This window comes from Nicotiana sylvestris, chromosome 3 (genome assembly GCF_000393655.2).
Source record: "Nicotiana sylvestris chromosome 3, ASM39365v2, whole genome shotgun sequence".
NCBI classification, from domain to species: Eukaryota; Viridiplantae; Streptophyta; class Magnoliopsida; order Solanales; family Solanaceae; genus Nicotiana; species Nicotiana sylvestris.
In genome coordinates this window covers 215389900-215461988 of record NC_091059.1, presented here as the reverse complement: position 1 = coordinate 215461988, position 72089 = coordinate 215389900, and the positions used below count along the sequence as shown (strand labels likewise).

The following is a 72089-nucleotide window of genomic DNA, read 5'->3' as shown; positions in this document are numbered from 1 at the left end:
AGTTCCTTATGGGGAGGAGAGGAGTATTTGGTCTAATAATAACTATTAATTGACAAATAAAAAAAATATCCAATTCATATTGAACATCACTATATCAAGAACCGATACATACATAGAAGTATTAGTAACTTTGATTTAGTTTAATTTATTGAGAATACTTAAAGTTGTAGTTTCACATTATTATTGTGGAAATGACCCTCTTCATGTAATATAGGTATGAGCAAACTAAGCATTACAATAAAAACTTGGTGAGCATGGATTTTCATAGTAGCAAGCTACTCTTTTGAAATCATTTATTTATAAAAATTACCAAGTTCCTCATGAAGTAACATACCTTTAAAAAGAAAAGCACTATCAGCTCCTAGTCTTTTACTCCTTTTCTTTTTTTCTAATTAATTTTTACAATTTCAACACCACATCCATTTAAATAGAGTTCCATGTAAAAAATGGGGAGGAGAGTCTTTTAGAAGGAGACAAGGTTATCCAAACAACGTAACTCCCATTTCATCCAATTTTTTGCAAAATTCTCAAAATTTTGTTTCTTACTCTACTATCTTAACATTGTAGAACTGTTTGTATAAAATTGATCTGTAGGGGAGCATAATCCAAACAATAAAAATATATAATACAAGTTAATATAATATGACAGATAGAAAATAATATGAAACAACCATATGTAGGATTTTGCAGGAAAGGGAATATTGGTACATACGCTTCACTCAAATTTTAGTCCATTCTCGTGATGAGACAATGTTCAGTACCAAGGATAAAGCATTAAGGCTTTTTAATGATTTCTAATTTGATACGTGGTATATCAAATAATGTATCTACATGATGACACGTTTAGAAATCACCTATGTAAGTGTGAAGTGTTAGCTGCTTCAAGGAGAATTCTGCAAGGCCAATTCTCTACGCACTTATGAAACCAGGCGGTGTTCATAGCTGAAACGAACACAACAATGAGAACCAAAGACGGTTAAGGGTTGATTGTGTGACTTATGGTTGTCTAGGTATACACTAAAGTTCGACGGTTCAAAGATATCAAATCTACCGATTGACCGAGTATATCCGACATAAGTTCACTACGAAAAGTTCAAAGGGAAACCTACTTATCCAGATGCAATTAATCCTTGTTCGCAAATCACACAAGTTTTTCATGCATACTTCCGTGATATAGCCATTCCCCATTCATGTGGGGGATTGTTGAATTTTTGTTTAAGATGAAATAGTCTCAAACCTAGAGTGAATGAGAAATGGGATTTGGATTCGGATTTGGTCAAATGATCGATCGATTGATTAATTTTTTGGACCAAATTTATTTGTTAATAGTGAATATTAACGTGATATAATCCGTGTTTGTAACGGATATTTTTCAATCCGTGTATTGTGTTGCAACACTAAGCAATAAGCAGCTTAGTGCACCTCCCACAATGGTGCAAGTGCTCCTCCCACCAAGCAAGTGTACATTCCACCATGTAAGTGCTACCTCCATGATAGCCTAGTGCTTGTTGCACCATGGAGGGGCGGATTTCTCTCAAATAACTACTATAAATAGAGCATAAGTTGGAGAGAAAGAAGAACACATTGGAAAAAATCACTCAAAACACTCTGTATACACTTAATATACACTCTGGATATACACTCTGGATATACACTGTATATATACTGGATATACACTCTGTATACACTGCGTATACACTGGAAAAACGAATTGCAATCTGATATTCTCTTCAGTAAGAATTCAACATTGGCTATACTTTGCATTCCTTCCTCTCAGAATTTCCATTCGACTTCTGAGTTGTCCTCCTTATTCTGCATTGTTTTTAACTACAAACAAAGCATCCATAAGTGTGATTTGTTGCCGAACTTTATGTTCGCTGAAACACTGGGGTTTGAAGTACCGCTACACCAGTGTGTAATTCATTCTATCATGAGAGAAAATAATTTATAACCTTGGGTACTAGGAGTGGATTAAATTTCTTAAGGAAACACTGTGAATTCAGTGGGATCGAATTATTTTCTGTATCATTTAAATTTACGTTTATAAAATAACGTTTTATTTATTCCAGAATTATTATTTACAAGTACAGGATAACCACAGATCCAACAAGCTTAAGGAATTTAATAACTTTTATTTCTGTATTTGTGTTATTCTTAATATTCTGGAAACTAAAACCTTTGTGGTTTTTGTGTACTCCCATTTGGAGAGTAAAACCTTCGTGGCGGTTTGTTGGAAATTAAAATCTACGTGATTTTTTTCCCTCCAAATTTAAAACGTTTTCTAAACGTTTGTTTGTGTCATTTTTAACAGAAAAAAATGGCAAATGAAAGCGGAAACCAAGTTGTTCCGATGGTGACTGCCAACGCATCGACAAGCCGAACACCGGCGTTGGCACCGGCAGAAAAACCCGAAAAAATTTTCGGGATTGATTTCAAGCGCTGGCAGCAGAAGATGTTCTTTTTTTTACTACGTTATGTCTACAAAAGTTCATCAAGGAAGATGTTCATGATCTGCCGGATAAAACTCCAGAGAATGAACGCTTTACTGTAATTGAGACGTGGAAGCATTATGACTTTTTGTGCAAGAATTATATTCTAAGCGATCTGGAGGATAGTTTGTATAACGTGTACAGTAATGTGGAGACGTCTAAAGAACTGTGGACTGCGCTTGAAAAGAAGTACAAAACTGAAGATGCCGGGATGAAGAAATTCGTCGCCGCAAAATTTTTGGACTACAAAATGATAGATAACAAGTCTGTTATTATCCAAGTCCAGGAATTGCAAGTGATTATTCATGATCTACTTGCTGAAGGTATGTTTCAAATAAATACTGATATTGAAAGTAAAATTTTTAGTAATTTTACTAACGGAATTTTCATTGAAGGTCTTGTCATCAATGAAGCATTCCAAGTAGCAATAATAATTGAGAAGTTGCCTCCATTGTGGAAGGAATTCAAAAATTATTTGAAACACGAACGAAAGGAGATGTCCGTTGAAGATCTCATTGTTCGATTGAGAATCGAAGAGGACAATAAAGCTGCTGAGAGAAGAGGCCGTGGAAATTCAACAATAATAAGAGCAAATATTGTTGAAGATAACAAAAAGAGAAAGAAGGCTTCAGGTTCGAAATACAACCCAAGCAAGAAGCGGTTCAGTGGAAACTGCTACAACTGTGGGAAAACCGGACACAAATCTACGGAGTGTCGTGCTCGGAAGAAAGACAAGAAAAGGGGTCAAGCAAACATGATAGAAAAACATGATGATGTTGATGACTTGTGTGTCATGCTTTCTAAATGCAACTTGGTGGGCAATCCTAAGGAATGGTGGATTGATTCTGGAGCCACCCGCCATGTTTGTGCTGTGAGGGAAGCATTTTCTACATATGCTTCTGCTGGACCCGAAGAGACGCTCTCTATGGGAAATGCTGCTACAGCAAAAATTGAAGGATACGGTAAGATATTTCTCAAGATGACTTCTGGCAAGGTCATGACTTTGAACAACGTCCTTCATGTTCCCGAGATTAGGAAGAACTTAGTCTCTACTGGACTTCTTGTAAAGCACGGTTTCAAGTGCGTTTTTGTATCTGACAAGGTAGTGATTAGTAAGAATGAAATGTTTGTAGGAAAAGGTTACCTTACTGAGGGCCTTTTCAAGCTGAATGTAATAGTTGTTGAAACTAATAATAAAACTTCAGCTTCTTCTTACTTACTTGAGTCAAATGATTTATGGCATGTACGTTTGGGTCATGTCAATTATAAAACCTTGCGAAAAATGATTAACTTGGAAGTATTGCCTAAGTTTGAATGCGAAAAATCAAAATGTCAAATATGTGTGGAATCTAAGTATGTTAAACATCCTTATAAGTCGGTTGAAAGGAATTCAAATCCTTTAGACTTAATTCACACAGATATTTGTGACATGAAGTCAATACCATCTCGCGGTGGAAAGAAGTATTTCATAACTTTTATTGACGATAGTACTCGATATTGCTATGTTTACTTACTTAATAGTAAAGATGAAGCAATAGACGCATTCAAGCAATACAAAAATGAAGTTGAAACGCAACTTAACAAGAAAATCAAAATGATAAGAAGTGATAGGGGTGGTGAATATGAATCTCCTTTTGAACAAATATGTTTAGAATATGGAATTATTCATCAAACAACAGCCCCTTACACTCCCCAATCCAATGGGATTGCGGAAAGAAAGAATCGTTCATTAAAGGAGATGATGAACGCATTGTTGATAAGTTCTGGTTTGCCACAGAACTTGTGGGGGGAAGCCATTCTTACGGCCAGCCGAATAATAAATCGAGTACCCCATAGCAAAACACACTCCATTCCATATGAAAAATGGAAAGGAAGAAAGCCCAACTTAAATTATTTGAAAGTGTGGGGGTGTTTGGCAAACGTGCAAATTCCTAAATCCAAAAGGGTAAAAATAGGACCGAAAACAGTTGATTGTGTTTTCATAGGATATGCGACCAACAGTAAAGCATATCGATTTCTGGTTCATAAATCAGAAAATTCCGATATTCATAATAATACAGTTATAGAATCAGATAAGGCTGAGTTCTTTGAAAGTATATATCCGTATAAAAAGGAATGCGTGTCGATTAGTGAAGGATCTAAACGACATCGGGAAGAAACAAAAGAAAGTACATTTAATCAGGAGAATCCAAGACATAGTAAACGTCAAAGAACGTCTACTTCGTTTGGACCAGATTTTGTGACTTTCTTATTGGAAAATGAGCCTCAAACATTTAAAGAAGCTATGTCTTCTTCGGAATCATTGTTCTGGAAAGAGGCAGTCAATAGTGAAATAGAATCCATATTGAACAACCATACATGGGAATTGGTTGATCTTCCTCCTGGAAATAAATCTTTGGGTTGTAAATGGATTTTTAAAAGAAAAATGAAAGATGATGGCACTATTGATAAATTTAAGGCAAGACTTGTTGTCAAAGTGTATAGACAACGAGAAGGTCTTGACTAATTTGATACATATTCTCCAGTGACGAGAATTACGTCCATACGAATGCTAGTAGCTTTAGCTGCAGTTTATGGTCTTGAAATTCATCAAATGGACGTAAAGACAACCTTCTTAAATGGAGATTTGGAGGAAGAAATCTACATGGAACAACCTGAAGGGTTTGTGGTTCCAGGAAAAGAAAAGAAGGTATGTAGACTTGTTAAGTTCCTCTACGGACTAAAACAAGCACCCAAACAATGACATGCGAAATTTGACCAAACAATGTTGTCAAATGGTTTTAAGATAAATGAATGTGATAAATGTGTGTACGTTAAAATTGTTCCAAATCACATAGTCATTGTTTGTCTATATGTGGATGATATGCTGATAATGAGTGTCGCATCTCCTTTTTACCGCGCCCGCGGGGCGTGTGGGGAGTTTTCTCCAATTAAAGGACAGTCGAAACGGGATTTTAATAATTTCAGAGTCGCCACCTGGGAATTTTAAGGCGTCCCAAGTCACCAATTTTAATCCCTGAATCGAGGAGAATATGACTCTGCTTATTATTCTGCGAACCAGAAATCCTGAGTAAGGAATTCTGTTAATCCGGAAGAAGGTGTTAGGCATTTCCGAATTCCGTGGTTCTAGCACGGTCGCTTAACTGTTTTTATTATTGGCTTAATTATCTTGATTTTATTAAATATGTTTTGTTACGTGATTTTTCTACCGCTTTTACTTATTGTGATTAAGGACCCTTCCTTGAATCGAATTACGCGTACGTATATTCGTGTTATAAAAATGCGGACTTGTGTCACGCGTACGTGTACACAATAACTTTTGATAATATATTTATTAAGCAATCATTTTTTGAGATTGTGTTGAATCAAGAATATTTGTTTTTCTTAAATATTGAACCGCACATCGCGGGTTTTTATGAAATTAATTTAACGCCTTTTAAAAAAAAATCCTTTTATTAAATATTCACTCGAAATTGTGCGTACGCATAATCCGAATTTTGCTTTTAAAAATATAATCAGGGTACGCGAACGTATCCCTAATTGCACAAAATATTTGCAATGATATTAGGGATTTTTCCACAAATTGTTTGGTTGTATCTACACATTTTATATGAAAATACTGAGAAATTCATATTCAAGGGGTGTCTTTAAATTCTTTTAAAAGAAATTCACAATTTTTAAATATTGCCCGTTGACTATAATTTCCGAGTATTAATTATGTTCATCCCAAGACTATTCAAACTCTTAGTGAAAGGATAAAAATATGATTAATGCTATTTTTGACAATTATAAAACATATATATGCCAAAGAATGAATTGTATATAAAACTGAAAATGAATTATAAAGGAAAGAATATTTTCAAGAACTTTTATTATTATTAATAAGTGCAAGTTCTATTCTAATTACCATTGATATGCAATTTGTATCTTACTCTGATATACTTGTTTTGATCCAATAGGCGAAATTAACTTAATTAATTATGCCTATGATTGAGTTATATATGTAATCAAACCCATTTGATTCTAAATCTATATGAATTATTACAACCATTAACTTTCGCATCGTATAAGTTCCTAAACCCTTTTATTATTAAGAAAGAGAACAAGTCTAACTGACTTAATAAAATGATATTGCATACAATATTACTTACCATATTTGACATCATAAACATAACGGATTATACTAACTCGTCTTTCAACTATAGATTATGAACACAACCAATGTTATGCCAAAAGATAGCTAATTGCAACCAATCATCATCTAGCTTTAAACAACAATTAATTAACTAACAAAATAAACTGATAGCATATTTTCCTTGATATTTCCATATTATGCTATACCTATCTAACAATACCGCAAAAATGTAAATAAAGCCAACTTTCTGCCATGCTTCCTATTTACACAACTCATAGATAACTAAACTAATGAAATTTGACATGGATAACATTATTACAAAGTTTTATATGAATTTCAAAAATAATACAATTAACTTGTAGCCATCGATTCGAACTCACTACCAGCATGAAACCAAAGCTGAAATTTTTAACTAAAGAACTCAAATGAATAGAAGATAGTATTACAATTCAAACTTTGTTTATTTGTCATGTTGAATCTCTTTCCAACATAGAATTTAAAAGGATATGTACCTGAAAATGAAGGTAGAAGGAGTAAATTTCAGCAGTAGCAGCAGTAACAAAATCAATGGAATAGCAGTCTTTCCACAGGTTTGAGCAATAATAAGACCCGAAGAACCCAGATGCACAGTGACAGTCCTTTTAGGAAGTTTTAGATTTTTAACTGAACAACGATATTGAACAAATCCGGACAGATTTAATGAAAAGAATGATATTTCTGATTCTGAGACTTGGAACAAAACAGACTAAAAATTTTCAATTTTTAAACACAGAATCAACTTCAATACTAACTTCCGATGTAGAATTCTGTTTTAATGTTTCTGTTTTCCTTTCTTTCTATCTTCCTTTTCAGATTTCTATTTCTGCTTGATTTTCCTCTTTCAAATTTTATTTTTTCCTTCTGTATATCTCTCTGTGTTTATCTCTGAATGTATTCCCTAATGCCTTAAAAATCAGATTTTTTTTCTCAATTCCCTCTTCTAATCTCCTAAAATCTGCTTCTAAAGTCTGTCCAGCTCCCTGTATTTATACAGGGCTGGTCCTATATAATTTAGTGCTGGATGGACCCTCTTCTCCTTTAAAAATCAGAAAGTTTTTCCATTAAAACTACTTTGAATATTTTAAAACTAAGTGCTATTTATCCTGTTTTTCAGCAGCCCCATTATCCCTTGTTCCCCTTTATCACTTAAATTATAGCCACTATCATATTATTGAAAGCACACTATCACATTACCCTACTGTTTCATTCTAAAATAGAACTGAAATCCTTCTGTAATTACAGCCCTCAAGGAAATCAGAATCTGATAAAAAACAGATTTTAAAGATTGTTCAGAATCGATTATCCTTCTGAATTAAACAGCTATAACCAATCCTATCAAGTTCTGGACTGAATCTTGACTAAGAATACACTTTTCTAATACAATGGTATCTAACCAAAATTTGTGAAATTGAAATTAAACCTAATATCACAACAAATTATACTGAATTCAACGTAGCAAGTCAAACTGAATTTCATCGTTGAACTAAGATCAAACATACATAGGAACATTGTCAATATACTGACAATGCCCTGTTCAGAAAACAACATATACAGCATACATTTGAATTCACTGATTCATAAACAAACATGATTTAATTGACGAGTATTAATCAGTAAACTATTTACAACATTTGTCCATAATCAGTCTAAAACAATAGAAGCAGACTGTTTTTATTAGCATTATCATAAATGAAAATTCATAATATAACTAATCGACGAACTTAATCGAGTCGATTACTTACATTATGAACAATCACAACCAACAGAAACAGTTTCATATTTTGATCATATAGACGGGCATGAGACAAAAATGACAGAATTAATCAAAACAAAAAATATATAAAAAATTAACAAGTTAATGAAACGAACATAGAATACACATAGAATGCACATAAGAAACAGAAATTACCTCTGAACCTTTAAATTCAACTGAACTCAACTCGACTTGGATTTGGATTTTGTTTGAAATCAAACAGACCTTAGTCGAAGTATTTTCCACTGAAAATACTTCGACTAAGGTCGATTAAACCTCAATCTTTATTCAATCTGGACAGAATCCAAAAGTTTGGTATTTTAGGGTTCTTGAAAGTTCGATTTGGGATTTACTCATTTCTGGTTAGATTCGAGGGAAACCAAAGATGTTCTAGGCACGAGGGAGGTCAGGGGGTAACTGGTGTGGGTTTGAAGTAGGTTGGGATAATGTCAGGTTGTACTCGAATCTTCAAATGAAGATTCGAGTAGTTCCAGTATGATTCGAACCATGCAACTAACAGATCCGTGATGAGGGTATCTAGGGGAAGTTGTGGTGTTATTTTGGAAGCCATCGGAGAAGATCAGGTTTTCAGGCCAACCTTCGATTTAAGATTCGAAGAGTTGGGGCCTGATTCGAAGGAAACTAAGGTCATATTCGTGTAGAGGATGTTCAGGGGGTCCTAGGGTGTTATTTTGGTGACCGGCGGCGTTGATGCCGCCGGGTTTCAGGCTTTGGGGTCTTAGGGCGGCTAGGGTTAGGTGGGAGGGTCTGAGGAAGATGATGAACAGTGAGAGGAGGGGGGTGTTCAGTTAGGGGCCGGGGTAGGGCTTGGGACTTATATAGGGGTGGGGTGGATTGATGCTATCCGTACGATCAAGTAAGATGAAGGGCCAGGATCAATCCACTTAACCAAACATCGTCGTTTGGTCTAAGTTCAGGGTCGGCCTGTATTGGGTCAAAAGGTGGGGTTACGGGTTACGGGTAAGGGTAGTGTATCTCAGCCGTTAGTTGGATTTGATCCAACGGTTTCTGAGAAGCCACGACCAAACGCTGTCGTTTTGGTTCGTCTGGCTTGGTCCGGACCTGGGCTAAAGGATTGGGCTGTGGGGTTAAAATGTTTTGGGCCTGGATTTTAATCCAGGTCCGATTTTGTATACATATATATATTTTTTCATTTTTTCTAATTTAAAATTCTAATTTTAATTGTAAAACAAATTTTAAATTCACAAAATATATTAATTATTCTATAACAATTATTTAACACATAGACAAGACATCAATCACACCAATGGAATATTTAAAATAGAACTATTGCATATTTTTTGTGATTTTATTTAAATTATCTTTTAAATGCATAATTAAATCCTATATGCATGCAACATGTATTTTATTTTATTTTTTCATTTTATTATGACAAAGTAAACACTTACGGATATAACACAAGTATTTAGCATCACGCAAATCCAAAAATTATACAGTAAAAGAAATTTATTTTATCTTTTGATTTTATTTTGGAGTAGTTTTTCGTAAGGCAAAAATCACGTGCTCACAGCTGCCCCTCTTTGTGCGGAAACTCGAAGAGTTTTCGTGCAAAGATAAAGTGAGTGTATACGAGCGATTTCCGCTCGTTCGAATACTCCGTGGGAAGTATTTTTAGAAAGATTTGACCGAACCTCTGCTTCAAAGGTTTCCTACATATCCTTGGCTATAAAGGAATCAGGTCAATGTAGTTTGGGAATTTTGGGTAGCTGGGACTACCGTGGGACTGTGATGTTACTGCTGCTTCGTGCTGTTTTTACTGCTTGCCGACCTCCTTATTACACCTTACTTTAAAGGAAATACAAAAGTTAAACTAAACTATGGTACATGAATTATAAAAATCTTATCTAGGTCATGCCCTTGCGTTTCTTGTTGTCTTAATATCTTGGTGACTCTTGGGCATTTGGCTTATTCCGTATTCCTTTCATTGTGTCCCGTATTTTCTTTTGGGACTCTTGTTGTTTCTTGCTGGGGATTTTGTTGGACTCCTCTGCTTTATGGGTTCTAAGTGTGCTCCTTTTTCATATGAGCGGGCTTTTGATTTCAATACTTCAATTTCATTCCCTCGTTCTTCAGGTGGGTGCCTTGACTGCTTCTTTTCTTTCTTCATCCTCATTCTCCAGGTGGACGCCTGACTTCTTTTTCTTCTTTATCCTCATTTTCCAGGTGGATGCCTGACTTCTTTAATTCTTCATCCTCATTCTCCAGGTGGATGCCTGACTTCTTCTTTTCTCATCCTCATTCTCCAGGTGGACGCCTGACTTCTTCTTTTCTCATCCTCATTCTCCAGGTGGACGCCTGACTTCTTTAATTCTTCATCCTCATTCTCCAGGTGGATGCCTGACTTCTTCTTTTCTCATCCTCATTCTCCAGGTGGACGCCTGACCTTTTTAATTCTTCATCCTCATTCTCCAGGTGGACGCCTGACTTTTTTAATTCTCATCCTCATTCTCCAGGTGGACGCCTGACCTTTTTAATTCTTCATCCTCATTCTCCAGGTGGACGCCTGACTTCTTTAATTCTCTACCAGGTATTTCCGGACACAAATATTGTATTTGCCCCTGTTTTAAATGAAAGAAAACTTCATCAGTTTAAAGCAGGGTGGTTAACTGGTGCATTCTTGCCGATGGTGAGGCTTCTCCTCATCTCTCTTTATTGCCTTGGAATGGTTGAATAGACTGTTTTGTTCTTGTAATTGATCCTTGACTATAGGATTCCCCTCTGTATGTTTTCCTTCAAAACCTTTTAACTGTAATCATATGTCCCTTCTGACTTTGCTGATCCACTTTTGATTTCACCTTTCTTATACCCATATCTTTTATCTCCCACCTTTCGTGGCCGTATTTTGTAACCTTGAATCTTGGTAGTATACCTGGACATTCCTTCTTATTTGTTTGGAATAAAACTTATCTCCAAGCATTTAGAAAAGTAAGATTATTAGTGACGAAACACGTTGATTTCGACAATTAAAGAATGAAAAGAAAAATCCAATTTTGGATGACTGTTGGAGCAAGAATGAAAACTTATCTGATTGGAGTTACTGGCACCAATGATCATGGTATGCATTTCGGATTAATCAACCCAGTCTTTTAATCAATCTCCTTTCAATTGTCTCATTTTTCTTTTTGCCAAAATTTCCATAACCCAACTTCATTTTTCATTTCACAGACCTGTTGGACTTGCAATGTCTTAAAGAGTTTTCACTGATAAACTTTCCTCATTTGTTCATTTTTTCACTTCCTTTTCGCCTTATGGTGCCCACGAAGGTTTTCACCAATAAGACTCTCTCATTTTACTTTTCTCTCAACTTTCGTTGCCTTATGGTGCCCGTGTGGGTTTTCACCTATAAGACTCTCTCGTTTTTACTTTCTTTTCTTGTTTGTACCAGAATGTTATGAATCATCTTCATTTGCTTGACTCAGCATATTTCTAAGATTGGTCGAAAGGTCTTTCTGGTATGGTGTTAGAAATGGAAAAGGTATTAAAAGCTAAACAGTTTTGGTATGTGTTTAAAATTACAACTCTTGGAATCTTTTTCTTATTTCTAATACAATTCTTGCCCCAGTTCCTTGATTGGGGTCGCTTGATGTTTCTTTTTGTGCATATTTTATGTATATTGTGCACCCTATGACCGAGCCATGAGGCGCCTACGTATCCTTCTTTGAGGAATCAGGTCAAACGTAGTTCACTACATAATAGTGATTTTTTTTATTATTTTTTTTCACTACATAAACGTATCTTTTTTTATATTGATTCCAAGAGAGGGTAGGAAAGAAACAAGTATGGCTCAAAGGGGAAGCAAATGGTATAGTGTTTGGATAGCAGAATAAATTGCCTTTGTCATTCCAATCTTCGAAATAATGCTAAATACAAACACTCAAAAAGTTATGCATAATATCTCTTTACCGCGTCAGAATTGATCGCCATATCTATGCATTTGCCTTCAATGTCTGTTAAGCATAGTGCACCATTCGATAATACTCTGGTCACAATGAATGGTCCTTGCCAATTCGGGGCAAATTTGCCCTTTGCTTCAACCTGATGTGGAAAAATACGTTTCAGCACATGCTGACCTACTTCAAACTTCCGGGGACGCACCTTTTTGTTGTATGCTCTTTCTATTCTTCTTTGATATAACTGACCATGGCATACTGCGGTCAATCATTTTTCATCAATCAAGTTTAACTATTCTAGACGGGTTTTGACCCATTCATCATCATCAATCTTTGCTTCGGCGATGATCCGAAGGGAAGGAATCTCAACTTCCGCAGGAATTACTGCTTCAGTGCCATATACCAACAAATAAGGAGTTGCTCCTACTGAAGTGCGAACAGTAGTGCGGTATCCCAATAATGCAAATGGTAATTTTTCATGCCATTGTTTTGAACCTTCTACCATTTTCCGAAGTATCTTCTTTATGTTTTTGTTGGCTGCTTCTACTGCTCCATTCGCCTTGGGCCGATATGGGGTAGAGTTACGATGTGTAATCTTAAACTGTTGACATACTTCCTTCATTAAGTTGCTGTTAAGATTAGCACCGTTATCTGTGATGATCACCTTCGGGATTCCGAATCGACATATGATATTTGAGTGGACAAAATCGACCACAGCTTTCTTGGTCACTGATTTGAATGTCTTGGCCTCAACCCATTTGGTAAAATAATCAATAGCTACCAGAATGAACCTGTGCCCATTGGATGCTGCCGGCTCAATTGGTCCAATCACATCCATGCCCCAGGCAACGAAGGGCCATGGTGCCGACATTGTGTGCAACTCGGATGGTGGAGAATGAATCAAATCTCCGTGTATTTGGCATTGATGACACTTGCGCACAAAACTGATACAATCTCGCTCCATGGTAAGCCAATAGTAACCAGCTCGGAGGATTTTCTTTGCCAACACATATCCACTCATGTGGGGTCCGCAAACTCCTGAATGTACTTCAGACATGACAGTTGTAGCTTGTCTGGCATCTATGCATCTTAATAATCCAAGATCTGGTGTTCTTTTATACAAAACTCCTCCGCTTAAGAAGAATCCATTTGCCAATCGCCTAATGGTCCTCTTTTGATCTCCTGTGGCTTGTGCGGGATATATCCCCATCCTGATATACTCCTTGATGTCGTGGAACCATGGTTCACCATCAAATTCTTCTTCAACCATATTGCAATAAGCGTGCTGATCGTGGACTTGAATATGTATTGGATCTACATAAGCTTTGTCCGGATGGTGCAACATTGATGCTAGGGTAGCCAATGCATCGGCAACCTCATTATGGATTCTTGGAATATGTTGGAATTCCACTAATTGAAACCGCTGACAAAGATCATGTAGACATTGCCGGTATGGGATGAGCTTCAAGTCTCGGGTTTCCCATTCTCCTTGAATTTGATGTATCAAAAGATCCGAATCTCCCATGACTAAGATTTCTCGAATACCCATGTCTGCAGCTAGCCTTAACCCCAAAATGCAAGCTTCATATTCAGCCATATTATTGGTGCAATAAAATCGCAATTGAGCTGTAACAGGATAGTGATGCCCTGTTTCAGAAATGATTACAGCTCCTATTCCGACTCCTTTCATGTTAGCGGCTCCATCAAAGAAAAGTTTCCAGCCAGGCTTTTCAATTTGCTCCACCTCGTCGATATGCATTGTTTCTTCATCAGGAAAATAAGTCTTCAACGGCTCATATTCCTCATCGACCGGGTTTTCGGCTAAATGATCGGCCAGTGCTTGAGCCTTCATTGCAGTTCGAGTCACATAGATGATGTCGAATTCTGTGAGCAATATCTGCCACTTTGCAAGTCTTCCCGTTGGCATAGGCTTTTGAAAAATGTATTTCAATGGATCCAACCGAGAAATGAGGTAAGTAGTGTAGGATGACAAATAGTGTTTCAATTTTTGAGCTACCCATGTTAGGGCGCAACATGTCTTTTCCAGATGAGTATACTTAACCTCATAAGCTGTGAACTTCTTGCTAAGGTAGTAGATGGCCTGTTCTTTTCTGCCAGTGAGGTCATGTTGCCCCAATACGCAACCAAATGAATTTTCCAAAACCGTTAAGTAAAGAATCAAAGGTCTTCCTGGCTCTGGCGGGACCAACACGGGTGGGTTTGACAAGTACCCTTTTATTTTATCGAACGCTTCTTGACACTCATCGGTCCATTTGACCGCAGCATCCTTTTTCAACAATTTGAAAATTGGCTCACAAGTTGTTGTGAGCTGAGCAATAAACCTGCTGATGTAATTTAACCTCCCCAACAAACTCATTACTTCAGTTTTATTTCTTGGAGGTGGCAGTTCTTGGATGGCTTTGATCTTTGAGGGGTCTAGCTCGATGCCTCGTCGACTGACTATGAATCCCAACAATTTTCCAGACGGAACTCCAAATGCGCACTTGGCAGGGTTAAGCTTGAGGTTGTACCTGCGAAGTCTTAAGAAGAACTTCCTCAAATCCCCAACGTGGTCGGCCTGATGCTTTGATTTTATGATCACATCGTCCACGTATACCTCAATTTCCTTGTGTATCATATCATGAAACACTGTGGTCATTGCTCTCATATAGGTTGCTCCGGCGTTCTTTAAACCGAATGGCATTACCCGGTAGCAATAAGTTCCCCATGGTGTGATGAATGCCGTCTTTTCTGCATCTTCTTCATCCATTAGAATTTGATGATACCCGGCATAACAATCCACGAAAGACCCTATATCATGCTTGGCACAATTGTCGATCAAAATATGGATATTGGGTAATGGGAAATTATCCTTTGGACTTGCTTTGTTGAGATTGCGATAGTCGACGCATACTCTAATTTTGCCGTCTTTCTTTGGCACAGGAACGACATTAGCTAACCAAACAGGATATCGAGTGACTCGAATGACCTTTGCTTCCAATTGTTTGGTGATTTCTTCCTTAATTCTCACACTCATATCAGGCTTGAATTTTCTCAGCCTCTGCTTGACAGGAGGCACCGTTGGATCGGTGGGCAATTTGTGGACCACTAAATCAGTGCTCAAGCCCGGCATGTCGTCATACGACCATGCAAAAACATCTTTGAATTCTATGAGTGCTTTAATTAACTCTTCTCGGATCTTTGGTTCGAGATGGACACTTATTTTAGTTTCCCGGACATTACTCGTGTCCCCTATATTGACATCCTCGGTATCACTCAAGTTAGGTTTGATTTTTTCCTCAAAGTGAATTAATTCTTTACTAATCTCTTCAAAAACCTCATCTTCATCATATTCTGATTCATAATCACAATATATTTCTTGAATTAATATTTCGGAACCAGATTGATTTTTAAGACTGGGCTGAAGATTCCTCATGCATGCCATATCACTAGAGCCAGCGTAAAAGGAACTGTACAGGAAAGAAGAAAAAGAAAAGAAAGCTATTAGGAATGATAATAAAAAGGAAACTGCTTTTTATTGGATGATGAAAGATAACAAGGTTTGCACACTTCAAACAAACTGTAAGATAAGCTTTGGGATTACAACCCTGAAGTAACCCAAACAAACTGAAAGAAAATCAAAATAAACTACCAAGACTCCTTTCGAATTGGGAGAGGAGTGGCTTTCCAATTATTGAGCTTTGTTTCTGGCCCAACGAATTGAACTTCTGCGTTGCTACACCCTTCTCCGCTTTCCAACATATTCACATCACTAAACAATTTCTCGAACCTTTCAATTAATTCCTTCTCAGGATTGACCCGGGATTTAGGAATTGTTGTTATCGGGCGATTTTTAGCACCGGTCTTGACAAAAGACTTTGACAGATGTGGGACTGGTTTTGGAAGAACCCATGCTTGGTGTTTCAGCTTCCTAGCCCTTATCACGTCATTGGCAGTGGGTATGAACCCCAAACCGAATGTTCCCCAGTTCTCGGGGAGAGATACTGGTTGTATAATTCCTTGCAAAGATAAACCCAGACCTTTGCCGGGTATAAAGCCATTCTTTAACATTTCATAAGCTACCATGACTGATGCAGAGGATATCTTTGGATTTGGAAGGTATTTCCCCTCTGGAATTTTCTCTATCGACACTGTGTCGGTCACTTGGTATACCCATGGTCCCTGGTCATTTTCTGTTCCCTCGACCGGTACAATGGTACTGCTGTGAGCATTTAAACTTTCTTCTCCATACACGACTACTTCTTGATGATCCCATTCAAACTTGACAGCCTGATGTAGTGTTGACGGGACTGCTTTAGCAGCGTGGATCCATGGTCGACCCAACAACAAGTTGTAAGAAACAGTTATGTCCAACACTTGGAATTCCATTGTGAATTCAACTGGCCCTATTGTTAGTTCCAATACTATGTCGCCAAATGAATCTCTGCTTCCACCGTCAAACCCTCGTACGCAGATACTATTCTTCTGGATCCTCTCCTCTTTAATCTTTAATTTGTTTAAAGTGGAGAGAGGGCATATGTTTGCACTTGACCCATTGTCAACCAATACCCGGGTTACTATGGAGTTTTCACATTTCACGGTGAGGTAAAGAGCTCTGTTGTGCTCGGTACCTTCCACAGGTAATTCATCATCAGCAAATGTAATTCTGTTTGTCTCAAAGATTCTGTTGGCTATTTTTCCCAAATGATTTACAGAGATCTTTTCAGGAACATGAGCTTCATTCAGGATTTTCATCAAAGCCAGGCGGTGCTCCTCTGAATGGATCAGTAATGACAACAATGAAATTTGAGCGGGGGTCTTCTTTAATTGATCCACAACAGAATAATCATGGAGTTTCATTTTTCTTAAAAACTCCTCCGCCTCTTCTTCCGTCACAGCTCTCTTTGTTGGCGTTGGATTGTTTTTAGTTTTTCTCAACTCTTCGGGAGTAAAACATCTTCCCGAACGTGTCAAGCCTTGCACCTCACACACTTCTTCCTTGATTTCTTTGCCCTTGTACATTACAGTCACCCGTTCATAGTTCCATGGGATGGCTTTGTTGTTGATGACCGGCAGCTGGATTACAGGTGCAATAATAACCTGATCTGTACGGGCTCCTTCCACAAATATAATGGGTTTGTTAGCAACCCCTGGTACTATCACTTTCGGCCTTTCTTGTTTTGCGGCAACTTTGCTCGATGATCCCTCATCGACTATCATAGATGGTTCATCACCATTTTTGTTTTGCTTAGACACCGGCTTCTCCTCTATTAACTGCTTATCTGGCTTGGTTTCATGAGACTTGATCATCATGACAGTTTGTGACGGCTTCTTTGTCTTCCCATCAGCTTGTATGATTTCTATCATATTAGCCTCTTGATGGGCTGGCATTGGATTTCTATTGATATTTGGGGCTTCGGGGGTTTGAACCTCGATTTTATTAGTATCAATCAGCTCTTGTATTGCATTTTTCAAATGCCAACATTTCTCCGTATCATGGCCTGGTGCACCAGAGCAATATTCACAGCTAATGGTGTAATCCAGATTCTTTGGAGGAGGATTGGGTAGCTTGGATTGTATTGGTCTCAGCATGTCTAGCTGTCTCAGCCTGTGGAACAGACTAGTGTAAGACTCTCCCAATGGAGTGTAAGTTTTCTTTTTCTGTTCCCTTTCTCCCCTGAATGCTGGCCTAGGCCTGAAACCTGGTCCTGGATAGGCTCGTGGGTAAGTATTTGGTGTGACAGGAGCACGCCAATTGGTGTGAACAAGTGGCTGATTGTATGCTTGAGCATGGTTAATGGAAAAATGAGGCTCTGAAGGGTGATAGTAGTGTTGGGATGAATCATGGTGGTAAGCTGATTGGCGAGGTCGTGGTTGATTATAGTAAAGCGGTGAACCTCTGGGTCCCGACCAAATTCCTGAATCAACTACTGTTGCTTCCTCCCTCTTCTTTCTTCCGATTCCTCCTACCCCGCCTTGAATAGCTTGAGTAGTTGCCTTAATTGCTGAATAGCTCATGATTTTATTTGTCTTGAGGCCTTCTTCCACCATACCTCCCATCTTTACTACTTCGTTGAATGATTTTCCAACCGCTGAAACCAAGTGGGCATAGTAAGTCGGTTCCAAGGCTTGGAGGAAGTAGTCTACCATTTCGCTCTCCTTCATAGGAGGATCCACTCTTGCTGCCTGTTCTCTCCACCGAAAACCATACTCTCTGAAACTTTCATTGTGTTTCTTCTCAAATTTGGTCAAAGATAATCGATCTGGGATGATTTCCAGATTGTATTGGAAATGGTATGCGAATGCCTGTGCCAGGTCATCCCAGGTGTACCATCTTCCATGGTCCTGGCGTGTATACCACTCCAAAGCTGATCCGCTTAGACTTTGACTGAAGTAAGCCATCAATAATTCATCCTTTCCCCCAGCTCCTCGCATCTTGCTACAGAAACCCCTTAAGTGGGCTACTGGGTCGCCGTGCCCGCTGTATAGGTCAAATTTGGGCATCTTGAAGCCAAATGGCAATTGTACATTAGGGAACAAGCACAAATCTTTGTAGGCTACACTGACTTGCCCACCTAATCCCCGCATGTCTCGGAACGATTGTTCTAGACTTTTGACCTTCCTGAACATCTCTTCTTGTTCAGCATTTTTGGCTGGCTTGTCAATTTCGGTTGGGAGATCAAACCGAGGAGCAGTTGAATTGATTTCGGAGGCTTTGAAGGTGGGCTCCGGGGGGTAATATTGGTTGTCTTGGGCCTGAAATGTAGGCTCACTAGGAGATTTGTGAAATGTAGCAGGGGGAGGTGCTACGAAAACAGGAGTCATAGGTGGAGGAAGGTACGGAACTGGTTTTGGAGGTGGAGACTGTGGTGTCTGAGAGGTGGTGCCTCGGTAGTGCTGATAAATGGGGAAACTTGGGGATAATTCAGTGGTGATATTATCCTGAGTTTGGATCATTGATGGAGCAGGGTTATTTGGGTAAGATGGGGGTAACTGTCCTGTAGACCAAGCTTGGTACATTTCAGCCATTTGCTGCTTGAGCTTAAGCATCTCTTCTTTCATTTTCCCGACATCCATCTCCTCTATTTCCATACCTGTGTCAACATCTGGGATAGACATACTTTCGGGTATTGGTCCTTTTGATCTTGTGTGATAGTGATAATATGCCAGTATACTCTTTAGAGAAACTAACTGCTTGAATTCTGAAAATGAACAAACTTGTTAGTTTTGAGAGTTTAACACATATATAATCACACGTTGAGATGCAATGCTCCTAGACAAATAATCCCTTTCTATTATGCATTTGCTCGGCTGCTTGTGTCGTCCCAGCTTTCTTGAAATTTTTATTGTTATTCACTTTTATTTATTATATATATCTTTTATCATGGTGGTCGAATCTTAGAGATTTCCTACGTATCATGCCCCCACATGAATCAGACCATGCGTAGTTTGGACCAAAGGCAATCACTTTTATTCATTACACAAAGATGGAATTACATTTGAAAACTTTAAGAAAATGGCTTGAAAACACACACACTTAAATCAAAATAAAAGATACAATTCTTAACATCTCACAACGTGCCCCACTTTCCACTTTTGTTGTCAAATATTGGATTATCTGCTCAATGTGGGGCTTGACCCTGGATGGCCTCCCAGCGTACGATACATCCTTTCCAACTCCATTGCTAGATGACGAGCAAAAGTGGGCGCATGCTCTGTAAACCTTTCATAATCCATTCCTTGGCAGTTTACATAACTTTGAGATGTGAAGACTGCCAGGTCGTGGATTTGTGCCCTGAAACCTTGGAGACGTTGGTCTTGGTCTTGCAATTGCTGCTGACGAGTGGTGGCTATATCTCTGACACGGTTCTCACGATCTAGAGCTGATTCTAACAGAGCTCGGAGTCTGGCCTGCTCTAATCTTGCTTGCGCTCTTTCCCTGTCGAGGTCTGCTTGTTGGTGTTTTCTGTTGCATCTTCTTGCCTATTCTAGTTGTGCACGAAGCTGGTCTTCTGATTGCATCCAATAGTCCTTTTCCTTCTTGAATTGTGCCTTGTCTTTTTCGGATTGCCTATCCTGGCGTTCCTTGTTAGATCTGGCTTCTTCGTTTAATTGTTGGATCCTTTCTTTTGCCTTGCTCAATGCCCTTTCGTTTTCCGCAAGAATGGAATCATAATCTTGCATTCTTTCAAAGAGATTGGCGATGGTTTTTTGATCCTTCCAGCTCCTCTTTGGCGTTTCAGAAACTCTTTTCATTTTTTGGAATCGAGCATGAAGATTTTCATTCTCACAAGCTAGACTCTTCTTCTCGCCTTCGGCTTCTTGTGCTTGTAAATCTTTTTCCAAACTGAGGCTTCTCAGATTTTCTTTTAGGGCATGGATAGTTGCTTTGTACCCTTTTTCCTTTTCTCCCCAGATCAACCGTTCTTGGATTTTATCATTGAAGTTTTGAACATGGGGTCTTTTTGTTGGCCTTCTTAGTTCAGGCTCTGGTACATCATCTACGCGAGACCGTTTTTCAAACCACCTTGCATATCCAGGATTTATCTCACCCTTTGTAGCGTCTGGGACTTGAGTATCACTTTTCAAGTATCGGCACCCATTCCACATCTGCTGAAGTAGAGCCTCGGGAATAGTGGCTTCTGGGTGTAATTCGATTACTTGCACACTCAAATCTTCATCATCAGGAACTATTTGATATCTCCCTAATTGCCTTAGGACTCTCAGTGGTGCATACGGCTGAATGCTTCTCAATCCCAATAGTAGTAGATAACTATTTGAGGCTGACATGTGTATTACTTCCCTCATCGGGAGCCATCCCAGAGTCCATTCAATTTGATTTGCCGTTAAAGCCTTTAGATGAGATACCCATGCTTCTATCCCTTCTGGAACCTGATAATTTTTTGTTCTTTCCTCATAGCTTTCGATGCAATTATCATTGTTTGACCCATACTGTATGATCTTGGGCTGTCGTTGGAGATGTTCAATCACCCATATTTGCAACAAAATTTTGCATCTTTCGAAGACTTTTTCTCCTGATTTGCATAAAGTTAGAGCCCGATAAATATCTGATAGAATGATGGGGACAAGGGTGTGATTTTCTTTAGTGGTGAGGATTTGCACAACTTTTGCGGTGCGAATATCAATTGTTCGCTCTTTATTTGGGAAGACCATGACTCCTAGAAAAGCCACCATGAAAGCAAATCGACGGTGCATCTGCCAAGTGTTTTGCTTATTAGTAAGGCCTTTCTCATGAATTTCGAACCCATCTGATTTTCCGAACCTTGAATACAAAAAGTTGAAGGAACAACATCCATTGATGACATTGCTTTTCCTGATTTGACTGCTGATGTTCAGAAGACCGAAGAATCGATGTACCGAAGGAGCCTTTGTGAATATCAAGCTTTGATTTCTTAGACTTCCGTCAAAACCAGCATATCCAGCTATCTCCTCTAATGTAGGAGTAAGCTCGAAGTCAGAGAAACGAAAAACATTGTGAGCAGGGTCCCAAAAAGTTACTAACGCCGCAATCAGATCATCACGGGGTTTAACTTTCATAATGTCCGTGAGATTTCCCAAATGCTTGACGACCCATTTTTGACTGTCTTCGCCTAAATCATACCACCACATTTGAAGCTGACATAGAAATTCTTCCGTACTTGTGGATGAGGGGCTTTGTGTGGTGCTCATTTTGTATCTGAAATTTAATTTTGATAAAGTCAAAATTCATTTTGAAAATTTATACTAAAACAAAAAAAAATCATTTTCGAATTTTTTTTTATTTATTTATTAAATACCTTTATTTCAAAATTTAAAACTATTTATTTTTCGAATTTTTTTTTTTTAAAAAAAACAACTCATTTTATTCCTTTCTTCGTACCATGATTTTATTTAAGCTGGTCAACAAGCATGTTCGAGGCAAATGAATGCACAAGTACCAAGTAGGATGCATCATGATGGTCTTTTTATTTTGGGTTCACCTGTCCTAGACAGACCCAACCCCTGTGTTGAGTCTCCAAGGCCAAATGCATATGATGCAAATATTCGTTCCTACTAGGGATCCGGTACATGGCTGAGTTATTCTAAGTGTAAAACCTTAGGTTGATTGTTCTAAACCTGGCTTACCCAAACGGACAGTTTGAGCCGAAGCGGGGGCAACGTACCGGGAGCACGAAAGTCTGCCCGGCCTAGTTACTTGTCCCAACTCCGTCTTATTTGGTATGACTTTAACAGAAAGGTGGGTCACGCGCACGTGTACACCATAAATTCAGAAGACTCAGAAAGAAGGGGGTTTCGTAGCAGTTGTATATATTCACAATTCAAATAATATTAAAGCGCTAAAAAAAAACATTTAGCATATTAGCATATAAACAGCTGAAAATCATATAGTAAATAAAGCCAATTAACACAGATATTTTAAGCTCGAATTCTTTAAACTCTGAACCAATGGTTCTGGGTTACAACAACACTCCAATTCCCCAGCAGAGTCGCCAGAGGTGTCGCATCTCCTTTTTACCGCGCCCGCGGGGCGTGTGGGGAGTTTTCTCCAATTAAAGGACAGTCGAAACGGGATTTTAATAATTTCAGAGTCGCCACCTGGGAATTTTAAGGCGTCCCAAGTCACCAATTTTAATCCCTGAATCGAGGAGAATATGACTCTGTTTATTATTCTGCGAACCAGAAATCCTGAGTAAGGAATTCTGTTAATCCGGAAGAAGGTGTTAGGCATTTCCGAATTCCGTGGTTCTAGCACGGTCGCTTAACTGTTTTTATTATTGGCTTAATTATCTTGATTTTATTAAATATGTTTTGTTACGTGATTTTTCTACCGCTTTTACTTATTGTGATTAAGGACCCTTCCTTGAATCGAATTACGCGTACGTATATTCGTGTTATAAAAATGCGGACTTGTGTCACGCGTACGTGTACACAATAACTTTTGATAATATATTTATTAAGCAATCATTTTTTGAGATTGTGTTGAATCAAGAATATTTGTTTTTCTTAAATATTGAACCGCACATCGCGGGTTTTTATGAAATTAATTTAACGCCTTTTTAAAAAAAAATCCTTTTATTAAATATTCGCTCGAAATTGTGCGTACGCATAATCCGAATTTTGCTTTTAAAAATATAATCAGGGTACGCGAACGTATCCCTAATTGCGCAAAATATTTGCAATGATATTAGGGATTTTTCCACAAATTGTTTGGTTGTATCTACACATTTTATATGAAAATACTGAGAAATTCATATTCAAGGGGTGTCTTTAAATTCTTTTAAAAGAAATTCACAATTTTAAATATTGCCCGTTGACTATAATTTCCGAGTATTAATTATGTTCATCCCAAGACTATTCAAACTCTTAGTGAAAGGATAAAAATATGATTAATGCTATTTTTGACAATTATAAAACATATATATGCCAAAGAATGAATTGTATATAAAACTGAAAATGAATTATAAAGGAAAGAATATTTTCAAGAACTTTTATTATTATTAATAAGTGCAAGTTCTATTCTAATTACCATTGATATGCAATTTGTATCTTACTCTGATATACTTGTTTTGATCCAATAGGCGAAATTAACTTAATTAATTATGCCTATGATTGAGTTATATATGTAATCAAACCCATTTGATTCTAAATCTATATGAATTATTACAACCATTAACTTTCGCATCGTATAAGTTCCTAAACCCTTTTATTATTAAGAAAGAGAACAAGTCTAACTGACTTAATAAAATGATATTGCATACAATATTACTTACCATATTTGACATCATAAACATAACGGATTATACTAACTCGTCTTTCAACTATAGATTATGAACACAACCAATGTTATGCCAAAAGATAGCTAATTGCAACCAATCATCATCTAGCTTTAAACAACAATTAATTAACTAACAAAATAAACTGATAGCATATTTTCCTTGATATTTCCATATTATGCTATACCTATCTAACAATACCGCAAAAATGTAAATAAAGCCAACTTTCTGCCATGCTTCCTATTTACACAACTCATAGATAACTAAACTAATGAAATTTGACATGGATAACATTATTACAAAGTTTTATATGAATTTCAAAAATAATACAATTAACTTGTAGCCATCGATTCGAACTCACTACCAGCATGAAACCAAAGCTGAAATTTTTAACTAAAGAACTCAAATGAATAGAAGATAGTATTACAATTCAAACTTTGTTTATTTGTCATGTTGAATCTCTTTCCAACATAGAATTTAAAAGGATATGTACCTGAAAATGAAGGTAGAAGGAGTAAATTTCAGCAGTAGCAGCAGTAACAAAATCAATGGAATAGCAGTCTTTCCACAGGTTTGAGCAATAATAAGACCCGAAGAACCCAGATGCACAGTGACAGTCCTTTTAGGAAGTTTCAGATTTTTAACTGAACAACGATATTGAACAAATCCGGACAGATTTAATGAAGAGAATGATATTTCTGATTCTGAGACTTGGAACAAAACAGACTAAAAAATTTCAATTTTTAAACACAGAATCAACTTCAATACTAACTTCCGATGTAGAATTCTGTTTTAATGTTTCTGTTTTCCTTTCTTTCTATCTTCCTTTTCAGATTTCTGTTTCTGCTTGATTTTCCTCTTTCAAATTTATTTTTTCCTTCTGTATATCTCTCTGTGTTTATCTCTGAATGTATTCCCTAATGCCTTAAAAATCAGATTTTTTTTCCTCAATTCCCTCTTCTAATCTCCTAAAATCTGCTTCTAAAGTCTGTCCAGCTCCCTGTATTTATACAGGGCTGGTCCTATATAATTTAGTGCTGGATGGACCCTCTTCTCCTTTAAAAATCAGAAAGTTTTTCCATTAAAACTACTTTGAATATTTTAAAACTAAGTGCTATTTATCCTGTTTTTCAGCAGCCCCATTATCCCTTGTTCCCCTTTATCACTTAAATTATAGCCACTATCATATTATTGAAAGCACACTATCACATTACCCTACTGTTTCATTCTAAAATAGAACTGAAATCCTTCTGTAATTACAGCCCTCAAGGAAATCAGAATCTGATAAAAAAACAGATTTTAAATATTGTTCAGAATCGATTATCCTTCTGAATTAAACAGCTATAACCAATCCTATCAAGTTCTGGACTGAATATTGACTAAGAATGCACTTTTCTAATACAATGGTATCTAACCAACATTTGTGAAATTGAAATTAAACCTAATATCACAACAAATTATACTGAATTCAACGTAGCAAGTCAAACTGAATTTCATCATTGAACTAAGATCAAACATACATAGGAACATTGTCAATATACTGACAATGCCCTGTTCAGAAAACAACATATACAGCATACATTTGAATTCACTGATTCATAAACAAACATGATTTAATTGACGAGTATTAATCAGTAAACTATTTACAACATTTGTCCATAATCAGTCTAAAACAATAGAAGCAGATTGTTTTTATTAGCATTATCATAAATGAAAATTCATAATATAACTAATCGACGAACTTAATCGAGTCGATTACTTACATTATGAACAATCACAACCAACAGAAACAGTTTCATATTTTGATCATATAGACGGGCATGAGACAAAAATGACAGAATTAATCAAAACAAAAAATATAAAAAAAATTAACAAGTTAATGAAACGAACATAGAATACACATAGAATGCACATAAGAAACAGAAATTACCTCTGAACCTTTAAATTCAACTGAACTCAACTCGACTTGGATTTGGATTTTGTTTGAAATCAAACAGACCTTAGTCGAAGTATTTTCCACTGAAAATACTTCGACTAAGGTCGATTAAACCTCAATCTTTATTCAATCTGGACAGAATCCAAAAGTTTGGTATTTTAGGGTTCTTGAAAGTTCGATTTGGGATTTACTCATTTCTGGTTAGATTCGAGGGAAACCAAAGATGTTCTAGGCACGAGGGAGGTCAGGGGGTAACTGGTGTGGGTTTGAAGTAGGTTGGGATAAGGTCAGGTTGTACTCGAATCTTCAAATGAAGATTCGAGTAGTTCCAGTATGATTCGAACCATGCAACTAACAGATCCATGATGAAGGTATCTAGGGGAAGTTGTGGTGTTATTTTGGAAGCCATCGGAGAAGATCAGGTTTTCAGGCCAACCTTTGATTTAAGATTCGAAGAGTTGGGGCCTGATTCGAAGGAAACTAAGGTCATATTCGTGTAGAGGATGTTCAGGGGGTCCTAGGGTGTTATTTTGGTGACCGGCGGCGTTGATGCTGCCGGGTTTCAGGCTTTGGGGTCTTAGGGCGGCTAGGGTTAGGTGGGAGGGTCTGAGGAAGATGATGAACAGTGAGAGGAGAGGGGTGTTCAGTTAGGGGTCGGGGTAGGGCTTGGGACTTATATAGGGGTGGGGTGGATTGATGTTATCCGTCCGATCAAGTAAGATGAAGGGTCAGGATCAATCCACTTAACCAAACGTCGTCGTTTGGTCTAAGTTCAGGGTCGGCCTGTATTGGGTCAAAAGGTCGGGTTACGGGTTACAGGTAAGGGTAGTGTATCTCAGCCGTTAGTTGGATTTGATCCAACGGTTTCTGAGAAGCCACGACCAAACGCTGTCGTTTTGGTTCGTCTGGCTAAGTCCGGACCTGGGCTAAAGGATTGGGCTGTGGGGTTAAAATGTTTTGGGCCTGGATTTTAATCCAGGTCCGATTTTGTATACATATATATATTTTTCATTTTTTCTAATTTAAAATTCTAATTTTAATTGTAAAACAAATTTTAAATTCACAAAATATATTAATTATTCTATAACAATTATTTAACACATAGACAAGACATCAATCACACAATGGAATATTTAAAATAGAACTATTGCATATTTTTTGTGATTTTATTTAAATTATCTTTTAAATGCATAATTAAATCCTATATGCATGCAACATGTATTTTATTTTATTTTTTCATTTTATTATGACAAAGTAAACACTTACGGATATAACACAAGTATTTAGCATCACGCAAATCCAAAAATTACACAGTAAAAGAAATTTATTTTATCTTTTGATTTTATTTTGGAGTAGTTTTTCGTAAGGCAAAAATCACGTGCTCACAATGAGTAATGACATTGCCAACATAAATGCGACTAAGCGTATGCTAACTAGCAAGTTTGATATGAAGGACTTGGGAGTTGCGGATTTAATTCTGGGGATTAAAATCCAAAAGACTCCTCAAGGTTTGGCATTGTCACAATCTCATTATATTAAGATAGTACTTGAAAAATTCAAGTACTTGGGCTTTAAAGTTGCAAAGACTCCAATTGACGTGAATCTTGCATTAGCAAAAAATAAAGGTCAAAGCATATCACAATTGGACTATGCTCGTGTGTTGGGATGCTTAATGTACATCATGAATTGTACACGACCAGATATAGCTTGTGCTATAAGTAAATTGAGTCGATACACGAGCAATCCAGGTTAATCTCATTGGATGACCATGAAACGAGTTTTGGGATATTTAGAACATACCCAAAACTTTAATTTGCACTACAGTAAATATCCTGCGGTGATTGAAGGATACTGTGATGCAAATTGGATCACCGGTTCAACTGATTCAAAGTCCACAAGTGGAGATGTATTCACTATTGGTGGAGGAGCGGTATCTTGGAAGTCGTCCAAACAAACTTGTATTGCCCGCTCTACAATGGAGGCTGAGTTCATAGCCTTAGATAAAACCGGTGAAGAAGCTGAATGGCTTCGGAATTTCTTGGAAGACATTCCATTTTGGCCCAAACCGTTGGCACCAATATTCATACATTACGATAGCCAAGCGGCAGTTGGAAGGGATGGGAGCATTATGTATAACGGTAAATCTCGTCATATACGACGGAGACATAAAACCGTTAGGCAATTACTCTCTAGAGGAATTATCACGATTGACTATGTAAAGTCAAGTGATAATGTATCGGATCCACTTACAAAAGGCCTAACTAGAGAGATGGTTGAAAAATCATCGAGGGGATTGTGACTATGGCCGAGAACAAGTCATTGTGACGATAACTCTACCTAGAAGACTGGAGATCCCAAGATCTAGGTTCAAGGAGATCAAACAAAGTCATTAATGACAGTTCAACATTGTCAACTAAAATTTTAGTCCATTCTCAAGATGAGACAATGTTCAGTACCAAGGATAAATCATTAAGACTTTTTAATGATTTCTAATTTGATATGTGGTATATCAAATAATGTATCTACATGATGATACGTTTAGAAATCACCTATGTAAGTGTGAAGTGTTAGCCGCTTCAAGGAGAATTCTGCAAGGCCAATTCTCTACGCACTTATGAAACCAGGCGGTGTTCATGGCTGAAACGAACACAACAATGAGAACCAAAGACGGTTAAGGGTTGATTGTGTGACTTATGGTTGTCTAGGTATACACTAAAATTCGACGGTTCAAAGATATCAAATCTATCGATTGACCGAGTATATCCGACATAAGTTCACTACGGAAAGTTCAAAGGGAAACCTACTTATCCAGATGCAATTAATCCTTGTTTGCAAATCACACAAGTTTTTCATGCATACTTCCGTGATATAGCCATTCCCCATTCATGTGGGGGATTGTTGAGTTTTTGTTTAAGATGAAATAGTCTTAAAATTAGAGTAAATGGGAAATGGGATTTGTATTTGGATTTGGATTCAGATTTGGTCAAATGATCGATCGATTGATTAATTTTTTGGACCAAATTTATTTGTTAATAGTGAATATTAACATGATATAATCCGTGTTTGTAACGGATGTTTTCCAATCCGTGTATTGTGTTGCAACACTAAGCAATAAGTAGCCTAGTGCACCTCCCACAATGGTGCAAGTGCTCCTCCCACCAAGCAAGTGTACATTCCACCATGTAAGTGCTACCTTCATGATAGCCTAGTACTTGTTGCACCATAGAGGGAGGGTATTTCTCTCAAATAACTGCTATAAATAGAGCATAAGTTGGAGATAAAGAATAACACATCGGAAAAAACACTCGAAATACTCTGTATACACTTAATATACACTCTGTATACACTGGATATACACATTGTATATACTGGATATACACTCTGTATACACTGCGTATACACTGGAAAAACGAATTGCAATCTGATATTCTCTTCAGTAAGAATTCAACATTGGCTATACTTTGCATTCCTTCCTCTCAGAATTTTCATTCGACTTCTGAGTTGTCCTCCTTATTCTGCATTGTTTTTAACTACAAACAAAGCATCTATAAGTGTGATTTGCTGCCGAACTTTGTGTTCGCTGAAACACTGAGGTTTGAAGTATCGCTACACTAGTGTGTAATTCGTTATATCCTGGGAGAAAATAATTTATAACCTTGGGTACTAGGAGTGGATTAAATTCCTTAAGGAAACACTGTGAATTCAGTGGGCTCGAATTAATTTCTGTATCATTTAAATTTACGTTTATAAGATAACGTTTTATTTTTCAAGAATTATTATTTACAAATACAGAATAACCACGGATCCAACAAGTTAATATAATATGACAGATAGAAAATAATATGAAACAACCATATGTAGGATTTTGCAGTAAAGGGAATATTGGTACATACGCTTCACTCAAAGCAACTTTGGGTCTTATCCGACGCAGAAAAAAAGAAGAAAAAATAATAGAAAAAAAGAGAGAGAATAAAAACTAAGTAGAGCCATCTCATCTCTCAAACAATAATTATCATGGAAAATACTCATTTTTCTAAAAAGGACATGAATAATAATAGTAACGAAACAGTTCAACAAAAAGTGAAGCATACAATGAAAGTGTGTAACATAGGAATCATTCAACTAAAGTTGAAGCATAAAATGAGAGTGTGTAATATACTCTATTTGAAATTATTTGTTTTGAGATCAGTTGCATCAGCGAAATACTTGCTTATGAAAGTTAAACTAAAAAGTAAAAGCCTGAAAACCTTAGGGATATCAAGGAGATACTTGCCCCCTGTTTCTCAAACGCAGCAAGAGTAATATCTATGACTGCTTGTAAAATTTATGGTTCTTGATCAATCTGAAAATCTTTAATCCAATGCTCATACCATTTTTGTTCTTCAATCATCAATGCACAAAGATAATAATACTGAGGATATATACATGGTCCCTAGAAGCACTTTCTTTTCTGTTTTTTGCTTTTGGACAGTAATAGTCGATTCGATTTCAATTTGTAACAGAAAAACTTCATTAGGAATCATTATGATGAATTAGGTGATTTTTAAATATAAATAAATTGAAATGGTTGTCAATAAATGTCGAAACCGTTGCTTTGTTAGTCTCCTTCTTAGTAAGAGTTGTAATTGAGCGTGATTGTAGTTATGGAATTTCAATTAAAACCTTAAATTATTCAATTTATAACTCATTAAACAATTGGGGTTATGGAGTTGAAAAGTCACAACCCTCGATAAAGAGGTATGAGTTATGGATGTGGATTTTAAAATAAGATAAATGATTAAAATGAAAGGAAAAGGTCAAAAAATTGAGGAAAAAGATAAATAGAACTCCTACATTATGGGAGGTGCCACATCATCTTGTCAAGTCTCTCCTTTATATATATATATATATATATATATATATATATATATATATATATATATAAATAGATAGATAGATAGATTTTGAATAGTCCGGCTTAAAAAATTTTAAACTAAGTTTCTCTAGTTGTTTTTTACATATGTTTAAGATGTCAAAATTGCATGGAGTGGTAAGCTTGATCTAATTTCTAAGTAGGTACTAGTTTGTATGTATCTCTATTTTACCGGCTTAAGTGCGGAATATCAAATTGTGATGGAGCCAAATGAACATGTAGGGGTGTACAAAGGAAACCGACAAACCATACCAACCCGATAATCCGAGTTAAATCTAGAAAAAAAACTCAATTATGGTTTGGTTTGATTTGGTTTGGTGTTGGAAAAAAAACCCGACTATTATTGATTTGGTTTGGTTTTAATTAAAGAAAGTCAAACCGAAACCAAACCAACCCGATATTGCATATATAGAAATTTAAGATATTTTAATATATATAAATATACTTATTGTGATGTAATTTATAAATATTTCTTAAAAAATTTGATAATTTTATCTTTTAAGGTATTATTTCAAGGTTGGACTTAGAACTTTTGTATGCTCCAATAAGTTTTATAGCCATTAAAATTAGTAAATTAAATAATGCTAACAAAAGCCCAAAACAAATTCAAATCAATACTAATACTAACAAAAGACATTCAATTCAACATTACGAATGAGAATGTATTGAATATCTATTTTTTGTTTTGCAATAATTTAGATAAAAATACATAACCTATTTTTATTTTTCTTTAGCATTTAGTTATGTAATTAATACTCCCTTATTAGTCTATTTATTTTAGCATGACTTAGTACTTTTAGATTATATTTATTTTTATTATGGCTTTTTAATTAGCAATATTTATATTACATAATTTTATTGTCTTTATTGTTGAATATTTTAGGATAATGCCATGACACATCTCATATTTTGTATTATTTTCTTGAAAAATACTTTATATAGTTGTATCTTACTAGGATTAAAGAAATATTTTGAGCATACGTTATATGTTTTGTTATACGAAGATTTTATCGGAAAAAAATTCGAAAAAACCCGAATAACCTCAAAACCCGAGAAAAATCGAGACTGAAAGCCCAAGTTTTATTGATTTAGTTTGGTCTTTAAATTTAATAACCCGACACAATTGATCACACGAAAGGAGGATAAAGATGGAGTTGGGTTTAATAATTGAAGAGAGGATTGAGGAGGGGGCGTGTGAGCATAAATAAAGAATGACATTGTATAGTATGGGCAAAGCGGGTGGAAAATGCAAGCGTGGAACGTGTACGGTTTTGCTATATGACAAAAGAACACAACTCGCGTGGCACGCTTCTCATGTGTTCCCCATTTTATAATCTCCACCAGCAGCTGCTCGCCACACGCCTTCCTCTTCTTACATACTCTTCTCCAACTTCCCTAATTTTATTTTGCAACTCTCAAATCATTCCCAAGAACCAAAGAGGTACATATATGAATCTCCTTGGTTATTAATTTCATTAATTTTCATTTTTCATACTGATTTACTTCATTTAGGATGCTGATTCTTTGGGTTTTTTTTTACGAAATTCTTTTAGGTTTTGAATGTTAGTGCCGTACACATTTTACCTGGAGAGAGGCAGAAGTGCATAGCTCATGGGGCTTCTTACAAAATTTTGTTCTTGCTTTGGTGAACAAATAAATATTATATATATGGGGATTAGATGCTGTTTCCAACAAAACGTTCTGAAACAAAGAGTTAATTTCTTTTAGGATTCTGCTTCTCATGAGTTAACTCAATTTAATCAATGAATGACGCTGGATTTAAACAGTACAACTTGTATTCTGCTGTTTAATAGCAAAAAGTAGGAAAATGGATTGTAAAGTAGTGATCAGCACTCTCCTGAGTTTATGAAGTATACCGTGCTGGCACAACAATTTAGTTACATTCGAATGAATTCAGCTTGATTGTAACACCTTGGTCATGTTGCTCGTCCATCTTTGATCTACTGGGTATCTTATCCTAAGCATAATACCTTTTCTTTTGTCCCCTTTTCTCCTTTTCATAAGACGGCCAGTAGCATTTCTCATTGACACCTACAAGGTGGACTGAAATTAGAGATGGATACAGAAAGTCCTGCTCCAATACATGAAAAGGATACTACAGCTGCGGAGACTTCGCTAGATAGGTCAGTTCTTTTAGATCAAGATCACTTTTTGTAGCATGAATGTCATATTGTTCTATTTTCTTTTGAAATTTTGGAATCTGCAATAAGCATGTGGCCTACTTTTTAATTACTTTTTAACTTATGATTTGGTTTGTATACAAAGTTGATGCCAAACAGCTTCTTATTTGAAGCTTCGCTTCTGATTAAATATATTCAAGAGCATAGACCCCTAATAACAGATTTTTATGCCCATGGATGGAGTGATCTTTGTGTCTGGATAGGGTGAGGTTCTTTCTATTTGAATTTTTTTATAACTAGAAAAATTGCTTGTGTGTTAGTTGGCCTAGTTTGGGCGTGAATCTTTTCGGGATTGATGATGCCAGAAACTATGGTTTTCAAAAGACAGTTGCGTTATGCAAAAGCTCAATGCCACCTTACCCAATGACTCAATTTGTAGATATCTCACCATAAGTTGGAAAATACTATATGCCTCTTGGTAGTTTGCATAGTGATTGGGATGCTTAATTATATTATCCAAAGAATTTTAGCTTTCTCTTTGCAAACCCTGTAATTTTCAGCAAGAAATTTTAGTCCTTTCTGCAAGTTTGAACTTAGCAATAAAATCTTTTGAGTAAGACAGCAGTTTTTTCTAACTGGCAAAAGTTGATAATATTTGAGGTTCTGTTCCTTTTCATCTGTCACAGAGATCCAGCTGATCTATCGTCCTCAGTTAATCAATCCAGTCATCTAGGCTTGCCGGGTAGACTGTTTGGTGAATATTGGTGAATTACTGGGTAGAAGAAGTTATAGACCAATTAGTCATCTAGGCTTGTCGGGTGAATTGATGTCTTGGTGATCTTTCCCTTGTTGTTCATGGAAGGATCTGAAGATTTTGAACAGAATTCAGTCTTCAAGTTTGATAGCCCATCGTAACTGATGCCTGATCTGTTTCAAGCAATACATGATCTTGGCCCAGCTTCCCCCAAATGAACTACCTGGAAGTTGTTACCCTGCTCTACAATGTTAATCACAGCATCGCAATAGAAATAGATATCTGGAATTACCTATTTAACGGGAAAAATGGAATCTGGAGTTTTGAATATAAATTGACTAAATTGCAAATGTTCCTCCCAAAAATTTAGAATGTACTTCTGCCTCTTCATAGCTCTGTTCTTATTTCTTTGGATCCGCATAAAGGTTTCCAGATCTCAGTATAAGTACAGTGATAATTTGTGTACTCATTCTCATATATTTATTTTGACTGCTCTACTGATCATTATCAGTGGCACTTCTACAGTGAGTCCTGATTCTGTAAATCTCTCTTGTTATACAGCTCTCATCTTGGCAAGAAGAATCAGAAGAAAGCCCCAAAAAGAATACATAAAGCTGAGAGAGAGAAGCTGAAGAGAGAGCATCTAAATGAGCTTTTCCTTGGTTTGGCTAATGCTCTTGGTAATGTCATGAATGCTACTTATTAACTTTACCATTTTCATCATTGACAAATCCCAAACGTGGCTCCTCTATTTAATATTTCTACATTTTCAGTTTAGATATTGCCAATTTTTTAACAGAGATGCCTTGTTGTTGCAGAACTATCTGAGCAGATGAATGGAAAAGCCTCCATCTTGAATGAAGCTGCTCGATTTGTAAAGGACATACTTTCTCAGATCAAGCATCTGAGGACAGAAAATACAACTTTGCTGTCTGAATCTCAATATGTAAGTTTCCTGAATTCCAGGATTTTTGCCAGCTTGGAGATTCTCTACGTTGTTTCTCTTCCTTATTTTCTGTGAATGATTGCTTCTGCCGTCATTCCTCATCCAGGATGGTTAAATCCACTCATTTGTAGTGTATGCATTGTAAAATTATGACAGCTTCTCATTTTTTCTGCTGTTATGCTTTTCTAATCTGAATTAGCGGCTTTCTCGGATTTTACACGTGTGATACATGTTCCTAAATCTGCCTTCTTGACAGCTGAGTGTGGAGAAAAAGGAGCTTCAGGATGAAACTTCAGCTCTGGAGGCTGAAATTGGCAGACTGCAGAATGAGGTCAAAGCAAGGGAAGCCAAGACCAATCTCGACCTAAATCTAGCTCCTCCAGAAATTCAGCACCCAGAGTTCGCCTTACAAAATAATTATATGAGATTACCTGCTTCAGCACATGCGTTTCAAGACTCACAAATTATGAACCCTGCTTATGTCTTTCCCTTTAGTTCTAATCCCCAGGTTCATCTAGCGCCCGATGCTACAAAGTCCACATCTACACCCACATCTACTGTGAAGAAACCACAGGCCAGATATCCCACTCCAGCTGATGTATGGCCTTCCCAAATCTTTGAAAAGCGGCCTCGGTTATTAGGACAGGAAGTTCAAGATGGTGCATAATAATGTTAGTCTAGAAGAAATGAGGCATCCGTAGAATGACATGTATAATTTGGTTCTATAGATTTATAGCCTATTTGGCCAAAAGTGCTTTTTTTTGGCGTGTTTGGCCAAGCTTTTGGAAGGAAAAAAAGTGCTTTTGAGGAGAAGCAGAAGCAGTTTTGGAGAAGCAGAAAAAAATAGCTTCTCTCCAAAAGCACTTTTTTGAGAAGCACTTTTGAGAAAAATACACTTAGAAGCAGTTTTTTAAAGCTTGGTCAACCACTAATTGATGCTCAGAAGTGTTTTTCAAACTAATTAGCCAAACACTAATTGATGCTCATAAGTGCTTTTCAAACTAATTAGCCAAACACAAACTGCTTCTCACCAAAAGTACTTTTGAGAAAAACACTTTTAAAAAAAAACACTTCTCAAAATAAGCTTATTTTTACAGCTTGGCCAAACAGGCTATTAGACGATAAGCAGCAAATTCAGCAATACTTTGGACTTGCAGCTCTCTATGGTATATAACCTTTCGTTGTTTTGATCAACGATAATCTAGTTAACTATCACGCGAAAGAGGTAGTATCAGATCAATTGGGAGCAAACATAGTAGTATTAATATTAGGGAGTGCTCCCTCCGTTCTAATTTATGTGAACTTATTTGACTGGGTATGGACTTTAAGAAAAATGAAGACTTTTGGAATTTGTGGTCCTAAACAAGTCAAAAAGGGCCTAGAGTATTTGTGTGGTTATAAAAGCTTCTCATTAAGGGTAGAATTGAAAGTTTAAGCTAAATTGTTTTCAAATTTAGAAAGGGGTTATTCTTTTTTGAACGGATCAAAAAGGAAATAGTGTCACGACCCAAATTGGAGGATCATGACTAGCACCCGGGCTATATGTGTCGAGCACCAATGTACATTTTATATAACCTTCCTTATTATCTTTAAGGTCCGACGAGATCAATATAAATGGTAAATATGGATCATGAACAACTAACAATGAAAGATAATGGCATGGACATATATAACATGGGATGACAAGACTGTCAAGAAACGATATATAGGGTACGAGCTATCACGCTGCCATGAAAGACTACACAACAAAAATCAGCTGACAAGGCATTCCAAACTATACATGTGATGACATTTGTCTATGAGCCTCTAAAGGAACATAAGTGCTGCAACATTGCGGAACAGGGTCCCGACATACCCATAATGTCTATAACAAAAATGCATACCAAGACCACGGCAAGTCCGGAGAAAGGATCTCGCCAATAACCGCTGAACCGGGCAGCCTACTGTGGTGGGGGAGCTGCGTCTACCTGTCTAACATGCAGCACGACATGCAGCGTTCACAAATAAAAAGCACGTCAGTACAAATAAAGTACTGAGTATGCAAGGCAGGAAATCATAAGTATGAACAGTAATGTAAATAGGGATAGAGAATATACAACCTGTAACATATGGATACCTCTGAGGGCTACTGACATGAAATGCATGATACAGACACACACACACACACATATATATACATACACATAAACTTTTAAAACATACGCCTCTGCGGGCATCATCATCATATCGTACCCGATCATAATAGGCTTGGTAAAAACGTACTTGGCCATCATAAGGCTCGGTAGAATCGTACCTGGCCACGTGGAGCTCGGTAAAACCCAACTGATCAGTGATTGCACAATAGGTGTCGTACCCGGCCGTCTATAGCGTGACTCGGTAGAGTAAAATATATATATATATATAATGCATGCTGGACTCATTGGAATAATATTCTGAGCCTTTCGGAGTGGCGTAAGGTCGGTATCCTCTGTACACGTTATTAGGACTAACTCTTCATCATGAATCTTATAAGAATCAGGAAGTACCAACAACATTGATAACATAAGAATAAGAGAAGCAACATCAACATCAATCACTCCATAAGAAGGGAAACAATGTAAGTACTGCTAGCTTTTAAGAGTAGAGTATTTTTGGAAGCTCGTTCATTACATTATGTACAATCGGAGTCGTGCAAAAGAATGAAGGGATAACCTCACATACATTTTATACTGCCCAACCTCAAGCTATGCAAATGTCACGACTTCTTAGTCTACAATAAGGGTGTTTAACGGGTGGGCCGAGTCGGGCTGGGTTGGGATTTTTTGTACCAGTACGGGTTATGGTCCGGGCCGGTTACGGGTTGGGGCTTACCGGGTTTAACGGGTTCGGGTTCATCCGGATAAAAATTGAACCGTACCGGTTACGGGTTGAGGGGGCCGGGCCGGGTTTAGTGTATTTTTTAATTTCTTTTTGTATTTTGTATAACTATTGTAAGTTATATTAATATAAAAAATACAAGTAAGATGGAAAAAAATTGCACTTATAAATTTTAAATGCTACATTTATTTCAAAATTCAAACTTACAAATTGAAAGGTTTACATTTAACAAGTAAATTAACCAAAAAAGAGTAAATTCAAAGGTTTTGCATTGCCTTAGTAAGTTCTTCATAATCAATATGAACTGAGTGACCTTCTTCTGGAGTGTTAAATTCGGTTGGGTTACCATGTGTTAATATATCTTCAAGTTCCTCGTCTTCTGGGTTATCAACATCTTCACTTCCTTGATTTCTTCGTTCCGATCTAATCCAATCTCTGAAACATACTAAAACTTCCAAAGCATTGCTTCCCAATGAGTGACAGGTGTCTCCAAGTTGTTGTCTTGCTTGGCTAAATGCACACTCTGATGCAACAGTTGAAATTGGCACATTCAGCACGTCCTGAGCCATAGCGAAAAGAACAGGAAATTGCTTTCCATTCTCATGCCACCATCCCAACGGTGAAAATTCCTTTGTGCGAGGCTCTTTTTGCTTCTGCAAGTAGAATTGAAGTTCATCAATGTTCCTGCTACTGGTTTGAGTGTTAGAAAATATAGAAAAAATATTAAAACTATCAAGGCCTTCTTCATCATCCACAGTAGCAGAAGTGGTGCAATGCATAGTGGGATTAACATTGCCTACATTAAGAGTATCATCATCAATTATATTTGCATAATAATTGCATAATTGTTGTAAATATTCATTTAGCTTGTTCATACAAGTATATAAATCTGGGGTTTCAGTTGGTCTAATCTTCATATAAGTATATAAATCATTCATTAATTGGTGACAATCAGACATCTTAATAGAAAGATTTAAAACATCACCAATTAAGTAAATCGGAGGAATTGGAAAGAAATATTTTTTGAATTTTGCTTGCATTTTTTCAACAACATCCCTATATTTTTCTTTCTTCTTAAATTCAAAGAGTAGAAAAGAAATTTCAGCTATATGTACTAAATCCATAGTAACAGTAGGGTAATATGCTCCAAAAAACTCAACAGTAGCTGTATAAAATTTATGTAAAAATTTAACAACATCATTAATGACCTCCCAAGTAGTAGTTGTAAACATACGGTTTGGATCAGTACAATACGACACTTCAGTTATTGGGAATCTATATTTGTAGCAGTATTTTAAAAATATATATGTATAATTCCATCTAGTAACAATTTCGTCTGGCATGAATCTGGGTTTAAGGTTATACTGGACACACTTATTCTTAAATTTCTTTATTCTAGATTGTCTATTATTTCCTTGAATAACACCAACTGCTCTTCTAACATGAGTAATCTCAGTTGAAAATAAATCAAGGTCACTTTTAACAATTAAATTATAAACATGACATGCACACCTAACATGAAAAATTTCATCAAGAGATGGTTGCAAATGCAGTTTTAATATTGAAATTGCGGCATTATTGTTAGAAGCATTATCAAAAGACATACACAATATTTTTTGCTTGAGATTATAAAATTCAACAACTTCACAAATAGTACTACTTATAAACGCAACAGTATGACTCTGATCTTCATCATATCTAAAAATGATAATACGTTTTTGCATACAAGTAGTATCATCTATCCAATGACATGTAATTGTCAAATAATCATTTCCATTAACAACATGGCCAATATCAGAAGAGGTAGACAAACTCTACAAGGAAGGTGGCTAAACAAATAACGTATGTATGTTTGATATTGTCCATGAAGTCTAAAGATATCAGCTCTACAAGTACTTCTAGGGATACTTTAAATAAATGATTGTAAATCCTTTGAATATACATAATAAGATATGATGAAGAAGCAAAAGAAAAAGGTAGACAACCCAAAACAATTATGTTTGCTAACTCCTCACGATCCTTCATTTTATCATATTTCACAAGACCACCAGTAGTATGGTTTAAAGTTGATTGATTTCCATCTCCATCAGATCCCCATTCTATAGGATGCTCAATTCTCATATGTCTACTAAGTGTCCCAGTCCCCCTAATTGTCCCCCAGTCTTATGTTTAAAAGTATCATTACAAAGTTTACATTTAACTCTATCAATACCTTCTATTTCCTCAAAGAATTTCCAAACCTTACTTCTTTTTCTACGATTACTAGTCGGGGCCACAGGTGGTCTACTACTAGCAACACGACTACCACCCCTGCTAGCAGCTCCAACACTACTAGGTGTAAGTGGTATCTCATCTTCCATTTCTAATTCATTATCATCTATACCCAAATCTTCATGCAATTGTTCATAATCTATATTTTTATCAGGTAATGTTTCAGGAATATTTGGAGAGGTATTTAAATTACTACCTGATGCTGAACCTGAAGTACTACCTCTTTTTTTATTTCCCCGATTAGTAACCTTGTTACAAACTCTTTTTGCAGCATTAAACATATTGTAAGAATTTAACTACTAGCAACAAAACAAATAAATATGCAAATAAAATAGTAAATAAGAGAAAGAGTTGGAGGGAGTGTACCGAATTCGGCAATAAATTGAGCACTTGATGATTCCACAACTCCAATGTTACCACGAAGAAACGTCAATTGTTCCAATTTTGAAGTTCAATTGTTCAAATTTCAAAAAATAAATACTACGATAAATTAAATTCCAAAAAAAAATAGTCAAATAGTTGATTGCACTTTAATAGGTGAGGAATGAAGATTGAAGAATGAGAGAATATGAGAATTGAGAGATGAGAGATGAGTGAAAAAATGAGGAAGAGGGGGGTGTATTTATAGATTTTGAAAAGGGGGTTAATTTTTTTTTAAAAAAAAAACAAAATTGGGCTATTTGTACAATTCACAACGGTCATTTTATGAAATGGACCGTTGCCAATGGTCAGATAATTTTTTTTTTTTTACCGTTAAACCGGGCCGGGCCGGTTAACCGGTTTACGAACACTGTTCACCTAACGGGTTGGACCAGTCCGGGTAACCAATATCCCAAACGTAAACGGAGCAACCCGCGTGTCCCCCTAACCCAGCCTAACCCATCCCCCTTTAATCGGTCCGGGCCGGTTTCGGTTTTAACTGGTCTGGACTGGTCCGGAACCGGGCTAACCCAGCCCGTTTAACACCCTTAGTCTACAATAAGAGAAATGACATTATCGTTATCGTTTAGGCGTCGTAACTATTATGTATCAACCACAACCTATTTTATGATAAAACAGACAGAACTTCCCCTTATTTATATGACTTCCCACAAGTCAAAACAATCACTAAACAGCCAAAACAACATCAATAATAATCATATTGAGCCTCCCAAAACAGTCCACCAACCAACAACATTACTATCAAGCCTTTCGATGTATATTTCACAAGTTCTAGCTTCAATGACTTAGCCACAACTTGGATAATCTTAAATACATGTAGAATAAGAGGTTTCTTACTTTTTAAAATAAAGAACAACTCCAATTTGACCTTAATTGTCCACGAAATATCCCTTTAATGCTGCCACAAGAACAAGGAAGCGAAACTAGCAATCAATTAGCGTTTTTCGGCACTAGAATCACTTTAGAAGACTTGAAATCACCTAGGGTTGATAGTAAAAACTTGAAGGAGTATTTACATAACATAAACCCCTTAAAATAACCTCCCACACAAGCTAGAACAACACAAAAAAATGAGCAACAACAAGAAGAACAAGAAACTTACTAGCGCCACAGAATTCCCGACACTTGATTTGTGTTGTTTGCCCTTTGTTTGGGTCTTGGATCATGAGAGAAACTTGAGAGAATATTTTTAGGGTTCTAAGGTTAGAATACACTGAAAAATAATGACTTAAAACGGGGTTTAGGCATATTATATCTATCCATATGTCTTAAACCACCTATGTGGGCCCCATAGAGAGCTACTTGGCGCAGTCTCACAAAAATGAGAATATCTCTCTACTCCGATATCGTATCGACGAACGGTTTAATGCGTTGAAAACCAGACTCGTATATCTTCAATTTGGTGGGTAGATCACTCTGTAATTCCAAGTAAATTGTGAGAAAAGCTTAGTAATATTTGACCTAAAGTTTAAGTAAAATTATGAACGTAAGTTGCGACAACTTTTGTCTATTTTTGTTTTATAACTCGTTTGACTTCAAGACTTATGATATGGATATTATATGATTCAAATAACTTAAAACACAACCTCTTGAGTATGTTAAGCACCTCTAGGTTTACCCGAAAATACGGGTTACAATATCCTTAATTCGTTTAACTTCTAATACTTGTTAACCACCTTGATATACCCATGTATCATTTAAGATCAATAGGATTAACTTCTTCTCCTATCAAAGACAATCTTTTCTTAGATTTACATCGAGTAACTTACGCATGAATTAACGTATGTGAATGGATTGTAACAAATAGGTTCACATAAGTAAAATATATGTCGGCAAACAAAACCTATAAGTAGGCGTTTCACGTGACATCTACGGATTTAAATGTTAACTAGTAGAATGTAAACCTCAATGTTTATTGAAGTCATTTTCAAGGTATTGGTTTCTAAGGGGCCAAAATTAGTACTAGTCCATTCTATGTTGACAAGGTAGGAGAGAGATGATTGTCGTGGTGTCATTATTGTTGGAATTCTGATTTCTGAAAAAAATGACAAAAGTGAAGGTTCGGTCGGTCATGGGGCTTCCCTCTGTCAAGAATTTAGAGAAGATATTTCGCTTTTACTCAGTACACATATTCAGATTAGTCCAAATAGAACTAGACTGATCAAGGTGCGGAAGGCAAGCAACAAATCCAATCCTTTTAAAAGAGAACCTGAATCGCCTCTTTCTGCCCCACTTCATGCCAATCACTCTTCTTCCTTCCCAAGACCTTATGCTTTAATAAAATGGTTCTAAATATACTTTTGAATAGTTTTTGCCCAATTTAATTAAAAGTGAACACATTGATATCTAATAGTCAAATATTTAATAAATTCTGAGTGGCAAATTTAAACGTGTTTATTTTTGATAAATTAAGAAGATCAAAAGTGCTCAAAAATATATTTAAAGGAGGAACTTAGATGTATCCAAAGATAAGCAATTCAGTTTGTATTTTATGCAGGAATTAGATCTTTCACTCATTTTCTTAGGTTAGGATTTCACTAGAACCTACCAGAAGCTGTTCTTTTGGTAATCAAATTGCGGTAAAAAGAACAATGGCAAGGAAGGGACAAATGTACAAGTTCCGGAAGTTGGGTTGAGTTGTTGGGCGGTCGCACCGAATCCAATATTTTGTGCTATTGATTATCTACCCTTTACTCATCTTGTAACATCGAGGTGTTTGCTTAAAAAATAATTGAAGTTTAAACTTCTTGGTGTTTGGTTGAAAAATAAATCTTGAAAAAACATTTAATTTCAAACCAAGGCTGCCTAAAAAGTTCTAACGGGGTTTGATTTTTTGTGTACCCATTCCCACTTCTTCAATTATCATCTTAGCAACCTCATACAGTGAATTCAACTCAGGGGCGGATTTAGCGCGACGATATCGAGTTCACTTGAATCAGTACTTTTGACGCGAAATATAATTTATGTGTAAGAATATAGTATGATTAAACGGAAAAGAGCCAAAATGTCCCTATTGTTTGGTAAATGGTTTACTTCAAAGCTCCATCCATATTTTGGTTTAAAAATACACTCAACGTTATCTTTCGGACTAAAAATACCCCCGCGACTAATAAAAAATTATGTGATCCCTTTTTAAATGTGTTGGCAGCACATAATTGGGCCACGTGGCTCCCTTGTCCAGATCAAATATAACCCATTCTAGATTTAAACCCGCTCCAGTTTATTGGATCAACACACTAAAATTTTTCAACCTTAACCCAAGATCTTATCCCTTTCTCCTCCATTTCCATCACTTTTTCTAAATAACAAAACATTAGTGGCTAAAAATTTTCAAGTGGAGCTCCAAATTCTTGTTCCAACCAAACTCCATATCAAGGTTCAGCAATTAATTCCCAACAACACCCAATCAATTTTGAGAACGAATTTTAGATTTGGAAGTCTTTTCAAGCGAAGCTGCAAGGGGTTCTTTAATAGTGGACTGTTTTTCTCCAAGTGTTTCACTCGACAAGACAATGTGTATTCACAAATAATCTCCAAATCAATAACAAACTAGAAGAATTTCAACGAAGAGCTTTTCGAAGACCTATTTGGAGTAAAATTTTATTTTGATCTGAAAATTCGCCACTTGTTGTTGGAATTAGTTGGTTAATGTACTTTGAGCCTAAATACGTCTATTCAAACTGATTTGAGAATGAGACCCTTGAAGAAGGAGCTATAATTCTACTAAAACTCTTTTGAAACCTTGGTTCGAAATTGGAGTTTTTTCAAATTGTAACTTATTTTGAATGTGTTATTAGATTTTGTTGGGGACATTAATAGGAGCTTAAATCTGAAATTTGAGGGAGTTTGGAATAGATTTGAGATGGATTTGGGTGAATTTTCAACGCAAATTCGAAGGTTGAAGAACATGTCCAATCCAAAAAATTAGGGCGGGTCTAAATCTGGGGCGGGTAGAAATCAAGCCAGATTGGGGAGCCATGTGGCCTACTTACGTGCTGCCAACACATTAAAAAGGGGACCACAGAAACTTCCATTAGTCGCGGGGGTATTTTTAGTCCGAAAGATAACGTCGATGTATTTTTGGACCAAAAGATAGACGGAGCTTTGAAGTAAATCATTTACCAAACGATAGTAATATTTTTAGCTCTTTTCCATTATTAAAATAAATAGTAGATATAAATTCATGATTTAAAAATACAATAAACTTAAAGATTAAACTAACTTAAATTCTGAATTCGCTTCTGACTCTATATTCTAGTTACCCTTTCTTTTTCATCATTTTATTGTTTCTTGTGTTTTAAATTTGACTTATTTCCAGATCAAAAGTTAAAAAGGAAACGTGAGAAGCAAGATAAGGCAAAATAAGTGCGCCACGGAGAAAGCCAAAGTTATACTGATATTTTTACTTTCATAGATTCAACTTTATGTTCTTGTGGAGATAATTTCTTCCATTTCTTTTTTCCTTTCATTTTACCAAAAAAATGTATTTTCTCTGGTAATGGCCATGATCATGGATGTAACAATCATGTTTTTAAGTGAAAAGGATTATTTGTAAAGTAGATTCACTAGATTGAATTCTTAGTGGTCATTGAATAGTGTCTGCCAAACAATTTGAATGTTTCTTTTAAATTTTAGCTTGAAAAAATTAGGATTCATAGTCTAATGATATGGGCAAAAATTTACTTTTACAATTAAATGTGAATTTCATTATGTCAATTTCCACGTAGAAGTGAACCGTTTTCATTTACAATGACAAATTACAAATGAGAGGCTTTTTTTTTTTGGGTTTCTCCTTCCCGGTGTTCGATATAGCTATTGAAGCCCGATTATATTTGTATTCATACCATGTAAAGCTTTATTCGAATAGAAGCGCTCCCTACCAAAAACAATTCATATTCAAGGCTCGAACCCGAAAGACTTCTTTAATTTGCATGCATTTAGCCCTAGAGCTTAATTCTTTTTTGAAAAAAAAAATATCTTTCCAAAAACAATATGTAAATTAGTTGGCACCGAAGCAGAAGAAGTACTTAGGGTGTGTTTGGTATGAAATAAAATATTTTTCGGAAAATATTTTTTAATTTTTTCATATTTGGTTGGCTTAAATGTTTTGAAAAATATTTTCTTTATGAACTCATTTTCCTCCAATTGGAGAAAAATATTTTCCTTATCAAAAGAAGGGAAAATATTTTCCAAAACTCCTTCTCAACCTTCCCTATACTCTCACCAACTCACCCCACCCTCCTCTCCAAAAAAGTTTTTTTTTTCAAATTTCAGTTTTTCCGTTACCACCCACCCTACTACCTCACCCCACCTTTTTCCCGCAAAAAAAATTATTTTTTTACCTTTTCTTGTTGCAATTTCAAATTTCTGTTTTTTCGTTTTTCTACCTTACCCACCCCAACCCTCCTCACGCACAAAAAAAAATTACTTTTTATTCGTAATTTCAAATTCTGTTTTTTCATCCCCCGAATTTTTAAAATAAAATATATTTTAGTTTTTTTATTTATCAGCTTAAAGGTTCAAAATTTTACAAATTCCAAAGTTATGATTTCTGATGTTTATATGTTTAGAAGTTTACATGTTTAGAAATTATAAAGTTTACGGGTTAGAAATTTCATAGTTTTGAAAGTTTAGCGGTTCGAAAGTTTATGAAAAATGTGAGTTCGGAAGGTTGTTGGTTTGAAAGTTTATGGCTTCATGTTTATTATATCTAAATTATTTATAAATACTTTTGAGAAGTCATTTTACTTAATTTGCGTACCAAACACGAATAAATAAATAAAATTACTACTTATTTTTCAAGAAAACATTTTCCGTTATACCAAACACACCCTTCGAAAATAGAAAAGAAACATATTAGGCGAATTGTTTTTTATTTTTATTTTTATATGTTTTCACAGAAACGACACGAGAACTCTCTCTAACTTTACTCTTCTCTGAACAACAAAGCAACAACTCTTACTATCCTCATCAGCCACTGACCCAAATCTAGACCCATCTTCTTCTGTACACTGCAGCCATAACTGCAAATCTCAGAGCTATACCTCTCTTTAGAAGTCATAATATAATTAATTTTGGAGTTTACAGTATGGGAGGATCTGGTGGTGTAGGAAGTTTCCTCAAGGTTATACTCAATAACTTTGACATTCTTGCCGGGTATCTCTCTTTCTTCAATCTAGTTCTCGCACTCACCTTTTTCTTATTAATTGTATTAAAAATGATTCTTTCTAGTTTATTCATAGATTAATAGAGATCAATTTAGGAGCAATTTATTATTCTTGTTAAGCTAATTTCTTTTCTTGTATTGCAGGCCTGTGGTTAGTCTGGTTTATCCTCTGTAAGTGTGTTTTCGCGTAGTGCTTTTATTATTATTTGTTTCCTTAGTGCATCACATGTGATGTTCTGGTACTAAGCTCTGCGTTATATGGCAGGTATGCCTCAATAAGGGCTATAGAGAGCAAATCTCCTGTGGATGATCAGCAATGGCTTACATATTGGATTTTGTACTCTATGATTACACTTTTTGAGCTGACCTTTGCCAAGCTTATTGAATGGTAATAGTCCTCACTCGAGATTTTTATATGCTTTTGAGCTAATATTTGTCGAATTCTATGACAAGTGGATATAATTGTCTCTTTATCACTGTAAATGGAAGATGGTCCTTCAATTAATAAATATCCTTTCCTTACGTCAGGATGGAGAGGAAGAAAAGTAATACTTATAACAGACCATGTTTGTGAATAACCCTTTTTTACTTTCTGCATAAGCATTTGAGCATTGCGTTCGTTGCCAAATCTTATTCTTCCGTCCTAGTTTCTAAATAGTTATTATAGAAGAATAAAGAGACATTGAATTACTAAATTTTTGATAGCATGATAATGGTTTTAAGTTTTACTAACTTGGTAGATAGAGGCTTAACTTTGGTGTTGTAGATCGTTGAACAAGTGATGAGTGATGACGTGCTACCTAAGAAACAGAAAGATCATCTGCTGATTGCAGTTTGCTATCAGATGGAATAAGAATTATTAAGCCAAACAGTCCTTTAGTAAACCATAGTCGTAGAAATAATGAGAATCACGAAGTAATTGATGCTCGAACTTTGTCAGTCTGGGTGAAAAATGATTCTGATTTTTGAGTAAATTTCCTGTGAAGTCATCTACAATCTGATCATGTACTCTTGGAGCAACTGTCAGTCTTGACAATAGTTATGAATTATTTCCGAGTGAGTTAGCACTCATATAGTGGAATCTTCACCAGTATATTTAAAACAAGAGCAGTGACCTTAATAGCTCTGTTTGACAATTCATTGTGAACATGGTTGCAAGAAACTGGATTTCCATGATAAATGCAAAAAATGAGCTGTGGTGATGTAGTTGACCTTAGCTTGGTTGAAAATGTTTGAGCACAAGGTACTGTCACATTGAGGAGTGATTTTATGGTGTGCCTCACACAACTGACATTAGTTGTGTGAGGCCTCTTTTTATCTCACACATTTGTGGACCCATATCTTACATATTTGGGTCCACAAAATTCTGGGACCACACAATTGTGAGACAAAAAAGAGGCCTCACACAACTAGACGCTAGTTGTGTGAGGCACAAAATAAATTTTTCCACATTGAGGTATAAGGTTAGGAAACAAATCCCCCCCCCCCCCCCAAAAAAAAAAAAAACTTTTCTTTGGTTCATGTTTCTCAGTCATATTTGTCATGTTGGAAGGAAAAGAGAAAGCAAGGTGTTTCCAGTATTTGGAAATACTTAAGTTGTAGTTTTGGTTGTTTCCAACTGGATGGACAGAAATAAAAGTTTCTGACATAGTACATGAATCTCTTCTATATCAGTAATCTCTACTAATCTTTTCCGAATGTCAGATCTGAATTTTTTTGCACTAATATGTTCTATTCACTTTTTATGTCAGGCTTCCTTTCTGGTCATATGCAAAACTGATCACAACCTGCTGGTTGGTCATACCTTACTTCAATGGTGCAGCATATGTGTATGAGCATTATATTAGGCCTTATATCGTCCAACGAAAAGCAGTTAACATCTGGTATGTGCCACGAAAGAAGGATGTCTTTAGTAAGCCTGATGACATCCTAACTGCTGCAGAGAAATATATACAAGAACACGGAACCCAAGCATTTGAGGAGATGATCCACAAGGTACGGTAATCAGTTCGCCGTGTTAGTTTATAGTTTTGAGGGAATGCCATAGAAACATGTAGAAACCAAGTGACTTGAGGTAGGCTGAGATCGCATAATTCACGTGATTAAGGATTGGCTCATTTCATTACCTGCAGGCTGAAGGAGAACGAAGGCCCCAAACCAGCAATTACGTGTTTTATGATGACGACTACAGATACTGAACCTTGTATACTACAGTTTCTTTTAGTTTGGTTTTTGATGCTCCAGTACTTTAGGAAAGGACGAGATCTATCTGCCATTGTAAAGAGGTCCCCCGAAACTGATGGTTTGGTCTTTGTACGTTTGGACTATTAGCTTTTCTCTCAGAGAGTTTTTGCAATCCTGTATTTTAACTTTTAAGTTATAAACTTATACTGTTTATGGCTTTTTCACCAAGGTGTTTTCCAAGATACTTTTTATCAGTCACTGTTAATTCCAAGCATTTTGTTAAGGATTATGAGAGCCGTTAGTCTATTTCTCTTCAGCAGGATAAGGAATTTTGATCTCTATCAAAACTTTGGTTTCTCTTGTTTTGATCACTTGATAGGTCTGAGAATGTCTCACAGTGATCGTTTGCCTGACTTGAGCGCGAATTTTAAAATGCCAACAGGAGTGCTGCATTGTACTTCCACTTACACGGGTGTGCTAGCACTTCTAACCTTTTTTAATGTTCTTTATAACTTTTCGTTGTTATGTGATGATTCTTTAGGTAGGGTACATAGAAAGGGATGTAGTTCTTCAACCAGAGAAGGGCTAATTGGGTGCTTAATCTAACTACAAGGATAACCATTTAGGAGGGAAACGCTCATGTTTTAAGGGCAGTGGTTCGCGGTGGAGCATAAGTCTATATAGGTGTTACCAAGCCAAGCTACTGGAGTAGTAGTCTGATGCTTGTTTTGCAACAAGTCAAGCAAGTGTTAGCTTCACCAATTCTATGCTTTTTTCTGTAGATTCTCAAGATGTGCTTTCGTGTAGAGCTTTTGTCGGGGAAACTTTTGAAATAAAAATTACTGTCAGTATAATCACAAATTTGAACTTTTGAACTTCTTATGGAAAAATATAGGCAGTACTATATCAGAGGAACTTGCTCAACTTGGGATTTCCCTAAAAGTGTAAAAGCTTTTGATGGCCTGACAAAACAGAGGGAAAAAGCAACTGAAAGAAAACAAGGGGCATTCCGAGAATTGAACTCGGGACCTCTCGCACCCTAAGCGAGAATCATACCACTAGACCAAATGCCCTGCTTGTGTTAGATTTTTGCATAACAGTAATTTGTCTGAAATATTTGTTTATTTCTCTTGATTTCTAGGAAATAGTGCTTCATTCAAAAATTGTTTGGTTTAATAATTGGAATAACCTGAACTTATATAAAGCTATAAACTGATTGTTGGAATTTATATAGTATATCACAACAAATTTGAGATTGAGGTACAATTTATGTTAGTGATTCTTTTTTCTTTGTTTAATAATATTTTTTCAAATTAAGAATCACATTTACTTCATCTGTTTAATTTTGAAGAATTAACCCAAATAGTCGTCCACCTAATCTTTTAAAGTAAAAATAGCCGATTGATGTATAATATATGTATAATTAATATATAATGTATGTATAACTGTATATAATCAATATATAATCTATGTATACAGGCTAGAAAAAGTAAATGGTTAATCTGGTCGGTTTTTTGTGTAATTGTTTCACAAAATACTTGATATTATTATATTTTACTTCTACATTTTTAATTATTCAAATTCATTAAAACATTCAAGATTTAAATATTAATGTAAACTTGCTTGTATCAAACTAACTTTTCAATCATTACTTTTGATATTTTCTTCCACTATCATTACTACAATATACTAGTCGAATAATATAAAACGAGACGAAAAAGTAATTATTATTCAACAAATTTTCTTTCCAAAATCACCTAATCCTAATCTTGGAATATGCTATAAACTATGAATTCTTACACAAACAAGAGGAGCCGAAACCCTGGCCTTCATATTCTAAAGAGAGGAGAACGATCTATCGCTTACACAAATAATTATCCAGCTACATAAATGATCAATAAATGCTAAACTATGATAATCGAACTACGAATGACATATTATGATAATTTGATTAACAGCTTGTCTGGCTGTTACCTTTTGTAATATATCGTATTGTTACTTTAAATATGATGTTTGTTTTGATTGTTACTTAAATTTATTGTATCATATTGTTAAATTCGTCGTTACATAATGACGAAATGTGTCACTTTATGTAACGATTAATTTGATGTAGTCGCATCGTTGCCTTGCATTTTTCTCTTATCCCACCTTCATTATTATTAAATAAATTTATTTTATCATTAGCCTTTTCTTTTTATATAATAATTTTACCCCGTATCATATTTTTTCTTTAAAATATTACAAGTTTATTCTTTATATTGCTGGTGCGTGATATCATGAAACAACGGCAAACGATATAATTTACTCAAATATTGTATTCATCAAACGATAAATTACAATACAATAAAATACGATACATTATAAAACAATATGTAACAACCATCCAAACAAGCTGGAAAAGAAAACGATTCTACTAAAAGCTCTAGTATATTTTATTTTATCATATATGTAATGGAGAATAAATTTACAAATTACAAATTGGCAGGAAAATAAATTGAACTTCGTAGGCCTGCAGCTGAACTCAGTAGCTTACAGCTACCACTCCTATAATACAAAAAAAAAAAAAAAAAAAAAAAGAAGAAGAAGGGGAGGGGGGGGTATTATAACAAAACCCAGCTGGGAAAAAACTGGCGGGAAGTTAGTTGATTGGAGACAAGTCTGGGAGAAACAGAAAAGGCCCCCGCAACCAACAGTAGTACCCCACTTCCTTGCCGCGGAAAAGTTGCAACAGATTCATATTTCGTTGACTACGTGGCATCAACAAAGTCGAATTCACAATTGAATAACTATAAATTAATCCAAGAATAAAAAAAAGAATAAGAAGAGCTATAGCCTATACGTATATATTACGCACACATATAATACATACGTACTGCTCAGAGGCAAAACAGAAAATCACACGCTAATTTCCGCACAAACCTCTGCGGGATTCTCATTTCCCTTCCAGACGTTTCGATCCGATGACTTTATCAAATTCCCTATAGAAAAAAATCAACGAACGCTTCGCTTTTGTAATCAAATCGAGAATTTAAGCTTCAAAAATCCGTCAGTATTTCATCTGTTCATTGAATGTGGAGCCTAAATTGACATCGACTTCTTCCAGAATTTGGCAACAGTGAGTGCACTTTTACCTGTATTGATCTTCTTTAAGCACAAAATATGAGTTTCGTTTTCATTTTCCTTGAATTGCATGTACTGCTTAGCGGTGTTCTCTGTCGCATGCATAGGTCACACGTGTATAAATTGGTTTGCATTTACCTAAACCCTAGCTCCTTGTTGGTTCTGATTCTGTCTGTCTGTTAAATTTTGAACTAGAAGATAGGAAAATATAGGAACATGTTTTTTATTTTGTTTTCATATTCTTACGTGATATTGATATGTATTCGTGACTATTGTTAGGGAGTTGTGGTTATTTGAGTATTGGATAGAATGTGGATGTTGTCAGACCAGTAGTTCTGGATATCCAAAGAAGTTTTGCTTAGATTTTAAGTGTAATTTTTACATGCTTTGCTGTTTCGTTTAATTATACTTGATTTGTTTGAAAAGATGATACAGCTAGTGGAAAGTAATCTTAAGTCATTTTTTGGTAATTCAGTACAACGATAAGAGAAGCCTGCGTGTCATCAACTGCAAATATTTCTGTCTCTATTTTGTAGGAAAAGTGCCATTACTTAATAGTTCGTGTCGAGGTTCTTCAATTAATCATTTTCCTTATTTTACGCTTTTACTCGTGTTTATTGGCTCTTTCGAAATACTCTGTATGATATTGATATCCTCTCTTGAAGGAAAATTTTGTGAAGTCTTCCTATGGAGGAACCATGGGGACTCTTTTGTCGTCTACCAGATGTTTGGTATTATCATGATCAAAGAGCAAAAGTTCATATAACAGCTTAATGAACAACTTACGGAGGAACAGTCTTGGAGAGAGGAATGTGGAACAGGTGATGTATATTGCTAAACTTATCTATTCTTTTCTGCTTATGAACAGAGCGGATATTGACGAAGGGCAAACTCTCACCACCAATGTAAGAAAGCTAGCTTCTTATTCCGAAATCAAACTAGAAATGTTTGTATCATTTAGTCAATAAAGGAAAAAAGAAATACAAATTCAGGTAATCGAAGTGAGCGAATCCTACTGGTTCACATAATCAGCCAATGAATAGAACCATGACAATAATTACGTCAACACCTATGTTTTTGTTTTTCAGACCTTTACATAATGTTTGTTTATCAAGAAGAAGGATGCACAAAGTGAGAAGGTTGAGTATCTTACATGTGTTAGTTGTCAGTGGTCTTTTTTTCCCTTGCAAATTGATATATTAACCAATGGCTTTAAATACCTGCATTAAACCAATACATCCATTATGACTGTTAACTATAAATTCTTAAACTGGAAGTCAAACTTAAAATAACATAAAGGATGCTTAGTTACTTCTTTTTCTGGGTGCTGCACCACAAATGCCTATTTAATGTACTGCCTGTTGTTAATTGGTGTTTGATTTTTTTTTAAAAACCCTTTCGGGAGAACATGTAAAGTGATTTATATTTTGTAAAAATCTAAAAATGTTATTCTCCTTTAAGAAGGAGAGAATACTAGCATTGCAGTCACAAATTAGAACCTGTTGGTTGAACTTCAGTTCCATATACAAAAGTCTATCATGAGTTGACATGGGAAGATCAATGGACGATTGACATGGTAGTACAGTTGTGCACGGCAAGGACATGTGATAGGGAATGCAAAACATACCCATATTGAAGTCTATTAATTCATATTAAAGGAAAAAAAGGTCTACAGCGTAGTTGAGATCGTTTGTCCATTATAAGTGTCCTTACAGTCTTAGCAGTCATAGCATGAACATTTTTAGTTCTTTCTATTGCCATCTTTTAATGGAAAAATTCCAAAATTTTAATACCTAGATATTATTCAGCATATGTGCTTATGTTATCATCCAAAATTTGGCCACAGTTAACTTGAGCAAATGCAATTGTTAGGCTTTTGTTATCTGGGAAAGAAACTATTACAGATGTAGAAAGAGTAGCCTAAATATGTGGATCACAAAAGTTCTTTGAAATTTAAACTTCAAAAGGTTAAATGTAGAAAGTAGCTTCTGGTGTAGTTGGTTATCACGCTAGTCTCACGCACCAGAGGTCCCAGTTCAAGCCCGAGCTCAGACATTCTTTTACCTCATCCAAAAAAAATGTAGAAAGTAGTTCTGCATACTCTTATTATTCTCTTACTGAATTGCCACAATCTGGTGCCCCTGATGAAAATACCAATTTGAGTGGCATATTTTCTCCGTGTGGAATATCAGATAAAAGGAGCTTATAAATTTGTACTCCACCCATTTTCTCTCTCTTGAATATACTTCTTTCCCTGTTCTTTTTCAGAACTCTATAAACTAAGATTTGGACCTTTAAGTTTCCCTTGTTAAAGAGTTGTAAATTTTATAATTCTCTTAAAAGCCATACAAATCAATATTATTGATTTGAGGAATGAGGGGGTGTATCTGTTGCTGATAAGGTAAAATTTCTATAATGAGCTTGTTTGTTATCTTCAACCTACAAATCCTTGTTTCTGCAACTTGCAGGCCATTACAGCCTTAAAGAGAGGAACATATCTACTGAAGTATGGACGCAGAGGAAAGCCAAAGTTCTGCCCTTTTCGTCTTTCTACTGTATGGGTTTTGCATTATTTTGTGCATTATTTCACAAATTTTTTGTTCTTTTTCTCTAGTTTGCTTCTCCTCATGAGCATACTCTCTGTGAACATCCATTTATCTTTCGAATCTTCATTTAACAACTCTAAATGCCATGTATCAGGCAAATATAGTTTAGAAATAGCTTATTCGTCAAAGTTTCGGCAGCACTCAAAACTGCGCTGTCATAATGTTCAGATTGCTTCGACAAAACATCAATTTCTGAATTACCTGAATTTAACTTGCTGGAAAGGTCTATTGCATTCAAGAATTCACAAAAAGAAAATATCGGGTGAGAATAGCTGATAACTTAATGATCAAAAACTAAGACTTGAGGGATCAGTTGGCTATCTGAAGAATTGTGTTTTTTATCTTAGTAAGGAACAAAATTAGAAACATCTTTTATATACATTTATATTACTTGGAAAGGGAAGAAAAAACACGAAGCAAGTTTGAGAAGCTAAAAAATATTTTGAAACGTGCTTAGAAGGAACAAGTGGAACAAAATAGCACCGGGATTGGAAGGGCAGGTAAGCTAGGAGTAGGGAGAAAGGAGAACCTGTAAGGAGCTGAGAGAAGGATTAAGATACATGCAGAAGAGAAGTGTGGTGGGGAGAGTTGAAGAGGGGTTGAAAGAGAAGGGTGAGAATTTGAAAAGGGGTAGGAGAGTTATGGTAAGAAAAAGGTAGAGCAGTAAGAGGGTAATTAAAAAACTTCCTTAGGATTCCTTTTTCATCTCTTTGTCTGGCCATGAAAGTATTACAAACTGGGATTTCCTTATGTGAATGTGAAAATGACATACCAACAAAAAAGGAAATGCTATGTTCATGCTGGGGGGTGGGGGTGGAGGTAAATATGGTTGACATAAAGTGGTTTCTGACTTGTGGAGAAGCCTAGCAACTGTACAACTAGATAATATCATCAGCTTATCTTAAACTGATGTTTAAATAGATGTGGTTGGATCTTCAGCCTTAAAGCGTAGGTTAGGTAAAGCTCTACACTTTCATTTTGATGTTTCTATTGTTCAAGTTACATGGTTGCTCGGTGTAATTACTTGACCTCTACTGTGATATTCTTTCTTGTGCCTAGAGATGAGTGAGTCGAAGTTAATGAGTTGGAACTTGATAAGAAGGATGTGTATAGCATCCAAGATCAGCTCTATGCTTCTACACACTCATACACACGCTAACACACAAGGGTCCTATTTTTCTGCTTCAAAGAAGGGGTATCCTCTGAAGTATCATCCATCAACTGCTTCTCATGGCTAAATTTCAGGATGAAACAAGACTGATATGGTATGTTGACAAGGAGGAGAAACAGCTTCAATTGAGTCAGGTTTCAAGGATTATTCCCGGTCAACGAACTGTAAGACTTATGCTATCAAGATCATGCACACCAAATTCCATGCTAACCAGTATTGTGCAATTGATTGCATTTTCTATCTCAAATGAATTGTAGGCGATTTTTCTGCGGTTTCCTAGACCTGAGAAGGAATATCAGTCATTTTCACTTCTATATGGCAAAAGTTCCTTGGATTTGGTAAGTAATACTTACAGTCCAAAGAGCATGTCACACTCCCTTCCAAGTTTAAGCACTTGCATAAAATTGAATTCCTTCACTCACAAATTGCTTTTTGAGGAGCAAATTGTCACCAACCAGTTGAGATATAAACTAATTAGTAATTACCCATGTACTAGTAAGTTGAGATCTAGAGAACCCCTAAGTTTTTGGCTTAAGAAAGATTAGTTAGTACTGGGATGAAATGGGCATGACGATTGAGCCATAGTTAATTGATTGCTTAACAGACAGTTTTGGATGCTTTTCACATGTAAAGAAGTATTTTTTTTTTAAAATGTTCTCTTTTGAGGTAAAAAAAAATTGTCTCTATGCATTTTTACTTCATACCTCAGTTGCCTTTTTTGTTTTAGTAAATCTGTGAAATAACCTATGCAAGTAGTATGAGGAAATGGAAGAAAATTGGAAATTGTATTATTATGCATAATTGCAGATAGGAGACATTTCTTATGTTGGTCCACAACTAGCCAGTCTTCATTCTTCAATGAAGTGGCTATATTTGCTATAACTTTGTCTCAGACATAGACAATGAACACCTGTGGCTCAGTCTGCAGTTCATCTGTATTTTCATGATATATGAACTTTGAGTCCTATGCTTGCTTGGAATAATATGTTGTAAATTTTAGTAACTGCTCATTTTATTGGTTGATATACAATATTTAAGAAAGTGCATATCGTTGTACTTGCATATCGTACTTCGCTGATATTATAGAGATGCAGATGCTTGTATCCTTCATATGGAGTGAGAATTGACACTCTTTACATTCCATAGACAAAATGGGTTAATGAACCAGGACAATATGAACCTCTGTCCCGGAAAAAAGTTAATGCTCATTAATGGTTAGATATGGTTTCCACCTATGTTGCTCGGACTAGGGTGCGGGTACCCAATACGGGTGGGGATCTAGAGGTCGGATTCTTCATCAATTTATTTTTAATATTCGGGGGTATAAATCCGACTATGGATGCGGATGCTAGGATAAGGTCAATACATGTATATACGGCATATACAAATATATATTTCGATTAATTAAAGTTATTGAACCAAAACTAATAGACTTTAATTCTTTATAAACACCTAATATTTTATTCGAAAGTTATCTCGTGTAATAGCAAATCGTTAACATACTTTATATATATATATATATATATAACCAAATACCAATCAATCTACACTTCTTGGCCATAAATGTAGTCAAAGCACTCAATCCGGTGTGGATCTCACACCCACACATATACCTATGTCGAATCAACACGGGTGTAACAGAGATTTTGAACGGTCCGAGCAACATAGGTTTCCACAAAGATCATCACTAAAGCATGTGTTATGTATTTCCCAAGTATATGGACTAGTACTCTCAGAGTTAAGAAAATCGGCGGACCCGGAATACCATGATTTTAATCTACTCCATTATTATTAGTACAAAAATGAAGATATCCAGAAGAATTTTATAATTTTAGATGATAGCAACAAAAACTGAATTCTTCGGCAGATCTGCAAAGATAAGGAAGAGGCAGAAGTCTGGTTTGTTGCTCTCAGGGCTTTGATATCTCGGGTTAACTGTCAAAAGTGGACAAGCAATATAGGACATGATGCCACATCTTCTGAAGGTTCAACTGCTGTGACACAACGAAGTTCTCACTCCGCTTTGTCAAGTAGTAGTGGAAGCAGCAGTACACCCTATGAGGTACTTACTGTGCTTTTCTTGTTAAGTTGATTGATTTGTGGTCTTGACTCTTTTCCTGTTATCATGACAGGACCCAAAGAAAAATCAATTGGTTTCAGTTCCATCTCAGAGTCCCCCAAAAAAGAGATTAGAAAGAGCATTCTCTGACTTTTTACTGTATAATGCAGCCGCACAATGTTCTTCCCAAAGAGGTTTTGCCGCTTGTTCCCTCAACTCAAGATCATACGGGAACTTAGATGATGAAAATGGGCAGAGCTCTGCGGATACTATCCGATTTAGTTTCTCTAGTGCCATTAGTTCATCTAGCCAGGGATCTTCTTCCGCAACTATTGATACCCTTTGTGACATTTTAATATGGGGAGAAGGAATTGGTGATGGCCTGCTTAGTGGTGGGATATGCGGATGTGGAAACGTTGAAACTGCAAGAAAGGATGCACGTTTGCCTAAGACCTTGGAATCAGCTGTACTACTTGATGCTCAATATATTGCTTGTGGAAGCACACATGCTGTACTAATCACAAAGCAAGGAGAAATCCTTAGTTGGGGAGAGGGGTCAGGTGGCAGACTAGGGCATGGAGTAGAATCTGATGTTTCTAGCCCAAAACTTATAGACACTCTCTGTGGGTTGAATGTTACATCAGCAGCATGCGGAGATTATCATACTTGTGCCACAACAATCAGTGGAGATCTCTATACATGGGGTGAAGGTACCTTTAACTTTGGCCTCCTTGGGCATGATAGTGGAATCAGCCACTGGACCCCCAAAAAAGTAAAGGGTCCTTTGGTTGGTAAGCATGTCTCATATGTCTCTTGTGGTCCTTGGCATTCGGCTGCTATAACATCAGTTGGCCAACTTTTTACCTTTGGTGATGGAACGTTTGGTGCTCTAGGTCATGGGGATCGTAGTAGCACTAGCATTCCTAGGGAAGTTGAAACTCTACAAGGACGAAGAACAGTAACAGTGTCCTGTGGGCATTGGCACACTGCAGCTGTGGTAGAGTTCTCTTTTGATGATTCTAGCTCTTCTAACTCCCCACCTCGGAAGCTTTTCACCTGGGGAAATGGCGATGATGGACAACTTGGACATGGAGATAATGCTTCTAGGCTCGCTCCATGCAACATTTTACAGTTGGATGACATTAACTTCTGTAGAGTAGCCTGTGGCCATAGTATTACAGTTGCTCTGACAACATCAGGACAAGTATATACAATGGGGAAAGCTGATTATGGGCAACTAGGAATTCCTGGAAGTACTGGGAAGTTCCCTTCTCGTGTTCAAGGAAAAATTACAAATTGTTTCATCGAAGAAATAGCTTGTGGCTCTTTCCATGTTGTGGCCTTGAGTTCAAACTCTCAGCTTTACACGTGGGGAAAGGGAGGAAATGGTCAGCTAGGACATGGGGACAATCATGATAGGAACACTCCTACACTGGTTGAAGCGCTGAAAGCAAAACAAGTAAAGCATGTGGTCTGCGGAAATAATTTTACTGCTGCCATTTGTCTACACAGAGAAGTGTCTGTTGCTGATAATTCCATTTGTGCTGGATGCCAGAGTCCATTTAATCTCAGACGAAAACGTCATAACTGCTACAACTGTGGGCTTGTCTTTTGCAAAGTGTGCACCAGTAAAAGATCCGTAAAAGCTTCTTTGGCTCCAAAAATGAACAAGCCTTATCGAGTGTGTGAAGATTGTTTTACTAAATTGAACAAGGGGTTGGATACTGGATTAACTTGTCTACCACCGAAGGCCACTATTGGAAGCTTACAGAAGAATACTGGAGAGAAGGTGAAAGAGGCCTTGCCTTCCAAACAAAAAGGCCTTCTGTCTAGGCTGTCCTCATTCAATTCATTCAAGCAGTCTGACAATCAACATCCTAAAAAGAACCAGAAGCAAGATTTGAACTCCGGCCAGTTCTCTCCAATCTCCAATAGAAATACTCAGTGTGAAGTATCTCAAACATCAAGCCCATTGATGTCTTTTTCTGATTGCCCCGAAAAATTGTCTGTTTCTTTTGTTGGATCAACAAGTCATTCTCAAGCTGGCTCTCCTGCTTCTTTGGAATCAAGTTCATCTTATTCTGTGTCACTGAGATCCGCTATTGCCGCACAAGCATATCACGAAGTGGACCTTGATGATTCAGAACAAACAAGTGAAAGTCTGAAAAAAGAAATTTCAATATTGAAGGAGCAGGTAAAAATGGTCAAGATTCTTTTTATCAAGCCTCTTTATTGCTGCATTCTGTCATGCCTAAAAGAATCATTGAAGTAGAAAACCAGACGTCTAATATTAGAATATCAGAATTACTTATCACTTATTTTCGTTTCTTCTATATGTGAGAATTACTATCATTAGAGAGCATATGGTATGGCTTTGACACTTGTTATGGAAATTAGTGGAAGCATCACTCACTAGTCAATGAAGGAAAAAAGGACAAAAGAAGTATATAAAGGGGTCAGGCTACATGTGGTTGACAGTAAGTTATTTCCAACTAGGATATCCTGGTTCGGTTTCACAAGGTTGCTGTTACTTGTTGTCTAATTGTGTGTTCATTCAAAAGTTTTGATTGTAATTTACTATAGATTTCCTTTTCTGAGGTACTGTTTCAACTTATATATCAACTTTCCCTAGAAAACTAACTTGTCGTGGATATAGTTTCCCTATAGATAATATCTCTTTGTGGATATGGTAGCGGCTTCTGAATACTATGCTGCTGGACAATTCAATTTCAGAATTCTACTTGGTTTCATTTCATGAAGATGTTACTTTGTCATTCTCCTTCATCAGACATATTGTATTGTTAGTATAACTATAAGACCAGCGGCGGAGCCAGAATTTTTACTAAGGGGTGTCAAAATGTAAGAAGTAGACACACGAAGAAGTCAAGGGGAGTCAACATATAATAATATATGCATATAAAAAAATTACTGAGCTACATAGTGTAAGTTTCGGGATGAAGGGGTGTCAGTTGACACCCCTTGAAATAAGGTGGCTCTGCCACTGCATAAGACTAGATATTTTTAGAACATTTATCCTGCATCAACTTTTCCAATGACCAACTGATTAGAAACAGAAGCCAGCTTAAATTAATTACATTGTATTCAGTGTTACTTCTCCTTTCAAACAAAGAAATATGTAGTATAAGTTGATCTGTACGTGCTCTATTGAACCTGAGACGTAACCCATGCAGGTAGAGATTCTCACCCAGAGATCTCTTTTCTTAGAGGCTGAGCTTGAGAAAAAATCAAGGCAACTTCAAGAGAAAACTGAACAAGCTAGAACTGAAATGGAGAAAAACAATGCTGCAAAGGAAGTCATCAAAACTCTAATGATGCAGGTACATATTTGTTGTCCTATATATTTCATTACATCCTTAGTCATGTTCTGCAGTCAATTGAAAATGTTTATATTATCCATTAAAGTGTACTAATTATCAATCAGATCTGAAAACCCGAAATTTCCTGTTGAAATTCTCTGTTTACAAAGAAATCAGCATTCAGTTTTTAGTTGTTTATCAATACATCCAGCAGCATCTTTTATTTGTCCAAAGTCTGAACACAAAAGCCTTGTGAGAAAACAACTCCAATTAAGTACCTGATAAATAGTTTTAGCATTTAACTTTAGCAGAGAGAAAGAAGAAAGGAGAAACAAAAAGATCTACGTAAGAGGTATGTGGAATTGATAGTAATGAAATGCAAAAGCGAATAAGTGCCCAAACGAAACAATAATCGCAGCTATTAGAACTGATAAACAAAGCTACAATATTATATTCCAGTTCAGTTACTCTGGCGAAGCTATATTTTTCCTATTTTCTAATGGTATGTTCTTAGAGTGGAAATCTAGTTGTTGCAGCTTAGCACCATAATGATTTTTATCTCAAGAAACTTCGACAATATAGGTTGTGGTTACAATTGCAGATGATGGAGATATGTAAGTGGAAACTAAGGCATACATGCATGATCCTTTACTGATGCATTACATGCCTGAGTGCTTGTTGATTTCGGAAAACACCCTCTTAAGCCCTGCATCTGGAATTATTCTCTCCAAAATTCATGAGCAAATTGTGGATAGCTCCAGCTTTTATTCATTCCACAGAGGACTTGGTTAACACTTGGGACAGCTTTCATCCCCCTTATAGGTCTCTATCGTTATTTTTGGTCATTACTATTCATTGAAGCATTCTTATCGTTGTCTTTTTTTTTCCTGGATCCTCTGCTAGGTAAAGGGCACCACTGCAAAAGCACCTAACGATGCTTCTGCAGAACATCTGATCTCACTGATGACACCTACAGTGCCTTGAACCTTGTTTATGGAAGGAGTAAACCAACTAGCTAGGATTTCATCACACTCCTATTCTTTTTGCAGTTATCTGCAGACAACTGAAGATTTATGGTAGGTTTCGAGATTGATTCTCTACTGATTTAACTTTTGTATCAGTGAGTGGTCAATTATGCTTTAAAAAAAAGTGGTTGGTTATAATCTGGATGGAGTTTTCTTGGGGTATGGATGTTATATGCATCTCTGTGTATGTGCAGCTGTAAATGTCATCACTGTCTCGGAAAGCGTATCAGCCGTGAAAATCTGAAAACATGAGATGCACGCCACTGATTCAGGGGAAGGAGTCTTATTACCCGTACAACTAAATGTGATCCTAAAGAAGCTATCCCTCTATCAGAAAGTGTACATTCAATTTTGCATATAGAGTGGAACTCATATCCTTAGTACACATTAGGATGAACGGAAGGCTGCTGTTTGTATGAATAGGTGAAAGGAAAATGAAAATCGCGATAATGATCAACAGTTTGTGATATGAACTTCATCGTTTGAACTCATTCAGCTGTTGAAGTAACCCTTTTTTTCCACTTCTCGCGTCTTCATGCCGCTCTCCTTCTCCCAATTTTGTAAAAAGGTAAGAGCATTTTATTATATATAAAAAAAATCAACACTACGAGTATTTGATCAAATGTATGAAAGCAACTTATTCCAGTAGAATTCACAGTTCTAGAATTGTTTACCCGTGTACTTTATTTAACCATCAGCATCTTTGAGTCTAACTACAACAACAACAGCGATCTAGGTAGGGTAGTGTATATGCAGCCTTACCCCTACCTATAAAGGCAGAGAGGTTGTTTCCGAGCATCTCTAAGTCTAATTCCCAAGTTAAAATGGTGGCATTACTTTTCACATGTCGCTAATCAGAAAGTGCATTGTTGTGAAAAAAAGTGAAGGTGGTACTGGTATGTGGTGGCTTCGAATGGTTTACAGAAATTGAAGAATGATATAAGAGAAGTTCGAACTGTTTTTTATGTATGAAAAGTTTTTAGCCAAGTTAATCCGTTGGCGTTCTCACTGATACAATTAGATGGCTACTCGATATACCAATTAGGGATGCAAATATCACTTATATCGTTATGCCAAAAGGAAAAACGACCTTATAATCCACTCACTTGACAATCCAAGGATACAAAACATCTGGGCCAACAGTTTTGGATTCTGAGAGCAACCTGCATTCATTCTTTCAAGTACTTAGGTGTACATGAATCTACTAGGACTACATGTATACTGCATTCTTAATTTTGTTATATGCAGAAGAAGTGAATTGGATTCACATTCGTCTTTTTCTATTTTGTTAGATGCAAAGTTTACCATACTCTTCCAGATATTCATTGTTTTATTGACTGCATTCTCTGTCAAATCTTTTTAACCTCATCAGTAGTTATACTCGCTTTCCATAGGCATACACTCATTTGCTTCTTTTAAATCATTACCTTCACCTTTCAAACTTGTTCCCTAACTGGCATAGCCATGGACGACGCTGTATTTGTGCGGGCTCATGAAGAATGCTGCAACTTGTATTTGTGCGGGCTCACGATGTATTACCCGACATGGACACACGAAGCCTAGCTTTTTTATTGGAGCATAATGTAAGGTGAAGTCTTCTTCAATTAATGTTGTCATTGTGCTAATATGTCCACTTTTATCTTTGGAATATTTTTTATCCTATGGGACTGTCAGAATTTCATGTGGAATCACATGATAACAAGCATCAGCGTAATGACAATGAGTGCATCTTGTTTTCTGCTTTATGTCCATTTCCAAGTTCTTTACATTGGGAAGTTCTTTTCTTGCTGAGGAACATCACAGTTCAACTAGCACAACTTATAGTTTTGGCTAACGGTCAGAAGATTGGTGTAATCTATCTCTACTGCAACACAAGTAATTTAACTGCTGCCTCAATATGGATAAATGCTTTCTCTAGATGTATAAGTGACAATGTATGAATTTACCACTATCTATTGTTATGGATGTATATTCTAGTTCTAGGAAAGGGCACTGAGGTAATCTTTGTCTAGTGTATTTATGTATTTCTTTAGAGAGGTCTATAAAGATGCAAAAATGGTAAGATTATCTTTATTTTTAGATCGTTATAATATCTCTAATAACTTACACAATATAAAAAAAAAATGAAAGAAAAAAAAAATATGTCACCGTAAAGGTCATTGCAATTCAGTATTAAAGCTCTTAGCTTGTCCAGAAAAACAAAGATTCAATTTTCATCAATTTTTTTCAACTGCTAGACTTCCCCTTTAAAGTTCGATCGAGCTTTTATTTCCCTTCATCTCCATAGACTTCTCCCAAAAAGGGAAAAGTTAAGAAAACCCCCCGTTCTTGAAATTTGAAAACTAACGAAAGAAAGGGAAGAGAAAACTGGAAGGGGAAAAAACAAGAGGGAAGATAGAAGAGAAAATAGAAGAAAACTTCGATTTGCCCCGTTCGCCAACTTGTTTTTCTGTTCCTTTTTAAATTAAATCAAACAAGGGAAAAAATCTTGTACCTTCCTTTTTTTTTTTCCTATTCTTCCACTCCCCTTTCCAGTTCACTGACTGTTTATTTAATTATTTATTTTGTGGAAGATATGTACTTTGCATGGTACTCTTTCAATTAAAGATGACTAATTATGGTCACTAGACCATCCAAATACAAATTTCTCTTCACTTGAGATATCTCCATCAACTAAACACTAGAGACAGATTGTTCATATGGCACCAAAAAAAAACATTGGATGTATAAAGCAGAAGTCTGGCAACTTTTCACCAAACGATGGCAACCCACTACATTTAAGAAACTACTGCAAGCAATTCTTACTTATCTTCCACTTCAGCCCTCACTACCATCCACAGATTCACTTGGAAATTCTTGAGCTTCTGCCAATGCTGATTCTCTTGCATCAGCAGCATATAATATCTTTTTCACTGCCACAGCCATCTGTGAAATGTATAAGCCCGACGACACTGATTAGATGACTCGTAATTCATGTTAATGACAGACACTTTGCTTTTAACGGAGATACAGAAGGAGCAGTATGGTCAGCATTATGCTAAACATAATTGCCAATCAATCCACAACCACTTACTTAGAAATCTGTAAAGTATCATACATGATGCCAAAGTAGTGAAAATGTCTAAATAATGGGCAAAAGGAGAAGACATAGGATCAAATAATTTCTCTACAACTCTTTCGATAGCCAGCAGAATCCTGAAGAAAGAAAAGTAAAATGAACTACTCCCGATAAATACTCTCCTGACCATGTTATACACGTGACAACTACAAAACTTTAACAAAGCAAAATCCAACACAAGCAACTGAACAATAGTATTTATAAAGTTATTTAGGGGTTCAGAACTATCAGTGGTTATGTTACTAGAAGGGAGGCACAATGTTCTTTTAGCCCAATAAGCACAGAATTATAATTACATATATGCTGATCCTTCCCAGCCATGTTTGTTTGTGGCAAATCAGTTAGACATGCACAAGTATAGATGGATCAAAAAGAAAGGTAGCTAGGCAGATACATCATAAGCATTCTCTTTTGGTAGAGATGTGGGAGAGAAGAGCTTACCGGGACATTATCTAATTCTGGAGTCTGACAGAGTATCTCAATATCTCGTAACTTTGCAAAATAAAAATCTCTTTCTTTTTCCAAGTGGTCAACAGAGAGCTTGAGATCAGTAACCTGGATGGTTAAAATATGAGTAACAAGCAGTCGAAGTACTACCAGGCAACCAAAACAGTGAGTTAACAGCACGAAAAGTAGAAATTGAGAGTTATATGATAATATCACAGGAGTGGATACTTATTACCGAAAGAGAAAAACAACAGTAGTAACAACTATACCACAATCCTGGTCTTTGGGATCAGTTGTGAATCCGCAATATCCACTCGACTCCATTTAGGGCTGTTTCTTCCACTACTCAATAATTATCTTTTAGGATAAATTAGGGATTCTCTTAATGGGAATTCTTTTAATCTTGACCTATTCTTACACCGTCATATAATCTCCAACCAAACATAAAAGACTCTTGACAAACAATGAACCTAATGTCAAAAAGAAAGAAAGAAACAAAAAGTAAAACCAACAGCAGGAGACACGATCTCCTTATACTCAACCAAACCATATCCTTAGCTTCGGATGTAGTTCACAAAAGTTCTGCAAGATCCTTTTAGAATAGGAGTACCTTTGACCATGCAGAAGCAAGTACTGTGAATGAATTTACGCTGGCTTCAATCAAGCTTAATAATGCTTGAACGTTGGAACAGGCAATTATTCATTCACTCAATCAATCTGCCAAACCATAAGCAATAAGTTTTACACCATCCAACTTCACATAAGTATAAGACTGTTACCTCCTTTGACAAAGCTTGAATCTCTGCTGAAGAATTAACCACACCCATTACTGGACTTGATCTTCCTTGTTTTATTCCTAAAAAAACACATAGTTTAAGAAAAACATCGCTACAGAAAATACAATAAGGAAAATATCATTGTCGCTAACCTGTAATCCTAGTAATGCCTTCCCCTAATCCAGGGTTATGACAGTTGTTTGTTTGCAGTGACTTTGCATATCTCTGAGAGCCCTTCACATTTCGTTCCTTCCCAACCTTGCTTCTGCGATCCAGAGCATTATAATTCCTGCAAACGTACAAAAAAGGAGAGATAATTAAAGGGGATATTGGCATCTAAGTTCTAGAGCAACAAAACACTTGATTATTTAAGAAGAATCACATACTCATTCATAATGCCACCATTTACAGACTCACAGTAACGTTTCAGCCATTGCAGAAACTCCAAGTTATCCAAAGGACGGCCCTTAACAAGCCTGTTAACTTCAATATGCTGCAAGCAAATTGGAAACCAACTAGAAATATGGCCAAAAAGAAAACCATCTAGTTCCACTCAGATCTTGTGACGACCCAAAGGGTCATCACCTGTTTTCTTACCCATTATGTGCTTCCGAGGCCTTGAAAACTTCATTTATAGTCGATTCGATTTGCGTGCGCAGTCCGGGCACGTAGCCAGAAAGCTTAAATATGAAATTTTGTGAAAAATGCTATGTTTTGATGTTAAAATGAATAAATTTGACTTAGGTCAACATTTTGGGTAAACGGACCCGGACCCGTGATTTGACAGTCCCGGGGTCCGTAGGAAAATATGGGACTCGGGCGTATGCCTGGAATCCGAGGTCCCTAGCCCGAGAAGTGAATTTTTTTAAGGAAATTGTTTTTTTTGAAAATGTCTAAAGAAATTGAAATGAAATTTGATTAGAACAAGTTGGTATCGGGCCCGTATTTTGGTTCCGGTGCCCGATACAGGTCTTGTATATGACTTGAGTCATTCCTGTGAAATTTGGTTAAAAACGGACGTCGTTTGACGCGATCCGGACCTTAATTGAGAAATGTGATATTTAAAAGAGTTTTGAGAAATCTCATTGATCTCGAGGTTTAATTCGATGCTCGTGATGTTATTTTGGTAATTTGATGACACGAATATGCCCGTAGGATGTTTTTGAGGTTGTGTGTATACTTGGGTTGGAGTTTCGAGGGCTCGGGTGAGTTCGAGTAGGTTCCGGGATGCCTTAGGCTTAGAAAGTCAGATGTTGCATGTTCAGGAAGTTGCAGGCCTCTGAACCCTTTAGTGCGGTCCACGAGAAATCGCGTGCGACCGCGGAGGGGCCAGTGCGGTCGCGGTCGCCTTTGTGCGGGGCGCGGTGGAGGCTGTGCGGCCGCAGTCGCCTTTGTGCGGTCTGCACAGGGTGCTGAACTGCAGGTCTTCAGGGAGGCCTGTGCGGCCGCAGTCCGTTTAATGCGGTCCGCGGTGGAGCTCTGCAGCCGCAGTCCTTTTAATGCGGTCCGCAGTGAGGGTCTGAGAGGGGTACAAATAGACGGAATTTTCAGTTATTTTTCACTTTTCAAAACCCCAAAAACATAAGAGGCGATTTTTCAAACAACATTTCTTCTCCAAATCAATTGTAAGTCATTTTTAACTAGTTTTCTTCAATCATTAACATCTTTTAACATGATTTCAACTTAAAATCAAAGATTTTCACGGGGGAAATTGGGTGTTTTGGGTAGAACCTAGGTTTTCCAAAAATTGGGGATTTGGACCTCAATTTGAGGTCCGATTTCAAAACAAATTATACATTTGGATTCGTGGGGGAATGGGTAATTGGGTTTTGGTCCGAATCTCGGGTTTCGACCACGTGGGCCCGGGGTAATTTTGACTTTTTGGGTAAAACTTTGGAAAACTCATTTTCATGCATTGGGGTTGATTCATTTAGCACTTATTGATGTAATTAAGTAACTTGTGACTAGATTCGAGTGGATTGGTGGTGGGATCAAGGGGTAAAGCTATAATTGAGGCTTGAGTGGTGTTCAAAGCTTCGAGGTAAGTGTTTGGTCTAACCTTAGCTTGAGGGATTAGGAGTTGAGTCTTATTTGCTACGTGCTAATTGTCGAGTATGACGTATACGCATGGTGACGAATATCTATACGTTGGTGTCTAGCATGACCGTGAGTCTTTATATTGCGGATATTCTGATCTTGTTGTATCTTTCATGCCTTAATGATGATTTCTATATGTTGTAAAAATCATGTGAAAGAAATGGTGATCTTTGAACTTCGAGGAGCATTGGCTCGAGTTATAATACGAATTGTGAAAGTATATGAGACAATTGAACCCCTTTGGAGCATTGACTCAAGTGGTAAAGTGAATTATAAAGTAAGAAGTGAAAGAAAGAGAAAGAGTTATTGAATTGTCCCCTTACCGGGATGTTTGTTGCTTTGTTGATTATCTCTCTTGCCGGAATGCTGAGATTATTGATATTGTTCCCTTGCCGGGATTTCTACCATTATTTGTCTACTCCCTTGCCCCTTTGTTTGTGATTGTTGTTTGGGTGAGGAAGAGTGTTAAAGTACGAAGGGTGATGCCGTGCATTGTTTGCTATTGTGAGGAAAGAGTGAAAAGCACGAAGGGTGATGTCGTGTCGTACGATGTACCATCCTGTACCGATATTCGTTGACTATATGGTGAGGAAAGAGAGTAAAAGTACGAAGGGTGATGTCGTGCACATTATTATGATACGATTGATTTGGTGAGAACGAGAGTAAAAGCACGAAGGGTGATGTCGTGCACATTTTTATTATTGATATTGTTTGTGTGAGGACGAGAGTAAAAGCACGAAGGGTGATGCCGTGCAAATTGTTGATTTCTGATTATTGTTGACATTCTGGCTTTGTTGCTTCCCCCCTTTTATTGAAGTTTTCTATTTGGAACTGTTAGCTCCCCCAACATGTTTTCCCTTCCCACACTTACTGGTTATTTCCTATATTTCTTTTTTGTTGTACATGTATATATATTTGAACTGCACAGGTTATTTGGTAGTCTGGTCCTAGCCTTGTCACTACTTCGCCGAGGTTAGGCCAGACACTTACCAGCACATGGGGTCGGTTGTGCTGATACTACACTCTGTGCTCTTTTGCACAGATCCAGGTATTGGACAGCAGCAGTAGCGCAGGAGCCAGCCTTCAGCACACCGAGATACCGAGGTAGCCTTGCAGGCGTCCGCAGGCTCGGCGTCTCCTCTATCTTATATTCCATTCTGTTATCTCATGTATTCGAGACAAACAGTGTTATATTTCTTTCAAACGGTTGTATTTAGTACTCTTAGTAGTTCGTAAGTGATGTGACACCAGTTCTTGGGTAGAGGCATATGTTGATTTCCGCATTATTGTTCAGCTTATTTAATTTAAATTTTCCGCTTTAATTCCATATTTCCGTTGTTATATTAATATTTAACGCTTGATGTTATGCTCAATAAAAAGGATTAAAAATAAAGGAGTTAGGGATTTAGGATTTGTGGCTTGCCTAGCTTCTACGAGTAGGCGCCATCACGGCTCCCGAGGGTGGGAATTCCGGGTCGTGACAGATCTCAATAGCAGGTTATTTTGTTTTTAGAAGGTTTACTCTTGACTGCTGAATACTTCATTAAAAAGGAAGCTGTGCAGGTAATATAGAAGAGACAATGTAAAAGGAATCTTGTCCTCAAAAGTTTCTTTATTAACGTGGGATTACTTTAGAAGTTTCTTTATTGTTGTTATTTTATTTGTAATTCAGAGATAAGAAAAGCACCAGTATGATCCAAATAGCTAAATGCAGAAAGGTGAAAACTAGGTGAGACAATGATGTTGAAAGATTAAACTGCACTACGACAATGATAAAATTCAAAAGAACAATCCCCCTTTGCTCTGAGAGGTTTGTACATGGAATGAAGGGATCAAAACTGTTTCACTCAAGAAGTTCACATAAAAGTTGAAATGTGATTTGTTTACCTTGTCAATTTTGAGCTTGTTGAAAACATCTTGCAGCACTTTGTAGTTCTGGATCATGTCATATTCAGTCTTTGCATCAAAGTTGACCTGTAACGAAATATGCTCCATCAGAGATGCCATAACAAATCAAACATGTTCATAATAGGACCACTAGAACATCACATGGCAGTAATCACCTTATGCATTGGAACAGCTCCAGGATAGGTCATGTCCATCATTTGACACTGCACAGCCCCAGATGCAGCCTAGCATAATAATTTTGTGATTCAAATATGTAATTAAAGCATTAGAGGAGAAACAGAATCATCAACATTCTTAAAGGTAATTATCAATTGGGGTAACTATACTGTATCCCCTGTAATGCTTACAAGTTAAGTAACTGGATAAACGAACATTGCTAAAATGTCGGCTAATCTTTTCCACTCATTAAGAAAAATGCAAGCTAGAACTTTTAAAGCAACTGTAATACTAGCTCAACCCCACTTCACAAATAAATCATATAGACATTTGCTATTTGAAAAGAGAATGTGAACACCAATTAACAATTTAATCTATTTTAAGGAACCATATCTTCTTATAATGCCCAAAGTATTTTAGTGAACAACAATTGACTAGACATCTTTGGTCATACATTCCACAATGTCCAGAGTTTCTCAGTGGAATCTCCTTGTCCATTTCATTTTGATTGGACACTTTTCTCATATGACCATATTGAAATCTAATTTCCCCAAAATGCATCCCAAAGAAGAAAAAAAACAACAACTATGCCTCAATTTAACCAGTTGAGTTCGCTCTATGAATATCAAATATCCAATTCGCTCCATTTGGACCGTATCACCCAACTCTCATGCACAATTGAGGGATAATTTCAAAACAGAAGGAAAGTTTGAGGAAAGGCACAATTTGGCAAGAGGTGAACGTGATTATTGTTTCATTACCCAGAATCCGACAGAAAATCTATTTGGAAAACCAAATAATATTAAAACCTATAACAGATTAACAAAAAATCTGGAAAATCACCCAAAACACATTTGAGAATGCAAAACAAGAAAGAAAATGAGCAAGGGCAGGTACCGTACGTACCTCTTCAATGCGAGTGAGATTAAGGTGCAACCTGGCATTGATCCAAGACAACAATTCATTCCTCCCTACAAAATACGCACTATCCATTATCCCTATATTCGCCATTCTCCCTTCCTTCAATCCAACAATTCCTCTAATAAGACTTTTATATATAGAAAAGAAACAAAGCAAGTCACATACATATATGGAATGAGAAGAAAGAGAGAGAGTGCGTAAAGCAAGGAATTTTGTATTTCAAATTACCCTTTTAATATAGCCGTTCCGTTTTATTCATTTGGAATTTGTTAGCCTAACCCATATAGTAAGTGACTAATTAATTACTCCATTAATTAAATTACAAGCAAGCGAGGGAATTCAATTCTTTCCTCGAGGAAATAATATTTTATGTTTATCTGGTTTTTAATTATCATTAATGGATTATTATTATTATTATTATTATTATTATTATTTAAAAGAAAATGAAGGGATGGTTAGGGATTGGGGAAAAGAATCGTTTGCTTTTTTGTTGATTAAAATAGAAAGAAGAGCGGACTGCAAGAGGGGAAGCTTTTTCGTCACTTTCGTGTTTGGTTTCTGCCATTGCCAATTGGCCATTTACTTAAGTTGGGTGGGTCCCAATTGACTTTGCCAAAAATTGAGGTGTTTGACCAAGCT

At 36.4% G+C, this 72089-nt stretch overlaps 4 protein-coding genes and 1 non-coding gene across 7 annotated transcripts; 3 read left to right on the top strand and 2 right to left on the bottom strand.

Annotated features, from left to right (window-relative positions):
• Positions 1 to 32277: 32277 nt before the first annotated feature.
• LOC104221232 (transcription factor bHLH47) lies at positions 32278 to 35726 on the top strand. Of its 2 annotated transcripts, none has more exons than XM_009772247.2 (5): positions 32278 to 32411; positions 32996 to 33114; positions 34427 to 34545; positions 34684 to 34811; positions 35068 to 35726. In XM_009772247.2, exons 2-5 carry the CDS (start codon positions 33047 to 33049, stop codon positions 35476 to 35478), a joined length of 726 nt encoding a protein of 241 aa, XP_009770549.1. In that variant the 5' UTR covers positions 32278 to 32411; positions 32996 to 33046; the 3' UTR covers positions 35479 to 35726. The 2 variants fall into 2 exon arrangements, with proteins under 2 accessions (XP_009770549.1, XP_009770548.1); XM_009772246.2 differs by having other exon boundaries at positions 32296 to 32411; positions 32524 to 33114.
• A 10539-nt stretch (positions 35727 to 46265) lies between these two features.
• LOC104221231 (HVA22-like protein a) lies at positions 46266 to 48953 on the top strand. Its single transcript, XM_009772245.2, has 5 exons — positions 46266 to 46535; positions 46690 to 46716; positions 46811 to 46933; positions 48297 to 48540; positions 48678 to 48953. Exons 1-5 carry the CDS (start codon positions 46468 to 46470, stop codon positions 48741 to 48743), a joined length of 528 nt encoding a protein of 175 aa, XP_009770547.1. The 5' UTR covers positions 46266 to 46467; the 3' UTR covers positions 48744 to 48953.
• Positions 48954 to 49730: 777 nt separating this feature from the next.
• Positions 49731 to 49802, bottom strand: TRNAP-AGG (transfer RNA proline (anticodon AGG)). Its single transcript has one exon. It is a non-coding gene; the product is annotated as a tRNA-Pro (tRNA).
• A 1808-nt stretch (positions 49803 to 51610) lies between these two features.
• LOC104221230 (PH, RCC1 and FYVE domains-containing protein 1-like) lies at positions 51611 to 62693 on the top strand. 2 transcript variants are annotated; one of them, XM_070171475.1, is made up of 10 exons: positions 51611 to 51844; positions 52515 to 52670; positions 54318 to 54404; positions 55701 to 55790; positions 55884 to 55964; positions 57494 to 57688; positions 57759 to 59879; positions 60877 to 61023; positions 61906 to 62078; positions 62222 to 62693. In XM_070171475.1, the coding sequence occupies exons 2-9, from the start codon at positions 52623 to 52625 to the stop codon at positions 61984 to 61986; spliced, it is 2850 nt and encodes a 949-aa protein (XP_070027576.1). In that variant the 5' UTR covers positions 51611 to 51844; positions 52515 to 52622; the 3' UTR covers positions 61987 to 62078; positions 62222 to 62693. The 2 variants fall into 2 exon arrangements, with proteins under 2 accessions (XP_070027576.1, XP_070027577.1); XM_070171476.1 differs by lacking the exon at positions 62222 to 62693 and adding an exon at positions 61604 to 61824 and having other exon boundaries at positions 61906 to 61988.
• A 1912-nt stretch (positions 62694 to 64605) lies between these two features.
• On the bottom strand, positions 64606 to 71671 carry LOC104221229 (microtubule-associated protein RP/EB family member 1B-like). The gene is made up of 8 exons (XM_009772240.2): positions 71436 to 71671; positions 70529 to 70597; positions 70353 to 70439; positions 66755 to 66861; positions 66521 to 66657; positions 66372 to 66448; positions 65587 to 65700; positions 64606 to 64952 (listed from the first exon to the last, which is right to left on the bottom strand). Exons 1-8 carry the CDS (start codon positions 71538 to 71540, stop codon positions 64845 to 64847), a joined length of 804 nt encoding a protein of 267 aa, XP_009770542.1. The 5' UTR covers positions 71541 to 71671; the 3' UTR covers positions 64606 to 64844.
• Positions 71672 to 72089: the final 418 nt, after the last annotated feature.

Coding starts and splice junctions, on each gene's coding strand:
- LOC104221230 (XM_070171475.1), top strand. CDS start 52,623: ATGAACAACTTACGGAGGAACAGTCTTGGAGAGAGGAATGTGGAACAG. Junction 52,671..54,317: donor GAGAGAGGAATGTGGAACAG/GTGATGTATATT, acceptor TGCAACTTGCAG/GCCATTACAGCCTTAAAGAG. Junction 61,024..61,905: donor TCAAAACTCTAATGATGCAG/GTACATATTTGT, acceptor ATCCTCTGCTAG/GTAAAGGGCACCACTGCAAA.
- LOC104221232 (XM_009772247.2), top strand. CDS start 33,047: ATGGATACAGAAAGTCCTGCTCCAATACATGAAAAGGATACTACAGCT. Junction 33,115..34,426: donor GCGGAGACTTCGCTAGATAG/GTCAGTTCTTTT, acceptor CTTGTTATACAG/CTCTCATCTTGGCAAGAAGA. Junction 34,812..35,067: donor TGCTGTCTGAATCTCAATAT/GTAAGTTTCCTG, acceptor CCTTCTTGACAG/CTGAGTGTGGAGAAAAAGGA.
- LOC104221229 (XM_009772240.2), bottom strand. CDS start 71,540: ATGGCGAATATAGGGATAATGGATAGTGCGTATTTTGTAGGGAGGAAT. Junction 66,449..66,520: donor AGGCATTACTAGGATTACAG/GTTAGCGACAAT, acceptor GTGTTTTTTTAG/GAATAAAACAAGGAAGATCA. Junction 64,953..65,586: donor CAGAATTAGATAATGTCCCG/GTAAGCTCTTCT, acceptor TACATTTCACAG/ATGGCTGTGGCAGTGAAAAA.
- LOC104221231 (XM_009772245.2), top strand. CDS start 46,468: ATGGGAGGATCTGGTGGTGTAGGAAGTTTCCTCAAGGTTATACTCAAT. Junction 46,536..46,689: donor AACTTTGACATTCTTGCCGG/GTATCTCTCTTT, acceptor CTTGTATTGCAG/GCCTGTGGTTAGTCTGGTTT. Junction 48,541..48,677: donor TTGAGGAGATGATCCACAAG/GTACGGTAATCA, acceptor CATTACCTGCAG/GCTGAAGGAGAACGAAGGCC.